We start from the raw sequence: 72,089 nt of genomic DNA on the forward strand, positions 1-72,089 counted from the left end.
ATGAACACAACTCTGGTGACTTTTTTAATGATTTTTGACGACGGTAACAACTTCGGCGAGTATTTTCATTCTATTTTCTTCTTTTTTTGTGGCTAATATTTTATTTTAGTAGATAATGACTATTTTTGGTAGTGTAGTAGGTTGATGGTTAAGTCATTGAGCTTTTGAGAAGTTTGTAATTATTTTAATTTTCGTATAATATTTGATTTATTCAATATTCCATACAGTGTTTAAAATACAAGTATGTAAAGTTTATTTATAATTTTTGGTATCGGTAAGCATTTTTTTTTATTAAAATAACAACTCTAGCAAATCAGTGGCGGACCCAGAATTTAAAGTGAGGGGGGCGTAAATAAATTTAAAAAGAAAATATAAAGTGTAGTTAGTGGGGTTTGAACCTTTACCCTCTAACCTATTTACCAATAACCTTAACCATTACACCAAGGTTACTATTATGTCTATAAATATCATCTTTTAATACAAATATATGTTGTAACTAATTAAAATACATATACATTTTTTTCTCGATTTTTTTTTTCAGGGGGGGCGATTGCCCCCCCTCGCTACAATGTGGGTCCGCCTATGTAGCAAATATACTATCATTCTATTTTTTATTTCTTTTGAGGCTAATATCATGCTTTAGTGGATAGTGAATGTTTTGGTAGTGGGTTGATGGCCTAGTAGTGTTGGAATTTCTGAGAAGTTTGTAACTAGTTTTAATATTAGTATTATTTTGGTATTAGTTTTGGTAATGGGTTGATGATCAAGTATTTGAGCTTATAAGAAACATGTAAAATTTATATGAGTTTGCATATTTGTGTAGCTCGATTTTTAATGAAAGAAATTATTTTCTTAATTTATTGCCTTAACAAAATTATATTACTATTATTTTAGTTTCTGTAGATTTTTTTTTTAAATTAACTTTTATAGTTACAATGTTTGTGTAAAACACTGGTTATTTTATATGATAAAAAAAAGGAATCAAAATTTTAAAGTTTTTTATGGCATCCCTTCTAATCTATGATGATCTTCCCATATTTTAAGTTCTTTTTTTTTAAAAAAAAAAAAAAAACTGCTATATTTTAATTAAATTTGTATCTCATATATATCAAAACTTTAATTTTTTAAGGAAATTTTATTGTATATTTACTTTAGTTTACATGTTTTAATTTCTAGCTTTATTTCCATATTCTTTAAGATATACACACTTTTATAGATGATGTTCCTATTATACCCCTTAGGTTAATGTAATTTTTTTTTTTTTTATTGACAAGAGAATTGTATTGCTCAAAAACTGATTCTTACATCAAATAGCATCCTCAATTTTAGGACATAAAACAATTTAAGTTGTACATATATGGTTACAAAGAATAAAACTAATTAGCATCCTCTAAACTAACTTTCTTCGGCCATACTAATGCAATTCGATTTCTAACTTCCTCTTTGACTTTCTGTGTTATATTCCTTGTGTTTTCCTTCTGTGCATTCCAATATTTGTCATTTCTAGCATACTAAGTATGATACACCAAGTTTGCCACTGTTGCAGAAACTACATATTTCCTAAATTTTGATAGCTTTGCGCTTTCAATTCACCTTACAATTTGTTGCAAGGAAACTATTTGAGCTCTCTAATTTCACTACAAGAAAAGCCACTTTTGCCAGCGCATTGTTGCACCGGCAAAAGTACCCTAACTGCGCCGGCAAAGCTTATCTGGGAAGCTTGGTCGGTAAAGGAGTTTTTATCGGCGCGTAGAGTAACTGCGCCGGTAAAACTTACTTTTACTGGCGAGAAATCACGCCGGTGAAAAGTAAGCGCCGGTGTTAAAAAATGCCCTTAAAAAGCGCCGGTGCTAAATTTAGCCAGCTTTTTACTGCCTGTAAACACACTAGTGCGATGTTGCATTCGAAAAAAGAGATGACCACTGGTTTCCAGGTGCTGATTACAGAGAATACAAACATCCTCGCTCACCATGTTGTATTTCTTCATCCTGTCCTTTTTTCACAATCTGTTCTAAATATCCAACCAAAATACAAAACTGTGTTTTGGTGTATTTAGCCTTCCCCAAACCTCTTGATTCCATCTGACTGTGGTTTGATTAGGACGTAAGAGTTTATAACCATTTGATGTCTGGTACTTTGTTTGAGTGAATACTTGTGTATCAGTCAGATTTTTGAGTTGTTCTTCAGCAGCAACAACTTGTTTCCAGTATAAACTTCCATTAGGAGGGAGTTTGTAATCCCATTTACTTGTGTTCTTGATATACACATTGTGTACCCACTTGACCCACAAGTTGTCCTCTTTATTTGCAATTGCCCAAACACATTTGAATATTGCAGCCTGGTTCCATTCCTACACTTTCCTGAAGCCAATTCCTCCTGCATTTTTTCCTAGACAAACCAGATCCCATGCTATTAGACCAGAACCCTGCATCTGATTCTGTCCTTTTCACAGAAATGTCCTACATATTGCTTCAATCTCTCCTATTACCTTTCTAGGTAACTTCATTATTTGGATCCAATATGTATGTATGGACATAAGAACTGCATTGATGAGCACTGTTTTTCCTGCAAAAGAGATATTTCTTGTGCTCTAAGCCTTCATTCTTATAGCCATTTTCTCATCTAGAAGTGCACAATCTTTACCTGAGATCCTCTTGGCACATATTGGGATTCCCAAGTATGTGAAAGGGACCTACTGCTTGCTGTATCCTGTTGCATCAATGATTCATTGCACCTCTGAATTATGCATACGACTGAGGAATACACTTTTAAAGTCTCCCTTGTAGAATAACAAAACATCATCAGCAAAGCTGAGATGATTGAGATTCAAGGCTCCATCTATCATGCAATTGGAAATCTAGTTTCTTGCTTATCCTTGCCATAATTCTTGATAGCTAGGTATTCCATTCTAAGGACAAAATGTATTGGGAATAAATGATCCCCTTGCTGTAATCCTCTCTTGGAATCAAAATACCGTTGCAATGTTCCATTGAGCAGTAAGGAGTATTTCAGAGTTCTAACACACTTCATAACCAACTTAATGAGTTGTCCAAGAAAATTAAAGGAAGTGAGCAATTCTTCCAAGAAATCCCAATCAATAGTATCATAAGTCTTTTGCAAATCCAACTTGATCATACAATTGGCTTTTGATGCATTCCTCCCATAATGACAAATTAAGTCTTGGCATATCATTATATTGTGTGCTATGTACCTTCCTTTGATGACACCACCTTGGTTTTGAGCCACCAAATCAAGTAATACATGCTTCAATCTCGAACAAATCAACTTAGTTGCTATCTTGTATTAGAACATTACAACAAGCAATAGGTCTGAATTAACTTACTTTGTTTGGGCATTTCACCTTTAAGATGCGTGCTAAGACAGTGGCATTGATCTCCTTTAAGAGCTTTCTTGTATGCATAAATGATTTGATGGCTTCATAGATTTCATCTCCTATCAATTTCCAGTTATCTTAATAAAAATAACTACAAAAAGCATCAGCTCAGAGAGCCTTGATTCCTGGAATTGCAAACACAGTTTCTCTAATTTCTTCCTTAGTTTGTATATTCCTGAGTGAGCAACCTTGCATGTTGTTATGTGATCACTGCTCCCTCCTGTACTAATTTGGTCAGTACTGGCCTCCTTTTTTCCATTATTTGTTGTGGATCTTCTATCCTGATGTTATCTTGATTAAGGATGGAAAGTATTTTGTTTTGCCTTCTTTGAGCTTTGATACTTAAATGAAATAAGGCTGAATTTTCATCTCCATTCTTAATCCATGTTACGTTGGCTTTTTGATGTAAAAATGAACTGTAGTTCTTGAGCTGTTCAACATATCTGATTCTAGCTTCCAATTCAGCAGCTTGCAGCATCTGGTTTAAGGGCTCTTCTTGCAACTTTCTTTTAAATTCATCAAGCTTCTCCGTCGCAGGGTTAGTAGAGACTTGAATATCTGAAAAACTTTGATTGTTTAACTCCTTTAGGACTCCTTTAATCTTCTTAAATTTGGCCACCGCTTGAAACATTCTGGTGCAAGTTATTGGGCCTGCCATGCTTCCTTAATTCGTGTATGATACTCAAGATGTGTGGACCACATCCTGAAGTACCTGAATGGTTTTCTCCCATTAGGTGTTTCTAGATAAATAGTAAGTAGAGCTGAAGTATGATCAAATAACCCTTCATTTAGAAAATTTTCTTCAGTGTTTATATATTTGTCAAGCCATTGTACATTTGCTAACACCCTGTCAATTTTTAAGAAAATTCTCTCTTCACCTTGTTCCTTGATGCTCCAAGTGATAAAACTTCCACATGACTTAACATCCTCCAAGAGACAATTAGCAATACAGTTAATAAAATCATCAAAAGGATGATAGCTAACTTTATTACCAATCCTCTCTTCCTTATTAAGGATGTCATTAAAAGCTCCCATGATTAGCCAAGCTTCCTGTTCTACAATTTCTTGTAGATGCTTCCCTAACTCTTTCCTACCATGTCTATCATTAAAAGCATAGACAATGGTAAGAAAAAAGTTAACAGGTCGACAAAGGCCAATATGAGGAAATCCTCGAACCAGCTTCTTATTGATGCTGATAAATCTCCTAAGGCAGAGAATGAGGTATCTACTGCGGGGATTGATGTCTCTACTGCGGGGATTGTCGAGAAGCAACCTACCGGGTTAACACACCAAGTCAAGTTCTTTGGTTCTCGTTCGGAGATGGTTTTCCTCGAGCCCTCCTGTACCTTACCCCTTGAAGTTGGGACTGAGGGGTCATAAGTGAGCTCGCAACACGCGACAAACAGTTGGTGCAACCTCTTGACACTTGGGTCTCGCGATTGGGATCTCGCTATTCATAGCAATACTGAGGACCTGACCAAAAGAAGTCATTAGCTTCAGCATCAGGTTACTCTTCCCTACTCTGCCTTTCTTACTAACTTCAGTTTGTCCTTTCTCCTCAGGCTTTTTTTCTTGTTCACGCTACACATCACCGGGCGTCTCAATGGGTCGAGATGCTAGAGATTGAGCTTCGCCAAATTAAGAAACATAGGAACTTCGTAGCTAAGAAGTGGAGCGATTCTGAAGCTGAAGTTTCTCGCACTAAGGATGAAGTAGAAAAGCAACACCAAGCCGACCAACAAACAATTAAAGAACTTCAGAATTCTTTTAAATTCCTTCAAGCTAATCTTGTTAAAAAACAAGTTGACCATGATCAAAAGCTCAAAGAGTTGGAGGGTGGAACCAAAGAGTGCGTCAACAATATCGGTAGGAGGACCATCTATCAGATTTGGTCAGCCAACCCCGAGTTGGACTTTAGTTTTTTGGGTGATAAGGCCGAAACCATGCTTGCCTATTGCCAAAAGACTCAGAAGGAAGAATATTGCAAGGAAGAAGAGGTTGACGCAGAACAAGAAAATCTCGCCAAGTCCCTTATAATAATGTAGACTTAGTCTTGTACATTTATTTATTTTTCTTTTCTGTTTAGGAAAATCGCCCAATCGTGTGCCCCTTGTGGAATTTTTGTAAAGACAAGTTTGGGAAGCTAGTTGGCCAACTTAGCTTTTATTTGTCTTAAATGCCTCGTAGCTTTACATTCAAGCTTAATATATTTATGTTTGCTTGCGTTTTCATTCACAATGCAAACAATTATATTTTGATCAAATGCGGAGTACTCTCCGTCTTTCCATTCCTCGTATTTTTCCTATTTAAGTAGTTAGTAATCTACTATGTGCGTGAGCAGTTTATTATCTGCCATACTTTTGATTTGCAAGCAGTTATTGATTCTGCCTCGCAATAACAGTTATAATATGTCTTAAGCAAACTTGAATATATTATATATGATTTATCACCTTGAATGATTTGTCACTTTGTATATTCTTGATTGCTTATATGAATAGTTAGATCGTCTATTCATATACTAGGTTTAAGTACATTTATCAAGACACATTGATGTCTCATTTAATACTTTCCTTCACTGTGGAAGCCGTTAATATTCAGCTTCACACGCGAGTTATGAGTTATATCTCATTTATAACTTTGGATTTTTCTTTCTCGTCAAACAGGTTTTCAATCAAAAAGTTGTGATGGTTTGATCCCTTTCTCGTCTGAAAGGTTTGATCAAAAACTTTTAAAAAAATATTGAAGAAATGAATGCACTTGTTAGTCGATCGGGAGATGAATCGACTTAGGGCGGTAACTTTCCCAGTCAAGCTCTGTACATGCTTGTTTTTTTAGGGAAGGCATGTTCAACAAGACCTGTATTCTTTCAGTGTTTGCCTCTATTACGTGTTGACTCACGATAAATCCAAGAAATTTCCCCGATTTGACGCCGAAGGTCAATTTTTTGGGATTAAGCTTCATCCCATATCTCTGGACTACTTCAAAGCACTCCGTGAGATCGTCTGCATGGCCCATTCATGTTTTGGACTTAACTAGCATGCATGTTGTCTACTTATACCTCGATGTTTCTTCCTAGGAGGCCTTTAAACATCCGGTTAACCATGCATTGATAGGTTGCTCCGATGTTTTTTAATCTGAAAGGCATGACCAGGTAGCAATATACCCCCTTGTCGGTCCTGAAGCTAGTACATTCCTAATCTGTGACATGCATTTTAATTTCGTTGTACCCGGAGTAGGAATCCATGAAAGACAACAACTTAAAACCTGCGGTGGCGTCCACCATTTGATCAATTCGTGGCAAATGGAAGCAATCCTTTAAGCAGGCCTTATTAAGGTCAGCAAAGTCTACGTAGACTTGCCATGTTCTGTTGGGTTTGGGTACCAACATCGGATTGGCTAGCCACTCCGGGTAATATACGTCCCACATGAGGCCATTGGTTAGCAACTTATCCACCTCTTATTCTAAGTCGTCAACCTTCACTAGGTCAAGCGAACGTCTTTTTTGCTGTACCCGGGGCATATCTGGGTTGACATTCAGGACATGGGTGATCACGTGGGGGCTTATTCCAGTCATATCCCCTTGGCACCACGCAAAGACATTCGTGGCTGCCTTTAACGTATCTATGATCTTGCTTCTTTCATCTGGTTCTAGGTTTCTTCCTAAGCAGATAATTTTAGTGGAGTCGAGGTCGCACATGCTTACTTCCTCGATGTCCTCCATAGGTTCTATAGCTGTTTCAAATCCCACACGAAGATCCAACTCCTCCTTTTTTGTTAAAATGGGCTCTTTGTGTCCCTTTGTACCATCAAAACTGATAGATGTACTTCAACATTGTAACATTGTCTCGCCTCTCGTTGGTTTCCCCTCACGGTTCCTACTTCAGCCTCCCAAGTAGGGAACTTAAGGCATAAGTATATCGAATGGAGGTCATTTCTCCAAAATTGACCAAGGCCAGTCGGCCAAGGAAGGCATTGTAGGCGGTGGGACAGTTTACCACAACAAAGGTGCAGTACTTGAAAGTGCTTTGTGGGGTATCAGGACACAAGGTGACGGGAAGCCTTACTTTTCCTATCGGGATGAGTGTTGTCCCGTTGAATCCTGTGAGCTGAGAGCTGCTAGGCGATAGGTCCCTATCCGTGAGCCTTATGGCTGTGAATGCTTCTTTGAATAATAAATTTTTAGAGCTTCCGTTATTCACCAATATTCTAGCCACTACCTTATTGGCGAAAGGAGTTTCTATGACTACGGGGTCATGATGGGGGAACACACTGGTTTCGCGTCTTCTTCTATAAAACCAATAGGTTAATCCATGAGTCTGGGCCTTTCTGGTGGGAGTTGAGCAAATTCCCACACTTCATCGTGTTTTAGGGCCCCAACGTAACGCTTCAACTCGTTCCTGGTGGTTCCCCCAATATGAGGCCCACCACAGATCATGGCCACTCTCCCATTCGGCCGGGGTGGTAATTCAGGCGCCTGTTGAGGAAGTACCCCTCCGGGAGTTACTTGTCTCTTGGGCATACCCCCCGCTTCTCCCTGAGGTAATGGGCCTCCTGCTGGAGCTGGGTTTAAGTGGGGTAACCTGCTTTTGATCCATTCATACAAGTAACCTAATCGGATTAGGTTCTTAATTTGGTCTTTCAAGTTTTTGCACTCGTTTGTGGTGTGGCAATTATTGTTGTGGTATTCGCATCTTTTATTGGGATCTCTCCGGGAGCTATCTCTGTACAAGAGTGGAGGCTTCCAGTAGTGTGTATTTTGTCGGGTGGCGAAATATACACGCTCCTAAATATCTGTAAGCTCTGTGTATTGTGTGTACTGGGGGGTATACCGCCTTCGCTGTCACTTGTCTTAGTCTGGGTACTACTCTTTGAGGATCTCTTACTCTGGGAGCTTTGCGAAGCTCCTGCCATACTGATGGCTAGTGCGGATTGCGACAGAGTTTGGATACTCAACCCAGAGGGATTGTTCATGGGCGCTCCAAAATGTGATGATGCAGGAGCTAAAGTAAGACTTTGATTGTATCCTGGGGTAGCGAATAATTATATCCTGCTTGCTTGGGGAGTGGCAGGAGATGGAGCTCCTGGAAGTTGAGCTCCGGTCGGGTAATACCCTCCGTAAGCCACTATTTGGGCTTCTTCCAAATTAATGTATTTCTGGACTCTCTTTTGAATATCCTGGAGCTAGCTGCTCCGTCTTGCTGCAACTCATTCCAAAAAGGGGTTCTCGTACGGATTCCAACCTGAAGAAGGGACAACTGTTGTCTATCGTCCACTATCTTGGTCTTCGAGGCCTCCTCTTTGAATCTCTTTATGAAGTTCTTTAGGGTTTTTGCTGGCAGTTGTTTTATGTGGGTCAGGACGCTGAACTCGAGGTTGATCTTTCTTACCGCGACAAACTGCTGCCGCAAACTGACTTGGAATCCAGTCAGGAACCGGAATTCTGGTTGGTCCCGAGGAAACCCCGCAGAACAGGAATTCTGGTTGGAATCCGGTCTACCGGTTGGGGAAATTTTAGGAACCCTAGTTTTTCCTATTTTTGTGATGTTTAGGGTATGGTCATGTTATTCATCGATAGGGAAACTTTTAGTTTCGAGTTTAAGTCCCCGGAAAGTAATTTAGCATGTCACTTACCTTTATTATGATTGATGTGATTTAGGAGCTTGTAATTCGCCGAGTAGTTGTTCCACTCAGGTTGGCCGGCACACCTGAATTCGGAATCAAGGTAAGATTAGTATAATGTTATGCATATATTTATACATGTTTAGCGTACATGTTAGTTGCCGTCAGTATAGGCAAATCTATAGCCCTCAGATTAGCATATCAGGGCATCGGTGAGGTGTACATAGAGATGCACCGAGATGCCAACAGATATATGCTAGGCTATCAGATAGTATGAGTTAACTGCTACCACATCAGTACAATTAGAGTACTGAGTATAGGCTGGATTCGCGGTTAGTCATACTTTGTCAAGAATGTTCCTGACTCAGTTAGGGTTATGGTTAGGTGTTTGGGCGCCTGATTATTACCCGGGATATTAGTATGTTTTTATGTTATACTTTTCTTACTGAGTCTCTCGACTCACAATGCTATTGCTATGTGTAGGTAAGGGCAAAGCTAAAGTTGAGGAGCCGTGAGAGCGAGCAGGTGAAGATTGTACATGTCGGGGTGGTTAGGCCTGGAGCGTACGATCCTCGAGACATCAGGGCTTTTGCTGTTTAGTCGCTAGGCAACAAATATTTTGTATATGAATAGTAAACTTTTGTAACTGTATTTTGCAAATGGCATCCTGGAATTTTAATTAAATAAGCAAAATTTTAATTATTCACGATTTCTAATAATCTCGTTGATTAGCAACGAGCTGCACAATACGTTAAAAATAACGCTAACACGTCTACAATAGTTAGGGTGTTACAATAACATTGAGATTGAGATTTTTTTTTCTAATATTTGAATCACTAATGTGTATTTTTTGATGAGTGTGATTCAGTTAAAAAAAGTTTATAGTTTATTTTATTGATTAAATTATTTATATATATTTATATTACTTAAATAAAATCTGAATGTGTTTATATAATTTGTAATTTAAATTGATAATTATACCCATTTAAATTCTTAATACAGAGCTGTATTAAATTAAATTAAATATTATTTTTTTTAGAAAAATATTTAATTTAGTGGCACTTTTTGTGTGTCACTATATCTCCAAAAATATTAATAAAATAGAAAAAAAAATGATATAGTGACACTTCATGTATGTGGCTGTTAACTTTTTAGTCTGACAAAATCTGACTCTATATACCTATAGTGACACGCAGAAAATGAATGCAAAAGGTTTCAGTGACACGTGTGAAGTGTCACTGAAAATTATCTTTCTAGTCACCCTCATTAGTGACGCGCGTTGAAGTGTCACTATACACTTTTAGAGTTACTCAATGTATTTCACTAAAACCCAAATTTCTAGTAGAGATGTATTCCAGCCGTTTCCATAGCCTTTTACATGGCGAACATTAACTCATGCATCCTCTTATTCTGTTCTTTTTAAGTGGCCAGTTCGGCCTCGTACGTGATCAGCTGCTTTTTGCCTTAGGAAGAGCAACTCAGTGTAGCTACCTTTGTCGTAAGCATCATACCCATCGAAATTTTCTTTATATTCCTCGTCGTTCGTCTCATCTCATTCCTCAGAAACCACGTTTACCCCTGAAGCAGCCCCTTCACCTTCTAGGTTCTGAGGATCCTGGGGGGGCAAGGTTGGCGTGTGTTGTTTCGAGTTTCTACCATTGCAGCTCTGATTCTTTGATTCTTGTTCTCCCAACAATGCTTCCCACAGCTCTCAATGAAAACACTAAAATGTTGACCGAGGTTTTTGACAACCAATTAAATGAGATAATTATGCGAGCTTTGGGATAATTAATGCATGTGACTTTTACGTGGTTCAGGCATTAATGAGCCGTAGTCCACGAGTCTTTGTTATTAATGAGAGTTCATATACAGAGAATGTTCTTGGTGAGTTTTTCTATCTCTTCGATTAATTTAAAATTTAATTTTAAACATATAAATTTTACATCAATACATAATAATTTTACATCAATACATAATAGTTTCAAAATACTAAGTGGCAGGTTCCTCAATTTCAAACTGAGGGACTACATAATGACCCTATTTTACACTATATTTTTGAAGCCAACTACCGATAGTAATCAAAGTAAATAATGGTGTGACTTGCTTCATAGTTCAAAGGCAATGAATTCATAAAAAACCCCATTAACTAACGCATGCAAATTGGGACTAGGACAGCTTTATCAAAGAACTACAATTGACATAAAAGAATAAATAAATGGACTTTAAATGTAATTTTCTTTGGTGCATTAAAGTAATGACCTTAAATTATTAATGAATATATAATAAACGTTTTGTATAAGATTGGTAATGTCGTAGTGGGAAGTGTATGATTGTAGCATGACTTTTTTGTAATGATATATAATAATTTGGGTATCTTTATCTTTTTTGTTTTTTTTCTTTTGGTTGGAAATCTTTAGCTTTTTGAGAGTATGCGACTTTGCTTTTTCCATCATTCCAAAACATAAGGACAGTCGTACTATTCTTATCTTTCACTTTTGCTTTTGTTGCGATTGACTCGATTAGATTATATATAATGCTAGCTTATGGGCACCCAAAATTTGTGGACATGCCTATTAGAGTTGGCCTCAAACACTACTACAAATATTCGTTTTCGCGACGGTTTTAAAAACGATTTTTTTTTGGGACCGTCGCTAAAAAAATTAAGTAACTGTTCAAAACCGTCGGGAAAAATAAGCATTCCCGACGGTTTTGAACAGTAGCAACAATAATAGGCGACGGTTATTATTAAAATAATAAATATACGAAAAAAAAATAATGGGGTATACCCGACGGTTTAAAACCGTCGGGTATAGTATAGCAATCCTGGTTAGAAAAATTAATAATAAATTCAAGATCAATTTGTATATAACATACAACACAATAATAATATATAATAATTAAGTATGTGTATCTGATTTAGACATAGCAATTACCTCAATTCGATCCATAATAATTACTTCAATTCGATAGTCAATACTATCAACTAAGTATTCCTCCCTAAATCTCTAAATCAGAAGCAGTTTATTTATCTAATTATCAAAAGTATACAATTGTGATGAGACAATATGTATTTATAGAGTTAGGGAGGGGACTTAGCTACATAACGCTAGTTGGACTGGGCCTGCTCATCAAAAGCTTCAGTTAACTAGAAAAGCCCACACTTCTGCTTCACCTAGACTTTACACACAGATGCTAAGCCCACTAACAATTGATCACCAACAATATGGGCTAACACAGTAAAGAACTATCCAATCAACCTAAGTTTTAATAAAACCAATAAAAGTTAATGTAAGCCCAAATAAAAAGTCTAGCATTCTCCCACTTGGGTTACATTAATTTTAATACATATATATTATATATCAAAATAATTTTGTTTGAGAACGACTCATGGGTTAAACAACAGGAAAACATTTCTAGCCACTTTAAAAATGATAGTTCTCTGATAGCATCTCAAGTTCTGCCCCAGGTGCAAAATCAATTATAAAATCTATCTCTCGTCGTGGCGGTAATCCCGGTAACTCCTTGGGAAATACATCAAGAAATTCTTTTACAACTCTGTTAGGCCCAATATTTTAGGTCTGCTGGAGTCAATCACAATCTCTAAAAATCCTACACATCAACTGTGTAGTAAATCTTTAGCCCTTAAAATTGAAGTAACTGTGATTCGAGACTCCTGAAAAGATCCAACATAAACAAATAGATTTTTGCCCTCTGGTTGGAAAGTTACTATTTTTCGCTTGCAATCAATGCTGGCTGAATTTTGGGCAGAATACCATTCCCAAGTATGATATCGAACTCTGCTAATTCCAGCTCTACTAAGTCAGCGCTCAACTCCCTATCTTCCACTCTAATTGGCATAGACCTAATTTGCCTTTTGGAGATAACCAGTTCCCCACTAGGTAGTAGGGTTCCAAACCATCTTTCAATAAAATCACAAGGCCTACACAATTCATTGATTACTCTTGATGCCACATATGAGTGTATAGCCCCAAAGTCAAATAGTATAGTAAAATAGGAGTTGTTGACAAGAAGTTGACCTGTCACCACGGAAGGACTGGCTGCAGCATCAGCTTGAGTGATAGCAAACACCCAAGCAGCTACTGGCTTTGCTTCCTACTTCTGCTCTTCTTTCTTCACCTGAGGGCAATCTTCTTAAAACTCCCAACCATTTCACACTAGAAGCATGTTTTCCGGTTGCACTCTCCGAGATGATGTTTCTTACAACCTGGGCACTCAAAGTAAGAATAATGCTGGCGTCCACCTCTCCCTTGGTTCCCTTAGAACTGCTTACTCTATCCCGAACAACCAGATCTGGGGTAGCCTTTCTTTTCTGATCGACAGTGGAATAACCACTATCTCTTCTAAATGCAGGAGTAGGAAGAGCGGGGGTTGCACCACCACTTGGAGTCACTCGGGGCTCCTGAAGAAACTTTACTATGTTGGGTTTTATGCCCTAAATAAAACTCATTTCAATATAATCAAATTTACTTATTAATATAGATCAGAAATAACATTTAATGTTGCATGGTTCACATGATTTATTTCATGATTATATGTACATAATGTATAAATTCATCTGAAACCCTTTTCACATACTTGATCCTGTTTATTGTGCCGTCAACACATTGGAAAGTAAACATGACTATGTGAATAAAGTTTCCTAGATTTATCAGACACAGGGTTTTACTGATATGATAATCTACAACAAGAGTTTACTTGTATTTGGAGAAATACTATGTTCTTTCCAGAACATTGGTTAAAGTAAAGCTCAGGTTGGATGCATGGAGTATGCATCGGAAGGGACCGATATTGAACTTTGACTTAGATTTAATTAAACTTACCGTAAAATCTATTCAAGTCAATATCGCCTAGTTGATCCTAGATCAAATGATCTTAATCCTGTTATGATTAGGCTCAATCTTGAAAGGCTATTCGTGTTCTTTGATTTGTTAGTTAAGCCTACTTTTAGGTCAGGGTGATACGTACATTTTGGGAACACGGTAGTGCAATTGAGTGGGAGCGCTAGCATAAACATGGAATCTGTACCTTCTATCTGGCGAATAGTAAGCAAAGGATGATCTCCTTCGAGCTTGACCAAACGAACATAAATGCTGGAGTACTCATTTCACATAAGCTGAAATATCATTTATACGGGGTCAAGTGTTTTAAGGATAAAATACATTGTAGGGTGTAACGGTAATTTAATCCCTTTACAGTGTAGATCATTCATATAGAGGATCAGTGATCACATTAGGATTATAACAATGGATAACTAATGATGTGTCTATATGGTGGAACATATAGAGCATTCTATATACTGAGAGTGCAATTCTAAGTTCTATGCGTGGATTCAACGAAGAATTAATAAGTTAGTGAATTTTAGTGCTAAATTCTTGATCTACTTATTGGAAGCTCGGTTATATAGACCCATGGTCCCCCCACTAGTTGAGATAATATTGCTTGTAAGACTCATGTAATTGATTTTGATTAATCAATTATAATTCTCAAATTGGACTATGTCTATTTGTGAATTTTTCACTAAGTAAGGGCGAAATTGTAAAGAAAGAGTTTTAGGGGCATATTTGTTAATTATGATACTTTGTATGGTTCAATTAATAAATATGATAAATGACAATATTATTTAATAATTATTTATAGTTATTAAATAGTTAGAATTGGCATTTAAATGGTTGAATTAGAAAATTGGCGTTTTTGAGAAAATCAGATGCAGAAAAGGTAAAACTGCAAAATTACAAAAAGTGAGGCCCAAATCCACTAGTATAGGGCCAGCCACTTTTGTAGGCAATTTAAACTGATATTTTCATTATTTTAATGCCAAATAATTCAAACCTAACCCTAGTGGAATGCTATAAATAGATAGTGAAGGCTTCAGGAAAATTACACTTAAATTTTCTATTTTTCCTTCAGAGAAAAACCTGAGCCTTCTCTCTCCCTATCTGGCTGACCACTCCCTCTCTCTTTCTTCCCTCTCAAATTTCGAAATTCTTAGTGTATGAGTAGTGCCCACACACAGCAAGTGATACCTCAATCATAGTGAGGAAGATCGTGAAGAAAGACATTCAGCAAAAGGAGTTTCAGCATCAAAGATTCAGAGAAAGAGATCAAGGTTCAGATATTGATAATGCTCTGCTACAGAAAGGAATCAAGGGCTAGATATCTAAACGGAAGGAGTCATTTAATTCCGCTGCACCCAATGTAAAGTTTCCTAAACTTTATATGTGTTTATTTCATCGTTTTAGAAAGTTCATATTTAGGGTGTTAATAAACATACTTGTGAGTAGATCTAAGATCCTGGTAAAATAATTTCCAACATACTACACCTTCAGCTCGTAGAGCCTTGTCAACCATTTCAGCATAAGTTATTGCTTCACTAGTGGTGATTCCCAGATCGTGTCTAATGTTTGCATTTAGATCCACCAAATACTTTTTCTTCTTACTGAAGTCCGTGGGCACTATACCCGAAGCCACCTTGGTAAGACGATCGAACTTCGTTTTATACTCCGTTACTGACATACCATCACTCTGAACCAGTTAAATGAATTTTTTCCACTTAACACTGCAGACAACCTCATTGTAATATGTGGCATTAAACAAATCTCAAAACTCTTCCCAGGTGATAACAGTGACATCTCGGGTGAGGGACACTAACTCCCACCACATGAGTGTGTCTTCCTGGAAATAAAATGTAGTGCTGGTTACTCGGCCTTCATAACATCTTGGCCTCCCACAAAAACTGGAGGTGCCTGCTTGCAAAACCTCTCGTACAGTGACTCCATACAATTGCCAGTAACAAGTAGTTCTGCTGGCACCGCAGGGACCAAAGTAGCCTGAATTTGTGGTGGAGGCACTGCAGGAAGACCCTGATGTCTCAACCTTAGAATCGTTTCGTCTTGCTGGCAGATCTGAGCTTGCATTTCCGCAAATCTTTGATCCCATTTTGAAGGAGCTTGAGGTGGGTTTTCATGTCTACCACCCTAAAACCTTCCACTACCTCTATCGCGTCCATGGAGATTCTGGGGAATTTGATTTCCCTAATCGCCTCTGGTCTCAAACCTGTTACCCCGACTCCTTGTATTTCGCTTGGCGTCCATCTAATAGGACTATGCCTGTGAACTCATACGTCAGGTGGGTCAGACAGTGATCACATAAACTCTATATACCACACTTATAGATTTTAAGGCAATGCATTCAAATAAATAATTATAAACTATTATGCTTCTTAACATGCTTTTCTAATCACATAAATTACTAAACAAGTAAAGGCTTACTGAACCGTGAGTCGAGCTTTTCTCTGACAATGATTGTACATATCCTGACGATCTTTGGTAGACAAACCTGGCGGCTCTAATACCAAAATTGTAACGCCGTGATACTTAGGCGCTGTAACACCCTAACTATCTTAGGCGTATTACGTGATTTTTAAACGTACTGTGCAGCTCGTTGCTAGTCAACGAGGTTTATGGAAAAACGTGATTAATTAAAATTTTGCTTTCTAATTAAACTTATAAACCATATTATAAAAAGTCTCGGGATCCCGATTTATAAAAATATTTACAAACGTTTTTACTGTTTAACTTTTACATCAAAATAAAGTCGTCTAACGACATTTACAAAATCTTAGCCGTGCTGTCCCGAGGATCGTACGCTCCAGGCCTAACCGCCCCGACATGTACAATCTCATAAGCTCGCTCACGGTCCATCAGCAACTGCCTTGCCTTTACCTACACATGCAAATAAACTGTGAGTCGACAGACTCAGTAAGAAAAGCATAATAATATCATACATAAAACTGACTGCCGTGTCCAACACGATACTGAGTCCCGCTACTGCCATGTCCAACATGGTGCGAGCACTACTGCCATGTCCAACATGGTACTGAGTTTTGAACGTTCAGGGGACGGTACTATTGACACGTAACAACCTGATCGGTCGAACCGGTCATACTCCGGCTGCTGGTCATACTCCAGCCTGTACCGACGTGTTACTATACCCTCCTGATCGGTCGAACCGGTCCTACTCCGGCTGCTGGTCATACTCCAGCCTGTACCGACGGGATACGTCAATAGCACGGAACCACCAACCAAGTGTCAGCCTGATCGGTCAAACCGGTCATACTCCGGCTGCTGGTCATACTCCAGCCTGTACCGACGTGACAGGGTTGGATGGTTCGAAGCCTAATACATATCTAATGTAATCTAACAGGCTTCCTACATGCACGCTAAACATGTAATCTACATATGCATACCGTTATACTAATCTTACCTGGATTCCGATTTCAGGTGTGCCGGTCAACCTGACTGGAACTGAAGCTGAACGGCGGATTACTGGCTCCTAAACCATAAAAATCACAACGCTATAAGTGACACGCTAAATCACTTCCCGGGGACTAAAACTCGAAACTAAAAGTTTCCCTATCGATAAAAAGCATGGCAATACCCCTAAAAACCCAAAAACGAGGAAAACTAGGGTTCTGAAAAATCCCCCATCCGGAAGTCCGGTTGCCCAACCGGAATTCCGGTTCGAAAATACGAACCCCCATCCGAATTCCGGATGCTCAACCGAATTCCGGTTCCTCGCAAAGAACCAAAAATTCCCATATCTTGACCAATTCGAACACAAATGATCCCAAACTTTCCAGACCTCCTCGATAGGTCCCAAATAACCATTCTAGAGCATCAAACCTACCCAGAAATCCCACATGCAAAATTCACCATTGAAGACCAAGCTTTGAGTTCAAGAACTCAAACTTGGTTAAACCCACTAGCATGCACCCTAGCCTAGTTAATTCTACTTAACTAAGCATTAAAACACCTCTGCAAACTAACAATAACATCCAGCAAATATACAGAAACAAAACATGGCATTTTCTCACAAAAATCATCAATTTTCACATATAATTTAAAAGCTTGAACAACCTAGCTACTCATGCTTCACACAACTCATTTAACATCAAAAATCATGCTTTAAACAACTTAAATCAACAACAAAACACAGCAGAAACATCTCTCAAAAATCACATGCATTATCATCCAATTTCATCATTTTTCTTCAAGAATTTAAGGAGAAAGGGACTAGGAAACACATACCACACAAGAGATCAATAAAGTTTGCAAACCCAAGCTTTGAATCACCACAAAATCCAGCTCTAGAACCCCAAAGTTCTCAGCCGAAAAAGAGAGAGAGAAAAGAGAGTTTCTTTTTGAAAATATTCTATTTTTTTCTAAGTTAAATGAAAATGAATAAAAAGGAGTCTTTACACACTAATTCTTTCAGCCAAATAACATGCATAAATTAAACATTTAATTCCAATTAAAAGTCACATAAGACAAAATATCATTGGGGCAAAAAGACCATTTTGCCCCTCCATACAAAAACCACATAAATCATACTTAAGGGGTATTTTTGGGACATTCTAAATTCCCGGCCATTCCCGACATTCCCAATGTCTAAAACCCGTCCCCAAAATACTAACATACTAAGTTGTGATCTCTACTGAGCCAAACGCCGCGTTCCAAAATACCGGACACCGGAAATGCGAAATATAAAAACTGCTGATAACATAATTATGCATATCTGAATTCCATAATAAATTATTTAAATGGCTATAAATAATTTCCTGATTAACATAAATAACTGCTAATTTCCAAATTAACTAAGCGGGCTTTACAACTATCCCCCCCTTAAAAGGATTTCGTCCCCGAAATCTAACCTGAATAACTCTGGATATTGAGCTCGCATATCTGACTCAAGCTCCCAGGTGGCTTCTTCCACCTTACTGTTTCTCCAGAGAACCTTGACCAACGCTATGGTCTTATTCCGAAGGACTTTATCCTTTCTATCCAGGATCTGCACTGGCTGTTCCTCATAGGACATATCTGACTGAAGCTGAAGGCTCTCATAACTGATTATATGAGAGGGGTCTGAAACGTATTTTCTCAACATTGAGACATGAAATACGTTGTGCACTGCCGAAACGTTTAATCCCCTTCATCGGAGATACTCGCAAAAACACATGGTCCCCTACTCGGAACTCAACATCTCGACGTTTCGGATCTGCGTAACTCTTCTGTCTGCTCTGGGAGGCAAGCATTCTAGCTTTAATCTTCTCTATTGCCTCATTGGTCCGCTGAACTGATTCTGGACCTAGGTATTTCCTCTCCCCTGTCTCATCCCAGTGGATAGGGGATCTACATTTCCTACCGTACAACAGTTCGTAGGGTGCCATCCCTATCGTACTCTGGTAACTGTTGTTGTACGAGAACTCCACTAACGGTAGGTATTTACTCCATGAACCCTCAAAGTCCATAACACAGGCTCTCAGCATATCCTCCAATATCTGAATTGTCCTTTCGGACTGACCATCTGTCTGAGGATGAAATGCTGTACTGAATTTTAGCTTCGTACCCATTGCCCGTTGCAAGCTTTGCCAAAATTTGGAGGTGAATTTCGGATCCCTGTCCGAAACTATAGACTTTGTTACCCCGTGAAGTCTCACTATCTCCCTGACGTATAATTCTGCCAACTGATCCACTGTAAACGTTGTTCTAACCGGCAGAAAATGAGCAGATTTCGTAAATCGGTCCACCACTACCCAGATGGAATCATACATACCCGTGGTCCTAGGTAACCCGACCACAAAATCCATAGTAATATCCTCCCATTTCCACTCTGGTAGGGTTAAAGGCTGCAACAACCCTGCTGGTCTCTGATGTTCAGCCTTGATCTGCTGACACGTGAGGCATCTCGATACGAATTCTACCAAATTCTTCTTCATACCGTTCCACCAGAAGTACGGTTTCAAGTCTTGGTACATCTTGGTGGTGCCGGGATGCAGAGAATACGGGGTAGAATGAGCCTCCTCAAAGATCTCGTTTCTCAAGTCCACACTGTTCGGGACACAAACCCTGGCTTTATACAAAAGCATCCCGTTATCTGACACTGAAAAGTCTTTGGCTTGACCAGTCAATACCTCATCTCGGATCTTCACTAACTCCGGATCTGTCGTCTGAGCAACCTTTATTCTTTCCAATAGATCAGACTGCAGCGTTAAGTTGTGAAGCTGACCTACCACAAACTCAATGCTGGATCTAACCATATCCCCTGCTAGCTGAGGTGAGATCTGAACCATGCTAGCTACTTGCCCGGGACCCTTTCTGCTCAGGGCATCAGCCACTACATTGGCTTTCCCGGGATGGTAAAGGATCTCGCAATCATAATCCTTCACTAACTCCAACCAACGCCTCTGTCTCATGTTCAAATCTCTCTGAGTAAAGAAATACTTGAGACTTTTATGGTCGGTATAGATCTCGCACTTCTCACCATACAAGTAATGCCGCCAAATCTTCAGTGCAAAAACCACTGCGGCCAATTCTAAATCATGAGTCGGGTATCGCTGTTCATAATCCTTTAACTGACGGGAGGCGTAAGCGATAACCCGATCGGCTTGCATCAATACGCACCCCAAACCCTGTTTGGATGCGTCACAATAGACCACGAACTTCTCCTTGTCCGAAGGCAAAGCTAGCACCGGAGCAGTAATCAATCTCTGTTTCAGCTCCTGAAAACTAGCTTCGCATTTATCTGTCCAGATAAATCGCTGATTCTTCTTTGTAAGCTCGGTTAGGGGCATTGAAATTTTGGAGAACCCCTCCACCAACCTACGATAGTACCCAGCTAATCCCAAGAAGCTTCTGATTTCTGTCACTGTCTTCGGTCTCGGCCAATCCCTGACGGATTCAATCTTCCCGGGATCCACCTTGATCCCATCTTTACTCACAATGTGCCCTAGGAAGGACACCTGAGACAACCAGAACTCACATTTCTTGAACTTGGCGTAGAGTCTATGTTCTCGAAGTCGTTGCAGTACCATCTGGAGGTGTAACTCATGCTCCTCTTCTGACTGAGAGTACACGAGGATGTCGTCGATAAACACAATCACACAGATATCGAGGAAATCCTTGAATACCCTGTTCATCAGGTCCATGAATGCTGCAGGAGCGTTGGTTAGTCCGAATGACATAACCAGGAACTCGTAGTGTCCATACCTAGTGCGGAAAGCCGTCTTTGGAATGTCCTCCTCTCGGATTCTCAACTGATGATAACCCGAACGGAGATCAATCTTAGAAAAGACCGTCTTCCCCTGAAGCTGATCGAACAAGTCATCGATCCTAGGTAATGGATATTTATTCTTCACCGTCAGCTTGTTCAACTCTCTGTAGTCGATGCACATCCTCATAGAGCCATCCTTCTTCTTCACGAACAAAACCGGGGCTCCCCAAGGTGACACACTGGGCCGAATGAACCCTATGTCAAGCAACCCCTGGAGCTGAATCTTTAACTCCTTAAGTTCAGCTGGAGCCATCCTATACGGGGCTTTAGAAACCGGATCCACCCCTGGTGCCAAGTCAATCACAAAGTCAATCTCCCGATGAGGTGGTAACCCTGGAAGTTCTTCGGGAAAAACGTCCAGAAATTCCCGAACCACACTGATGTCCTCTGGCCGAATGGTGTCTGGCCGAGTGGTGTCCACCACCACGGCCAGAAACCCTAAGCACCCACCGTGCAATAATTCTCTCGCTGACATAGCCGAGATCACCGGGATCCGAGATCCCTGAACCGAACCCACAAATACGAACGGTTCTTCACTTTCTGGTTGGAAGACCACCATCTTCCTCTTGCAATCAATGCTCGCCGAATATTTAGATAGGAAATCCATTCCTAAAATAATATCAAATTCGACTAAGCTCATCTCTATCAGATCAGCGCTCAACTCTCTACCATCTATCCTGATCGGCATAGACCTAATCCACCTATTGGAGATAACCAATTCTCCGCTGTGTAACGGGGTTCCAAACCACGACTCATATCTATCAAAGTGGTCTACCCAACTTACTAAAGACTCTGGCCGCCACATAAGAACGTGTAGCCCCAGAATCAAACAGCACTGAATAAAACGAGTCGTTAATAAGAATCTGACCTGTAACAACTGATGGGCTGGCATCTGCATCAGCCTGCGTGATCGCGAATACCCTGGCTGGAGTGGGTATCGCTGGAGCTCTCGGTGCCTCTGGCCGGAGCTGGGGACATTCCCTCTTGAAGTGCCCGGGCATGCCACAATGAAAGCATCCCTGCCCCTTGCACTCTCCCCGATGGTGCCTCTTGCAGATAGGGCACTCGGGATAGGAGAAGCGAGTCTCATTACCACCAGGACGACTCCCTCTGTTCTGGTTCCCCCGGAACCTCTTGTTTTGGCTCGAGCCGCCGGAAGCAGTGGGTGCCCTCTTCCTCTGATCAATGGCCGAACCACTACTCCCCCTGCTGAAGCCTGATGCAGGAGGGGTAGGAGCTCCGCCACCAACCGGAGTACTGGCTGAATCTGACATACACCCCACTGCGCCCTCAGCTCGCAGTGCCTTCTCCACCATCTGAGCATAGGTGGTGCTGTCGTCAGTGGTAATCATCAGGTCATGCCTGATCTTGGGATTCAACCCGTCCAGATACTTCTCCTTCCTACTGAAGTCGGTCGGCACAATACCCGAGGCTAACCTCGCCAACCGGTCAAACTGAGTAGTATACTCAGTGACACTCATGTTCTCCCGCTGGGTCAGGTGAACGAATTCCTTTCTCTTGGCGCTTCTAACCGCCTCATTGTAGTACTTCGCGTTGAAAAGTTCTTGGAATCTTTCCCAGGTCATGGTGGTGACATCGTGAATCTGAGACACCATGTCCCACCATACCAGGGCATCCTCCTGGAACTGAAATGTGGCGCACACCACTCTGTCGTTGCCGGTGACACCCATAAAGTTCAGAATCCTGGTGATCACCGTAAGCCACTGCTCGGCTTTCGACACATCTGGACCTCCCAGGAATACCGGAGGTGCTTGCTTCCGGAACCTCTCATACAACGGTTCCAATCTATGGGCCGCCACCACTATCTCGGCACAGGCGGCGAGGGCGGTGCCTCTGGAATTACTGGCACTGGAACTGCAGGAGCACCCTGCTGTCTCAACCTCTGAATCTCGAGGTCTTGCTCTTCGATCCTGGCTTGCATCTCCGCAAACCGCAACTCCCAGTTCGGGGCTCCACGATCGGGCAGGGGAGCACAGGCAGCCTGTGGCGGGTTCTCATCACCCCGACCACGAGCCCTGCCTCGGGGACCTCTACCTCGGCCCCTAGCAGGTGGGGGAAACTGAGCTCCCTGTCCCTGATTCGACCCTACGGAGTTGCCCTGACTCCTCGTGGTCCGCCTGGCGTCCATCTAGTTAGAACCGCCTGCGAAACCAAGAGTTGGCATATCAGGTCGTATTCAGGGCGAGCTTACTAATGCCGCTTAATTTGGAAATTAGAAATGAAACATGCGCCTATTCTACTATCAGGCTACTAACATGCTTCCTAACAGGCTTTTCTTTTTCATAACTGAATAAAACAAACTACTAAAGCAATAAAGGCTTACTGAACCGTGAACCGAGCTAACTGCTGATGATGATTGTACATGTCGTGACGATCTTCGGAAGACAACCTGGTGGCTCTGATACCAAATTGTAACACCCTAACTATCTTAGGCGTATTACGTGACTTTAAACGTACTGTGCAGCTCGTTGCTAGTCAACGAGGTTTATGGAAAAACGTGATTAATTAAAATTTTGCTTTCTAATTAAACTTATAAACCATATTATAAAAAGTCTCGGGATCCCGATTTATAAAAATATTTACAAACGTTTTTACTGTTTAACTTTTACATCAAAATAAAGTCGTCTAACGACATTTACAAAATCTTAGCCGTGCTGTCCCGAGGATCGTACGCTCCAGGCCTAACCGCCCCGACATGTACAATCTCATAAGCTCGCTCACGGTCCATCGGCAAGAATCGCCTTGCCTTTACCTACACATGCAAATAAGCGTGAGTCGACGTACTCGGTAAGAAAAGCATAATAATATCATACATAAAACTGACTGCCGTGTCCAACACGATACTGAGTCCCGCTACTGCCATGTCCAACATGGTACTGAGCACTACTGCCATGTCCAACATGGTACTGAGTTTTGAACGTTCAGGGGACGGTACTATTGACACGTAACAACCTGATCGGTCGAACCGGTCATACTCCGGCTGCTGGTCATACTCCAGCCTGTACCGACGTGTTACTATACCCTCCTGATCGGTCGAACCGGTCCTACTCCGGCTGCTGGTCATACTCCACCGTACCGACGGATACGTCAATAGCACGGAACCACCAACCAAGTGTCGACTGATCGGTCAAACCGGTCATACTCCGGCCGTCGGTCATACTCCACTGTACCGACGTGACGGGGTTGGATGGTTCGAAGCCTAATACATATCTAATGTAATCTAACAGGCTTCCTACATGCACGCTAAACATGTAATCTACATATGCATACTGTTATACTAATCTTACTCGGATTCCGATTTCGGTGTGCGGTCAACCCGACGGAACCGAAGCCGAACGGCGGATTACGGCTCCTAAACCATAAAAATCACAACGCTATAAGTGACACGCTAAATCACTTCCGGGGACTAAAACTCGAAACTAAAAGTTTCCCTATCGATAAAAAGCATGGCAATACCCCTAAAAACCCAAAAACGAGGAAAAACTAGGGTTCTGAAAAATCCCCCATCCGAAGTCCGGTTGCCCAACCGAATTCCGGTTCTGAAAATTGCGAACCCCCATCCGATTCCGGATGCTCAACCGACCGGTTCCTCGCAGGCAGCAACCAAAAATTCCCATATCTTGACCAATTCGAACCCAAATGATCCCAAACTTTCCAGACCTCCTCTATAGGTCCCAAATAACCATTCTAGAGCATCAAACCTACCCAGAAATCCCACATGCAAAATTCACCATTGAAGACCAAGCTTTGAGTTCAAGAACTCAAACTTGGTTAAACCCACTAGCATGCACCCTAGCCTAGTTAATTCTACTTAACTAAGCATTAAAACACCTCTGCAAACTAACAATAACATCCAGCAAATATACAGAAACAAAACATGGCATTTTCTCACAAAAATCATCAATTTTCACATATAATTTAAAAGCTTGAACAACCTAGCTACTCATGCTTCACACAACTCATTTAACATCAAAAATCATGCTTTAAACAACTTAAATCAACAACAAAACACAGCAGAAACATCTCTCAAAAATCACATGCATTATCATCCAATTTCATCATTTTTCTTCAAGAATTTAAGGAGAAAGGGACTAGGAAACACATACCACACAAGAGATCAATAAAGTTTGCAAACCCAAGCTTTGAATCACCACAAAATCCAGCTCTAGAACCCCAAAGTTCTCAGCCGAAAAAGAGAGAGAGAAAAGAGAGTTTCTTTTTGAAAATATTCTATTTTTTTCTAAGTTAAATGAAAATGAATAAAAAGGAGTCTTTACACACTAATTCTTTCAGCCAAATAACATGCATAAATTAAACATTTAATTCCAATTAAAAGTCACATAAGACAAAATATCATTGGGGCAAAAAGACCATTTTGCCCCTCCATACAAAAACCACATAAATCATACTTAAGGGGTATTTTTGGGACATTCTAAATTCCCGGCCATTCCCGACATTCCCAATGTCTAAAACCCGTCCCCAAAATACTAACATACTAAGTTGTGATCTCTACTGAGCCAAACGCCGCGTTCCAAAATACCGGACACCGGAAATGCGAAATATAAAAACTGCTGATAACATAATTATGCATATCTGAATTCCATAATAAATTATTTAAATGGCTATAAATAATTTCCTGATTAACATAAATAACTGCTAATTTCCAAATTAACTAAGCGGGCTTTACAGGCGCGCTATAGTGATTTTCTCATTGACTTGCAACCTTTGCTAGTCAAAGGGTTTTCCTCAAAAATTGTGCCAAATTAAAACTTTTATTAACATTATTAAACTTTTTAAAAATAAATATATTTTACATAAGCCAGGATCTCCTGTTTAAACTTTTATAAATAGAACCAAAATATTTTTGTATACATGTCTCACCGCTACAACAAAATACTGCCCAAGATGTCTCGAGCCCGAACACTCCAGATCGCGCAATCCCGACATGTACAATCACCATCCAAGCTCAGAGCTCACTCTTGTACAACCATTGCCTTTCCTTTACAGACACATGAAAGTGGCAACTGTGAGTCAACAGACTCCGTAAGAAAAGCATATAACAAATAATACATTACCAACATGCATTTAAGCGCCCATACACCTATCCACAAGACTTATAAGGTAAGTAAGAACGTTCTTTACTAGGGTACGACCACTATACCATATGCACTACGTACTGCTACCGTACAAGTGTTGGTAGGGTTTTTCCCGTACCTCGAGTACCACTAAGTGTTATACCCTATACACTCCATACCTACCGGTACTAGTATTGGCAACACCGTACTTTTCTCTTCAAATATCATACACTATACCAATGCACTCAGTACCGCCGCCGTACTAGTGCTGGTAGTGTACAAATCACAATAAGCATGCATATATATCACACATACACATAATCACATATATAACATGTTCTATGCTTGTCTTATCTTATTTTCGATTTTAAGCGAGTTGGCCAACCTGAACGGAAAACCTCGTGTTGGATGGATGCCCTAGTCACATTTATGTAAACGGGTAAATAACATGCCAAAACCTTAATCGGGGAAACCTAAACCCCCAACTAAGGGTTCTTCTATTGGTAACTATTATAACAATATCCTAAGTATCAAGGAATTAACCAACTAAGGCATCAAAAATAACACGGATCGACAAATCAAACTTTTCAGGAAACTTGCCCCTGATCTGGTTAACCTGTTTTATAGGTCCTGTAAAACCGGTTAACTGGTTTGCACCAGGTAACCCAAAAAAGTTAGAAACTTGTCCAATTCGTGTCCAAATCTCACCAAACCTTCCAGATCACCTATAACAACATCAAAGAGTAATTTCCAACAAAAAACAGTAATAACTATTCTTAGAATCCAAACATGCCATTAATGACCCAAGTTTGAGTTTTCAAACTCAAACTTGTTCATTCACCACACCAAACATCAAAACTAGCATCAAGAACACAATTTCAACTCAAAATCAACTTAGGAATTGATCCAAAAGGAATTCTAACCCCAACAACCCTTAATTCATAAAATTGCAAGATAGAGCTAAACTTAAACCTTAAGTAACTAAAAGATTAAGGTGCTAGGGCTTACCTCCCCATGATGACACCTTAGTTTCTTGTCCAATTCTAGAAAAATGATAGAGATTAGGGTTGGCTCTGCTGGTTTGAGGGGTCGAGCGAAGAGAGAGAGAAATGGGGAAAGAATTCTAGCTTTTTTTTGCTTTTTCCTTAATTCCTTTCAAAATAATTTATCCATTAACTTAGCAATTTGGCTGAGTAAAAAAAAGTGACCAGCTGCCAATAATAAGGAATGCCACCTAATCCCCTTAGTAAAATTACCAAAATAACCTTCTCACTTGAAACTTAAGAAATATTAAGCCTAGGGGTAAAATGGTCCAAAACAATAACCTCACTTAAACTCGGTATTCTATTTATCTCAAATATTTATCCCACCAACAACAAGATTCTAGACTTACCCATGTGACTCAAACGGCCATCCGTCGCATTTTCTATCGTCACCAAGCAAAAATCATAAAAATTGCATAATTCATATTTAACATAAATAATACTCCTAGAGTTTAATAAAATTTCTGAAATTGAAAAACTTGTGCATCCAATAAGGCCCTCCTACCAAATTAAGAAAACTCTCCTTTAATGTTGGCAATGTTGAAGCTGTCCATGAAACTAAATTCAACTTCACAATTCCCACAGATCAATCTTTTCATACGATGTCGAACAGTTCAAAATATTTCTTTGCGCTTCCCTTTCTTCTTCTTGACAATCCTTCACAAATTCAAATTTACGATAGGTAGCAATGTCAGTTGGAGCAAATACATTGAAAATCATCTCTTCACCATGAACTCGCAACATTAATTCCCCCTTTTGTATATCTATTAACGCTCTCCCCGTGGCGAAGAACGGTCTTCCCAAAATGATAAGAATGTTTTCATCTTCCTCCATGTCAAGAATTAATAAATCAACAGGAAAAATGAATTTACCAATCTTCACCAAAACATCTTCAATTATATCTCGAGGGTGAGCAACTGTTGTAGGATGAGCTTCTCCCAGTTTTAGCCTTCGAAAAATTAATAGAGACATTAGATTGATACTCGCTCCCAAGTCACGTAGGGCTTTTGTTTCAACCGAACGACCTATTGAACATGAAATATTAAAACTACCTGGATCTTTAAGCTTAAGCAGTAGTTTCTTTTACAAGATTGCACTACACTCCTTAGTAAGTGCCACTATATCATATACCTCCAACTTCCTCATCTTTGCTAAATTTCCTTCATAAATTTAAAGTATGTTGAAATATGCTCAAGAGCCTTTGCAAAGGGAATGTTAATGTGTAGTTTCTTGAATATTTCAAGAAATTTTGAAAACAACTTATCCAACTTGTTCTTGCGGAGGCTTTATGGATAAGGAATTTTTATGTTGTGGTCTATGCTCACAAGTAGTGCCTTGTATTCCTTTGGCAGATCTTTAGTAACTTTCTCACCTCTAGCCTTCTTCTCCACTTGTGCCTTTGCCTGTACTTGTTGATCCTGACCCTCTTTAAGCACTTAACTGATCTACTCTTAGCCCCTCATATTTCTTCCCACACCTCAACGCTATTGTCTTACAAGTCTCTTTTTGGTTTACCTCCATAGTGCTAGACAAATTATCTTGCGTGCGGTTGGCCATTTGAGCAGCCAACTATCCCATTTAAGTCTCTAGAGTTCTAATGAAAGCCCTTATTTTAGCCATAAATTGTATTAGAAAGTCAAACTGAACACTGGAATTTCCACAAAAATTTGGTTGTTGAGTTTGTTGGGGTTGTTGTGATTGTTGTTGCATTTATCCTTGTTGATAAAACACTTGTTGTTGACAATTCCCTTGAGGAAAATTTTAATTGAGGGGGTAGTTCCAAATAGCTCTAGCTTGCTTCATGGGCAGGTCATCAACATTAACAATTTGGCATTGCTCATAACTATGGGGACCTCCACACAACTCACATTTAACATGTTGAGCTTTTTTTACTTGGGCTATCATTAGTTTAGTTAGGGCTTCAACTTGAGCAGTTAGTTTTGTGATTGCATCAACTTTATGCAACCCCACCACTTTCTTTAAATTTCTCCTTTCACTAGGCCATTGCTGATTATTCATGGTCATCTCTTCTAAGAGCTCATAGGCTTCATTGGCACTCCTTCTCATGAATGCCCCACAAGCTACAATGTCAATGAGAGTGCGGGTAGTAGCGCTCAACCCATTGTAAAAATTATGAACTAGCATGCACTTTTCTATTCCGTGGTGAGAACACTTTCTGATCAGGTCTTTAAATCTCTCTCAAATATCATAAAGAGATTCATTGTCAAGCTGGTAGAAGTTGTTGATTTCCCTTCTCAGTTTGGCAGCTTTGGTTGGAGGAAAAAGTTTGAAAGGAACATCAGAGCCAGTTCATCCCAAGTGTTGATTGAGTTAGGTGGCAGAGACACCAACCAACTCTTAGCTCGTTCCTATAGTGAGAATGGGAACTAACTCCATTCATCTTGAATGTTTGACAAAGCTCCACGAAGTTAGCGAAATGCATGTTATGGTCTTCTGGCAATAGTCCCCAAAACTAGACTATGGATTGAACCATCTCAAGAATGCTTGGCTTGATCTCAAAATTATTTTCTTCAATGTCATGGTGGGTACCACATAATCCCTCAAGCTTCTATCAACTGCATTGTAACCATTAACCTAGTCTTATACGACACCCCATTATTTAGCCATGGTTTCTTCTAACTCAACCCTTGTAGAAGATCTTTCAAACCTCTTGTTTCTTCTGTTTTCCTACATGTCCTCTCAATTTTAAGATAAACAAGTACTCTTGTAGTTGGTCCTGGACGGCGCATAAACTACATGCTTCTGAGTAAAGATAAAAATTGATACAAACAAATTAGCAAAAAGCAGAAAGAGAAAACAAAATTAGAATAAAATTCAATTGTTTTAATATTAACTAAAAACAATCTCTGATAACGGTGCCAAAAACATGTTATGATAAATCCAACATGCAAGTATACGTATCCTTCATAGGTAATAGACTCACAAGAGTGAGGTCGATGTCATAAGCACTATATTAATTACCAAACAATAAAATCCTAATTCTATTTGGTGACAATAATAATTGAGAAAAGGAGTTTAAAATCTATTGAAAAAGAAAACAAAATGAAATTAAAGTGCAATTTTGTTAGGTTGTTATTAGTACTATTTTAAGGTTAATTTTAATATGTTTTTAAATAGTTTTACTCTTGTTTGGAGCAATTTCACGCTTTTTATCTTTTATTTTTGCAGATTTAAAATATAGGAAGAATAGAAAATATCAAAAGAATAAGATGAAAAAAAAAAAAGATAAAAAGATCACATAAAAGATAACTGTGCTCAAAGTGGGGGTCATGCCTAGGCATGGAAATAGCAGGATGCGACACGTGTCAATGAAAGCCTTGAAGATGTGAGGAATTGCAACACGGGCCGCGACATAGGAAGTGCATGCTGCGGCCTGCCCATATAATTCAAGGAAGAATATGATTTTTAGCGTGGGTTATCATTTTCTATCTTTTTTATCCCTTTATTATTGGCTATAAAGAAGTGGACTTCAATGGTTTTCAACAAGCAATTCCGAAGGAAATCAGAAGCACTCAAAGGAGTACGAATTTTGGAGATCGAATTCAATACTGGAGGCGTTTTCAAGAGGGTTTTCAACATTCTTTTCTTCCCTATTTTCTTCTCTATTCTGAAATTAATGTGTGAAATTACTACGATGAACATAAGTAGCTAAATAGTTCATTAGGGTCTAGATGGAGATTGTCTTACATTGATTCATGGTTTTAATATGATTTAATTTCCTCTCAATTTCTATGTATTCTATTTCATTCGTACTTATTTTCTCTTAATTACCTGATCACCAATTAAATATTTATGATTTTGATGCGAAATTTGAGAAGTGAGTGTCAATTATGCTATAGTGAAATAGGAACAAATTTCGATATAAGATGAGAGTACCTATATTGTTTAGATAGATTATAAGGCTTTTGTGTTGAAATACCTATTACATGTTTAATTTATTACGAGAGTAAAAAATTACATGTAATTGAGGTTTATATATTTAAGAAGACTATAAATTACCTTAGTAAACCTACTATTGCGTAGAATTTTGTAATAGGAATATAATCATGTTAAACCATAATCAATATATGCAATTGAAATCGAAAGCCCTAACTTTTATTCATCGTTAATTTCCTTCTTAATTTACCTGCTTTTTATTTTCACTATTTTTATTGTTTTCTAGTTTAATTTTTTCTTAAATTTTATATAATTAAATAGAAGTAAAGATTTAATTTTAAAGTATTTAACTACAATCCTTGTGGGATCGACCTCACTCTTTGTGAGTCTATAACTTGTTAACGATACGTATACTTGCGTGTTGAAAATACCACAACAAATTTAACAATTATTAAAGCTTTTCGTGATTAATTTCAATTGAATCTACTTTATATGGTTTAACATAATTTAATTCCCAAATTCAAATTTTCATGTGATAACGAATTCAGTAAAAAACTTATAATCGGGCTAGGACATATAAATCTCAATTTATATGAAATTTTTTTACTCTCGTGATAAATTTAAACATATACGAGGTATTAAGCATAAAAATCATAAATGCTACACAAACCATATAGGTACTCTCATCGTATATCAAAATCGATGTATATTTTACTATAATATAATCAACACTCAATTCTCAGAATTTGCATTGAAATCATAAATAATTAATTGGTGATCAAACAATTAAAAGTAATTAAGTACGAATGAAATAGATGCACATAAAAAAATTAAGGATGAACTAAATTACATTAAAACCAAAATAAAGTGTCAAACACTCTCCATTAACACCCTAATAAAAAGTCTAGTTACTCATAATCATTGAAAACAACTGACAACAACTAATTAAGAACATAAGATAAGAGTAGAAAAAAAGAACTCGTTGAAAAATATTGATAAAAGTCTCCAGAGCCGCTTTCTGCTTCAATTTATATCCCTAATGATTGTTGCTTTGAAAAAGTGTCAGAAGGGTCCATTATATAGCCTTCCAGCAGGGTTAAAACCCTAATTTTCGTCCTTTAAAACATGTGGACCGTGACACAACCTTGTAGTGGGATTTTTGGTAGCGAGTTTCCTAGTGTGATGACTGATAATTTTTTGACCATAACTCTTTCATTACTGCTCCAAATTGGATGATTTAAGATTTTTGGAAAGCTAAAAGAGAGATCTAGAGCTTTTATTCACAACATTTTTCCTCAAAGTGAATACATCACAATTTAAAGTTAGCTTGAAGCTTCAAACTTTATTTTCAATCACAAATGGAGCGTGTTGAGCATCCAAAACTTAGAATTTTTACCACTTATATCCTAGAACTCTAAATTCCATGATAATTCATCATATTCATCTCATTTAACAAGTTTAACACGTTTCTTCTCATTTTTAATTTATATTATGAATTTTACCATTAAAACGTGAAACAAATAGAAAACAAGCTTTATTCTGCACAAAATGAATATAATAATTTGAAATAAACCTCTAAAATACTTTGTAAAATGCACCTAAAACTAGCCTATCAATGACACACTGAGGCTCAAGTTGAACGTCAACCTGAGCACTCAGTATGATGTCTGGTGATGCCTAGGGGCTTAACCACCACTTGGATGATAGGTTCTTCTGATTCCCAGTCTCATATGTTATTTTGGGAGCAAAACAATAATAATGTTGAAGGTACGTAGAATTGCATTTTCTGAGTGACAAAACCACAACACGTGTGGAATACGTTAACTTGGGCAATAAGTGCCAGGCGAACTGCCACTCTGGGTGCCCACCTTTTCATTTGGGCATTAGATGAATGTATTTGCTTCCTAAAAGCACTACTATCTTCATTGTTTATGAATATAAAGAAAATACCCAAGAGACGTTTTTTGAACTCTCGAGGGTTACATGTGTTAACCTGGGAAACTATAGATAGTCTGCGAGCCTGCATTAGTCGCCCAGGTCTTTGGCAATGTTCCCGAAATATGTTTTGTTGATGTCTAATAACCTGACTTCAGTTTTGTCTAATTTGCACAGGCATTACTCGGTGGAGCTAAATTGTTGCCCGAATCACATTGTCAACCTACATATATGTGCGCCTTCATGATGTCATTGATAAAAACTCATGTCCTGTCATTGTTCCTTTTTGAATTTGAGGAATCAGGGTCCAAAGAAGTTTCAAAAAAACCTTAACCCTCGCCTTCTTGCCGCCCAGGCTGATTGAATGTCAACTTGGGGTGCCTAGTGTGCACCTTGTATCTCCATGTTCGATCTCCAAGGTCTAAAATTAGGCTAGGGCATGTCTCTCATGTATTCTAGTGTAATGGCTAAGCATAACTCACATAGGAAGTTATTGGCAACCAAAATTGATGGGAGCTAGGACACAAGTTGTCAGCCTGGGCACCCAGTACCTGTGTTGGGCCTAGGTTGAGCACCGGGATGTCCATGTGACATCCTCAGTTTCATTATTCATTTTAAGGTCATTTTGACCTACTTGTTGAAGGATAACTCTCAAAAACGACATTGTTGGATCTTGGTGCTGACCTGGGTTCTCCTTGTGTGCATGTAATATTGCCCAATTCTGAGATGCATGGCTCAAGGGTTGTTTGCTTCGTGCTACGTGCTAAAAATAGTATCTATGTCATCAAGCCAATATTTTGGGTAAACAGAATTTATGATAAAGTTAGTACAATTTTATACAACCTATTAATAAAAATCAATATCAAATATAATACTATATTAAATAATACCTATACAATGCTATGTAATACAAATAACACAGTCTTAATAGGTATACTATAAACTTACCATACGTTATTCAGACGGTAGGGAGACTTTGTTAATTTGTGAAAAATCGTGTTTTTGCAAATGTCAATTATATATAAGAAAATATAAAACAGTATGCGTCTGCAGAAGCAGAAAGTACTACAGCAAAACAGAACTGGCAGAATATAAAATATTTGCATAAAAATAAATAACTTGACACAAGAGATTTATACGTGGTATTAGTGTTCTCACGAACACTCCTAGTCCACGGGGCCACGCCCAGAGAATGAAATCAATTAATAAAGTATCAAAATTACAAAGAAAATTGACTTAAACAAGTTTAGACTCCCTCTAAAGTATTGCCGCAATCCTTTGTAATCCACTTTATGAATCTGACTTCTTGAAACACCTTCAAGCCCGAACTCCCTTCGTCTTTGAAGTGTGAGTGCTTACTTCCTCCCGAAGTAAGGCTTCAACAAGTCTTCTCCCGAAGACCAAGTGCTTACTTCCTCCCAAAGTAAGGCTTTATCAAGTCTTCTCCCGAAGACAAATCTCTTGTTCAATCAAGTAGTTCTTCACAACCTCTAGGACAGAGTAAGAACAGAAATAAACTACTAGAACCTAGATGAACAACTAGGCTCTCACAAAACAAAGATAACTCTCTTCTCTCAAAAGATAAATGCAAAAAATGAATAATGGAAGAGCTGATTCGAATGGTTGCTCTCTAGGCTCTATTTATAGAACATAGAAACCAAAGAGGCAACCACAAGTTCGAATCTACAGCTGTACAAAAACTTTCCAAAGAAAACATGATCTGCAACAGCAGATTCGGATGCTGACGCAGCAGATCAAACCAGAAACTGGAAACTTGCTATAATCGGGTCCGATCCTCTATTAATGCTTGATTCCTGCCAAAAACAGATTAGATATTCTGATTGTATCAAGATACAATCGAAATCAATAAGAAAAAGGCAATAATTAAAGTTTCCCTAAAAAAAGATAACTTTCCAAAAGAGAATTGCTTCTCTTTTAAGAAGTTTCCAAATAAAAGAAAGTCCAGCTGAAAAGTGCAACTTTCCTAACAAGGAAAAGAGCAACTACAATCCGAATAAATAAGGTAAGAAATCGGTTTTGAATGCACAAGAATCTTACCATAAAAGAAAAAATATTTTGTCAACTAGCTTGCCAAAAAAAAGACTTTACAATCTCCCCCTCTAGCACTTTAGATGAACAAAATATTTTTTAACACAAAGTACCTGCAAATTAAAGTTAGCAAGAACAAATAACAACTCCCCCTGAGTAACACACTCGAAATTGTAAAACAACAAAACAACATGCTAACTTTTGATCTAAATAAGTTCACAAGTACCAAACACAACTCCCCCTGGAAAAAGGGTCCAGAGTTGATAAAAACAAATTGAATGCTCAATAAAATGCACATTAATTAAATTATATTTTGACAACTAAATTGCCAAAAAAGGACCTAACAATCTCCCCCTTTGGCACTTTAGATAATCAAAATATTATTAATTAACAAACACCTATAAAACAAAGTTAGCGAAACAAACATAAAAAACTCCCCCTAAGAAGCACAACATTAAACCAAAAAAAAAATAAAAAGCTAACTTTGACCAAAGACGAACACAAACACAAACACAAACCTCAACTCCCCCTAGACAGTTGAGTATACAATTGAAAACCCAATTACTCCCCCTTTTTGTTTATCTATAAGGGCCAAAGACAAAAAGAAATGAAAATATAGAAATATGTCCAACAAAAACAAAAAGAAAGAAAACTTATGCCCCACAAAGCTTGATTAATGAGGACAGCTGCTTGGACATCTCTTGCTGAACCTCCTCCATGGCAGCAAGACGATTGGAGCAGCAAGAGGAGCATTTGAGGGGGCTTGTTCGGATTCCACCATTTTCCTTGGATGCCCTAGGTTCTTAGTTTTAGCCATGAATTTCTGAAAGTAAGAATGAGAAACAAAGAAGCTAGAACACAAAGAAATAGGGATTGGGTAGCTAGGTTATGAAAATAAAAGACAAAGGAAGTTGGTTTATATAATCATGTGAGAGAGGATCAAAAGAGGAAACCAACTTAAAAAGAGAAACTACCAGCCCAAGAACACAAAAGGAAACCACCCCACTATCTTGCAAATTTTTTTTTTTTTTCTCCTTTCCTTTTTCTTAAAAAAAAAACAGTAAAAGGAAACTAGAATTACCAACCATATTTCCAAAAAAAAAAGTCAATCTTTCAAGATTAAAGACACATTACCATATAAAAGATTAATCTTTAAATGGAAACATATCAAAATAAATCAAAGAAGAATAAATGTTGATACTTACCATTTAAGCACAAAATTTCCTTAGCCCATGAATCAAGTCACACGCCTCCCTCTCCTTTTTTTTTTTAATTTTTTTTTTATTTTTAAGAAACTGAAAAAATAAAATAAAATGTGTACAATAAATATATGAGATTCTACACAAGCAATGGAATCAAAAATCCTTGAAAATTGACAAAATAAAATCCATGTTATGCTTTTTAAAGAAAATAACTAATTAGTATCTCAGGAACAAATCATACTTAATTGATGTTAAGGAAAAAGATATGCATGTTACTAAAAATTGTGAATCAGGATTATCAATTTGATTCAGTAGAGGAGACTTACAAATTTGAACACACTTGTCAGACATAAGTGTGTGCAGTGAAAATAGGATCATTGTCCTTGGCAAGATTTTTCATTTTCGCCTTTTTCAAATTGATCCCGCAACTGGATGCTATCACACCATACTGAAGGTAGCCCTTTTCTATGGTAGTGCATCCTCATCATAGTTGCTAATTACAATGTTCCAGCTTACTCAACAGATGGCTTTCACACCTCAGTATGGGTAGCTCTATTCCAGCAAGGGGCCTGACAAGTCTGAAACAAAAATTGCTCAACTCTGTATAAGGACATTATTTAATCCTAGACACAAATAAAGAGTAACATGAACCTTTTAACACAACATCACAAAGTATGATAAGAATGAGATCCTAACTAATTATAATCCAAAAGCATAAACATGATTTGTGAAATTACAAAGAAAGAAGATTAAATGCTAAAGAAGAATCACATAACAATATTGTACAAAAATATGAACAAGAGAGATTTAAACAATACAAACTCCCAAAGACTTTCTGAGGGAGTCAAAGAGACTTGAATCTAGGGCCTTTGTGAAAATATCAGCTAATTGTTTTTCAGTATCAACATATTCTAATTGCAAAGATTTATTTTCAACAAGTTCCCTGATAAAGTGATGCCTTATATCAATGTGCTTTGTTCTAGAATGTTGAACAGGATTTTTGGAAATATTTATGGCACTAGTGTTATGACAAAAGATAGTCAAAACACCCAATTCAAATCCATAATCAATCAACATTTGTTTCAACCATAACAGTTGAGTACAACAACTGCCAGCAGCTATGTACTCAGCTTCGCAGTGGTCAAAGAAATGGAATTTTGTTTCCTGCTATGCCAAGATACTAGATTATTCCCAAGAAAGAAACACCCTCCACTTGTGCTCTTTCGATCATCAGCATTGCCTGCCCAATCTGCATCACTAAAACAAGCAAGATTAGAATTAGTATCTTTCGAGTACCAAATTCCATAATCAAGAGTGCTATTAACATATCGAATAATCCTTTTTACAGCTGATACATGAGATTCCATAGGATTACTTTGATATCTAGCACAAACTCCCACACTGTAGCAAATATCAGGACGACTAGCAGTTAAATACAAGAGACTTCCAATCATGCTACGATAAAGTGTAGTGTCTACCTTTACTCCATTCTCATCTTTTGTCAATTTCAATGTGGTGCTCATTGGAGTACTTACCTGCTTAGCCGATTCAAGACCAAATTTCTTGACAAGGTTCTTAGCATACTTACTTTGAGATACAAATGTACCTCCTTCCATTTGTCTCACTTGAAGACCCAAAAAGAAAGTAAGCTCACCAACCATGCTCATTTCAAATTCATTCTTCATTTGATCAACAAAAACCTGCACTTCATGGTTAGATGTAGAACCAAAAACTATATTATCAACATAAATTTGAGCAGTGATAAAATCAGATTTTATATGCTTGATGAAAAGAGTTTTATCAACACTAACAAATATATATCGTTTACCATTCAAACTTTCAACTTGGATTGGACCCATAAGATCCATGTGAAGCAATTCCAATACTTTTGAGGTATTGATATCAGACACAAGCTTGTGAGTGATTTTTAATTGCTTCTCAAGTTGACACGGTTCACACTTACCAACACTTTCTTTACCAAGCTTGGGAAGTCCTCGAACAATACCTGCATTTGACAATTTTTTCAGGTTTTTATAATTAATATGCACAAGCTTGGCATGCCACAAATCTGTGGTGTTGTTGATAGCTGAATGACAAGTAAACACAGGGGTTAGAGTATAACAGTTATCATTGGATCGAAATCCTTGCAAGATACATTCATTATCATCATTAAGAACATAACAATGATCACTATCAAATGAAACAGTATACCCTTGGTCACAAATTTGACTAATGCTAAGTAAATTAGCCCTTAGTCCTTCAACTAACATCACATTTTTCAGTCTAGGTAACCCTTCAAAATTTAGAGTTCCCATACGAACAACTTTTCCAGATAAGCCATTACCAAAAATGACTTCTCCACATTGCATAGGCCAAATGTTAGTCAAAAAGTCCTTGTCACCTGTCATATGTCTAGAACAACCACTGTCAAAATACCACATTTGAGATGCAGCAGTTTTATCAGAAAAACCAGCTAGACAATTTTTTTTCACCCATATTTGTTTCAAACCTTTATGCTTCTTTTGAGATTTTTCCAAATTACCAAAATGATTTGTTTTAAACAGATTTTTCAACGTGAAACATTTAGGTCTGATATGTCCTTTTCTACCACAAAAATGACAAGTGGGAACAAAACTTTTTATGTAAAGCCCGCTTAGTTAATTTGGAAATTAGCAGTTGTTTATGTTTAATTATGAAATTATTTATAGCTATTTAAATAATTTATTATACTGTTATTTATGGAATTCAGAAATGCATGGTTATGTTATTCAGTAGTTTTCATATTTTGCATTTCCGGTGCCCGGTAATTTGGAACTCCTCAAGGCTTGGCTCGCGGTAGAAATCACAACTTAGTATGTTAGTAGTTTGGGGACGGGTTTTAGACATTGGGAATGTCGGGAATGGCCGGGAATTTAGAATTTCCCAAAATACCCCTTTAGTGTGTTTTATGTGATTTTAGTGTGGAGGGGCAAAATGGTCTTTTTGCCCCAATGATATTTTTGTCTTTTGGTGATTTTATTTAATTGAAAAAGACTTTTTAAATGCTTATTACTTTGCTGAAATAGGGTTAATATATGTTAAGTGATTTATTAGTTTATTTTTCAAAATTTCAAAGTTTAGAAAAAATAGAAAATTGGAAGCTTTTTCTCTCTTTTCTCTCTCTCTTTTTCGGCTGAAAACTTGGGGTTCAAGAGCTAGATTTTTGTGGTGATTCAAGCATTTGTTTGCAAACTCTAGTGATCTCTTGATTGTGGTATGTATTTCTTATTTGTCTTTCTTTGTTTTCTTGAAAAAAATGATGAATTATGGAGTGAAATGCATGCTTTTTGATGTTGTTGCTGCTGCTTGTGTTTGTTGCTGTTTTTATGTTTAAAATGTTGAATTAATTATGTTTAGTTAGGTTGAAATGCATGCTAGTTGTTCTTGCTTGAGTTGGTTAATTTTCTTGTTAAGAAACTAAGGTTTTCAAGTAAAAAATTGAGAAATTGGTGGTTGTAGTTATTGCATGAATTAGGTTTTGTTTTCTGCAGTGTTTCTATGCTTGATTATGTGATTCTAAGCTAGCTTTGAGGCTTGTGAGTGAGCTTTAGCCAAGTTTGAGTTTTAACTCAAAGCTTGGAGCTCACATGGTGATTTTTGTTTCTGAGTATTCTGGGTTATTTTGAGGCCTTAGAAATGTTCTAGGGAAGGTTTAGAACAGGTCTGGAAAGTTTGAATCAATTTGGGGTTGAATTGGTCGAGTTATGAAAATTTGATGTTGCTGCCTGCGAGGAACCGGAATTCCGGTTGTGCATCCGACTCGGATGAGGGTCCCGACTTCGAACCGGAATTCCGGTTGGGCAACCGGTCTACCAGTTGGGGAATTTTCAGAAACCCTAGTTTTCCTCGTTTTTATGTTTTAGGGGGTATTGCCATGCTTTTTATCGATAGGGAAACTTTTAGTTCCTAGTTTAAGTCCCCGGGAAGTGATTTAGCGTGTCACTTATAGTGTTGTGATTTTTATGGTTTAGGAGCCAGTAATCCGCCGCTCAGCTAAAGTTCCAGTCAGGTTGACCGGCACACCTGCATTCGGAATCCAGGTAAGATTAGTATAACAGTATGCATATGTAGATTACATGTTTAGCGTGCATGTAGGAAGCCTATTAGATTACATTAGTTATGTATTTTGGCTTCGAACCATCCAACCCTGTCACGTCGGTACAGGCTGGAGTATGACCAGCAGCCGGAGTATGACCGGTTCGACCGATCAGGCTGACATATGGTTGGTGGTTCCGTGCTATTGACCTATCCCGTCGGTACAGGCTGGAGTATGACCAGCAGCCGGAGTATGACCGGTTCGACCGATCAGGAGGATACTTGTCAATAGTACCGTCCCTGTGAACGTTCAAAACTCAGTACCATGTTGGACATGGCAAGATAGTGGCTCAGTACCATGTTGGACATGGCAGTAGCGGGACTCAGTATCGTGTTGGACACGGCAGTTAGAATTATGTATGAGTATTATTATGCTTTTCTTACTGAGTCTGTCGACTCACAGTTTACGTTTATGTGTAGGTAAAGGCAAGGCTATAACTGATGGACCGTGAGCGAGCTTATGAGATTGTACATGTCGGGGCAATTAGGCCTGGAGCGTACGATCCTCGGGACAGCAAGGCTGATTTTTGTAACTGGTCGTTAGACGACCTTTAATTTATGTAACAGTTAAACAGTTAAATCTTTTTGTAAATGATTTTATAATCGGGATCCCGAGTCTTTTGTAATATTGTTTTATAAGTTTAATTAAAAAGCAAAATTTTAATTAATCACGTTTTCCCATAAACCTCGTTGATTAGCAACGAGCTGCACAGTACATTTAAAAATCACCTAATACGCCTAAGGTAGTTAGGGTGTTACATTTTACCTGAGATCTTACTCTTTTCAAAAATCCTGGAGATTTTGCGACATCAGAAACTGCTCCTGCTACAACAGGCTGTGAAACTGTTGCAGCAGACTTTGTAGCCTCAGAATGGTTCGTTGGAACACTAGATTTTACAAACTTTGTGACTCCAGAACTTTCCATCCCATTTGATCCAATGCCTGCGAAACCTCTTTGACCTGCATTCTGAGCTTTTTCAAAAATAGAAGATCTAGGGATAAGCATTTGAACATTTTTCTTAAAATTTTCAAGTTCCTTTTTTAAGAGAGTGATTTTTTCATCTTTATCACAAACACTTGTCTCATACTCTTTTATTTTCAATTGACACATTTCAATTTGATGAGACAATTTTTTATTCAATTTATTCAACTCTCTATTTTCAAAAGCAACCTGAATCCATTTTTCATACATGACTTTGTATGATTCAGCAAGAGACTCTTCACAGATTTCAGACTCATCTGAATCTGATTCCTCTTGTTCGGTGGTATTATTTAAACATACCAATCTAGCTTTCACCTGTGAATCACACAACACATTAGTCATAATAGAAGTTAGGGCAACATTTTAAGAATTATCTTCATCACTTTCGGTTTCATCATCACTCCAAGTGACATTGAAACTTTTCTTATTCTTTTTCAAAGTGTTTGCACACTCAGCTTGAATATGCCCAAAACCTTCACATTCCCTGCACTGAATTCCCTTTTTGTTAGAGACAGATGGTTTAATAAAAGTATTACCTTTTGAACCTTTCGAAATATTCTTTTTATTTCCCATCTTTTTCATATATTTTTGAAAATTCTTTGTTAATACAGCAATCTCATCATCACATTCACTATCAGAATTTTCATTATCAGCAACTTTCAAAGCAATACTTTTACCTTTATCAACAATGGATTTGGGTTTGTCCTTTTGTTTAATCTGTTGATTTAATTCAAAAGTACGTAAAGAACCCATCAATTCTTCCACCTTCATTGTGCTAAAATCTTTAGCTTCCTCCATTGCCAAAAGTTTAGTATCGAACCTCTCTGGAAGAACTCTAACAATTTTTCTCACAAGAACAGAATCATCAAGCTTTTCACCAAGAGCAAAATATTCATTAGCAATATCAGATAATTTTTCATAGAATTCAGTTGGGGTTTCATTATCTGACATCATAAGATCATCAAATTTGGTCTGAAGCATAATATATCTAGAACGTTTAACATCAGATGTTCCTTCAAACTGAGTTTGAAGGATCTGCCAAGCATCCTTAGCAGATTCACAAGAAGATATAAGCTTAATATAACCTTCACCTACTCCATTAAATATGGCATGTAAAGCTTTGCTATTATAAGCAGACAAATTATCATCTTCAGTAGACCATTCAAGTTCAGATTTTAATTTAGAATTACCTTCAGAATCTACCACAACATGAGGAGACCATCCTGAAAGAACCATCCTCCATGCTTTCTCATTTTGAGACTTGATAAAGGCTCTCATTCTAACCTTCCAATAAGGATAGTTGGAATCATTGAGGAGTGGTGGGCGAACAATAGAAGTTCCTTCTGCAAAGGGAAACATATTGCAAAAACACAAGAAAACGTTAAAAGGACCACACTTAGAGTTTAGTGTCCCGCTCTGTTACCAATTGAAAAACCGTGTTTTTGCAAATGTCAATTATATATAAGAAAATATAAAATAGTATGCGTCTGCAAAAGCAGAAAGTAATTCTGCTACAACAAAACAGAACTGGCAGAATATCAAATATTTGCAGAAAAATAAATAACTTGACACAAGAGATTTATACGTGGTATCAGTGTTCTGACGAACACTCCTAGTCCACGGGGCCACACCCAGAGAATGAAATCAATTAATAAAGTATCAAAATTACAAAGACAATTGACTTAAACAAGTTTAGACTCCCTCTAAAGTATTGTCGCAATCCTTTGTAATCCACTTTATGAATCTGACTTCTTGAAACACCTTCAAGCCCGAACTCCCTTCGTCTTTGAAGTGTGAGTGCTTACTTCCTCCTGAAGTAAGGCTTCAACAAGTCTTCTCCCGAAGACAAACTGCTTACTTCCTCCCGAAGTAAGGCTTTATCAAGTCTTCTCCCGAAGACCAATCTCTTGTTCAATCAAGTAGTTCTTCACAACCTCTAGGACAGATTAAGAACAGAAATAAACTACTAGAACCTAGATGAACAACTAGGCTCTCACAAAACAAAGATAACTCTCTCCTCTCAAAAGATAAATGCAAAAATGAATAATGGAAGAGCTGATTCGAATGGTTGCTCTCTAGGCTCTATTTATAGAACATAGAAACCAAAGAGGCAACCACAAGTTCGAATCTACAGCTGTACAAAAACTTTCCAAAGAAAACACGATCTTCAGCAACAGATTCGGATGCTGACGCAGCAGATCAGACCAGAAACTGGAAACTTGCTATAATCGGGTCTGATCCTCTATTAATGCTTGATTCCTGCCAAAAACAGATTGGATATTCTGATTGTATATCGAAATCAATAAGGAAAAGGCAATAATTAAAGTTTCCCTAAAAAAAGACAACTTTTCAAAAGAGAATTGCTTCTCTTTTAAGAAGTTTCCAAATAAAAGAAAGTCCAGCTGAAAAGTGCAACTTTCCTAACAAGGAAAAGAGCAACTACAATCCGAATAAACAAGGTAAGAAATCGGTTTTGAATGCACAAGAATCTTACCATAAAAGAAAAAATATTTTGTCAATGAACTTGCCAAAAAAAGACTTTACAATTTATTTTTCTGGACTTTGGAATAATATTAGTGATATTATGTAAAAAGAATTATGAAATGATAGCCGAAACAGATGGCAGAGAAGTTGGTCCTCTTACAACCACTCAATAATTGGATAAAGCAAAGGAAATGAATTAAGGGTCCCATGAATTGAATATTTCGGAAAAAGGGCTTTCTCAAACTTAGGCCTTAAGCAAACCCACTCTGAGGAGCCTTTCACGCTCAAAAGCAAATTCGGCCACCATCGATAATGCCGGCCTCTTTTTGTTCTTCATTTTGCTTCAAACTTGGTCAATATATAAAAGTTTATACCAATTTATTTATTTAAAAATATAGAATTCGATAACATTAATAATAGTATTACAACTCGTAATAATGTTAGAGACTAATAATATTTCTTAGGATATTGATGAGCTCACACATATGAATGTAAAGCATGGTAAACTTGGTCATTCAGTACAAAAAATTCAATGGATGTCAGGCCAACTAGGCAGACGGAGATTGATTGATGAAATATGGTCCATTGCATTAATTGATAGAGTTACACATTTTTTCTTTCAAACTTCATTGAGAACCCAAAAGTGAGAAAATGAAATTCACATGAGTCTCTGAGATCCAAGTTGTGAATTGCAATACTATGATATCCTAGTTGTCAACATTAGAAAACTAGATTAATTAATTTCACATCTCAACAAAAACTATATTCTAATTGTATCATATATCAATTTGTTATTTAATTTATTCCTTGCAATGGGAATGACGCATCCTGTACTTACAAAGTTTAAAGTTCTTGATTCAATATTGTATTGTATTGCTAATGAAATAGGAAAATATGAGACTTGAGACAATTATACAGTCTTTACTCAAACATGAGACTAGACATCCTTCGAATCAAAAATTGTCTTTCTAGTCAGAAATTATAGTCCTGACGATTTTATTTTACTCTGTTTTTTTTTTAATTTAGATATACGTATTCATTAAATATATATATATAGTAAAAAAGAATATTGGTGATTAAATCACTTACCGTTCGGTTAAATTTCTAAAGTTAAGTGTATTATTTTACTAATTTAATTTTTTATTTTTTTAATCATTTTATTTATAAATTTAGTATTACCTGCACCAACTCCAAGAATAATACAGTTCAAAAACAGTAAAATAATCTTATCTAATATTTTAGCACAGTCCAAAAGAGTGTTGCAAGACAAACGAGCCTTCTAATGTCACACTTGGCATTGGATTATCAGTAGTGGATCAAGGACCGTTGTTGATTGAAAACAATTCCAAACCGGCTAAATCCAAAGAGCCATTCGAAGTGGGTAGAGTCAACCAAGTGAAATGAAAGACAAAGTCAACTTTATATGAAGGGAAATTCACATTGCCCAATCCACCTTCCACACACATCTAAAGTATAGTAAGAATTCTACAAATATACATACTTTTATGTTCTAAAACCCAATTAAACAACAACAAAAGAAAAAGAGAAGAGAAGAAAAGGGAGCCTCTTCAATCCTGTAAAGCACAGTGGCCGACGAAATGATTGACTACAAAGCTGATTGGTCGAGAAACTATATAGTGAATACATAACAAAGATAATAAAACATTTGTTTTTTTGAGGTAAAGGGTGAAAAAAAAGAAGAAGAAAAAATGCCCTCTCCAAGGCTGAAAGAGGCCTCACAAGTATTCCTCTACAGCTGCTGCCCAACACCCTTGTTCAACGTGACAGAGTCACAAAAGACAGTCTCCAAGTCCGGCAGCACTTCCTCCGATTGGCGCCGAGATTTTGTGCAAACCACAGCAGCTTCCATCTTCCCAAATACCCGCTTCACCAACCATGAGACTCTTCCTTCTTTAGAAGAGTCATTCCTTGAGTTCATTAAAGCCTACCCTCAATACTATGAAACTCATCAAGTTGATGATATAAGAGATCAAGAATACTACCACCTTTCATTGTCCAACCATGCCTGCCTTGATTACATCGGTATTGGTTTGTTCTCTTTTGACCAATTACAAAAGCAGAAAGACCCACAATTTCCATCTTCGTCTTGTTCCTCTCCTTCTCTCTTTTCATCTCCTTCCCAGAGTTTGAGTTTTCCTTTCTTTAGCATATCGTATAAGACAGGTAATTTAAAGGTGCAATTACTTCATGGTGGACAGGAATCAGAGCTCGAATCTTCCATGAAAAGAAGGATAATGGAATTTCTTAATATTTCAGAAAGTGATTACAGCATGGTTTTCACAGCCAACAGAACATCAGCTTTCAAACTTGTTGCTGATTCTTACCCCTTCAAAACTAGTAGTAAGCTTTTGACAGTTTATGATTATGAGAGTGAAGCAGTGGAGTCAATGATTAATAGCTCAGAGAAACGAGGAGCTCATGCCATGTCAGCAGAATTTTCATGGCCAAGGTTGAGGATCCACTCATCGAAATTGAGGAACATGTTGGTCAGCAAGAAGAAACAAAAGAAGAAGAGGGGGCTTTTTGTGTTCCCACTACACTCAAGAGTCACAGGAGCAAGATACCCTTATTTGTGGATGAACGTTGCACAGGAGAACGGTTGGGATGTATTGATAGATGCTTGTGCACTAGGACCAAAGGACATGGATTGCTTTGGCCTCTCTCTCTTAAGACCTGATTTCCTTATCTGTTCTTTCTACAAGGTTTTTGGAGAAAACCCATCTGGGTTTGGATGCCTCTTTGTCAAGAAGTCTGCCATTTCAAACCTGGAGGATTCTACAAGTACAGGGATTGTTAATATTGTTCCAGCAAAAGAGTTACTTCACTTAGCAGATGAGTCATCTGTTACTGATTTAGAACTTGAGCAGACAACACAAATTGGCTTGGAAGAAGCAGGTTTATCTTCCTCAAGCTCCTTCTCTGGTCCTTTATCGAACCAAACACCGCGGTCACCAAAATTGGAGCACGGAGAGTCCTCCAACATCCAAAATATAGAAATAACTGCAAGATTGGAAGAACCACAAAATCTGGAAATGGGGAAATCAGAGATACCAGTTGAGCATGACAAAAGAACCAGAGCTGGGGCATTAGACTTTGAATGCAGGAGTTTGGATCAAGTGGATTCACTTGGATTGATAATGATTACGAACCGAGCAAGATACTTAATAAACTGGCTGGTCAGCTCTTTGTTGAAGCTTGAACATCCAAATGCAGAGGGATTTCGATTGGTAAAAATATATGGACCAAAGGTAAAATTTGATAGGGGGCCAGCATTGGCATTCAATATATTTGATTGGAAAAGAGAACCGGTTGAACCTGTTCTTGTACAGAAACTTGCAGATAGAAGCAACATATCTCTCAGCTATGGATTCTTACACCACATTCACTTCCCGGATAAGTATGCAGAAGAGAAGAACAGTGTCCTAAAGACAAGAGGAGGAGGATCAAATCAAATAGCTCCCAACAACTTGAAGGGAAAATATGATCAAGGAATAAGTGTGGTTACAGCTGCACTTGGTTTCCTGGCCAATTTCGAAGACACATACAGGCTTTGGGCTTTTGTAGCACAATTCCTAGATGCAGATTTTGTGGAAAAGGAAAGGTGGAGGTATACAGCTCTTAATCAGAATACAATTGAAGTTTAATTTTATTTTTCTTTTCAAGGTTGAAATTTGTTAATTCTTTCATCCAAAGTTTAGAAAACTTGAACTATTTGTGTCAACACAAAATTTTATACATAATACATGTATATTGAAGTATTAATTCTTTCAAGAGAATGGATTCCAACATCTTTCAGAACATCATCACTATGCCGTTATGTTATTATTCACTTCGTCCACCTTCTTTAGTATATTCTATTCATGCACTTGCAAATGAGTAGCACAAATCTACAAGAGAAAACAAACAGAAGACAGCAAAGCTCAATTAATTATCAGAAAAGATTGGTCTTCCAAATTGCAAATATTGTCTGTATCAGTGTGGCAAAAACCTTTAAGAAGTCTCCATCAGCTATGGTCAGGTTTGGTAAGAAGAAAGGTTATATGGCACCTACCACCACTACAGTGCATATTCAAAAGACTTTCCCATGTACAAGTTTTTATTAAGAAATATATTTATATCTATAATATATATACACTGATTTGCTACATGAGCGCAATCATATATTTATTACACTAGCCAATCATCTCAAGACTTATTCTTCCACAGAGCCTAAACACGAACTTTTCTCTTTTAGTTTATGAATGTTTAGATTATATCTTGTCCCCATCTACATATTTTATTCAATGTCATTTTCTTTAGAGAGGGAAAAACAAATACAATCATCTTCCACAAAGAGCAAACTATTAAAAAGCAATGGTTCGTTGTCTGGAAAAAAGAAATGTATAGATTCTTGACCAAAAATTAATTCCTTCAAGTTGTGGCGTGAAGATTCTGCGAAAAACAAATCTAATTAGTTTATTAAATCAGTTTCCCTTTTCTGATTTTATTATTATACAAATAGTATGCATCATAATAAATAAATAAAATAAGCCTCCGAAAACAGAAAATTAAGAAAACAAAGTTTACCATTCCCCTCTATTAACACTGGACCCTGGTGCCTTTCTTATGCCTTTCTCTTTCATTAGCCTCCTCAGCTTTGTTACATCACTCCATTTTTTATTAGTAGCATATATATTTGATAGGAGCACATACACCCCACGATCTTTAGACTCGAACTCTAGGAGGCCATCTAATATTTCACGAGAAAGTTCAAAATTTCCAATGGTCTTGCAGGCACTAAGAAGAGCTCCCCATATTCATATATCAGGCTCAATTGGCATAGACTTTATCAATCGTTGAGCCTCATTCAAGACTCCAGCCCTACACAGAAATTCAACCATGCAAACATTATAGGGTTCTCTCATCATCTGATGAAAGTACGTACGTCCTTCATCAACCAAGACAGAATGAGCGGAAGCTGTTAGAATTGCTAGAAAGGTCACCTCACTCGGTCTGATGTTCAACCTTGTCATCTGTTTGAACTGTCCTATTGCCTCCTGTCCCTGCCCATTCATTGCCAAACCAATCAACAAGGCATTAATTCCATGTAACGATATTCCTACTAGGCATTTCATTGAAAGTCTGCAATGCCATCTTTATACAGCCACATTTTGCATACATATCAATCATAGCAGTCCCTATTTGAATATCCCGTTTTATGCCACTACGATCAATCTACTCGTGGACCCATGTAACACCCTAACTATGTTAGGCGTATTACGTGATTTTTAAACGTACTGTGCAGCTCGTTGCTAATCAACGAGGTTTATGGAAAAACGTGATTAATTAAAATTTTGCTTTTTCATTAAACTTATAAACCATTTTATAAAAGTCTCGGGATCCCGATTTATAAAAATGTTTACAAAAGTTTCACTGTTGAACTATTACATCAAAATAAAAGTCGTCTAACGACAGTTACAAAAATCCCAGCCTTGCTGTCCCGAGGATCGTACGCTCCAGGCCTAACCGCCCCGACATGTACAATCTCATAAGCTCGCTCACGGTCCATCAGCAACTGCCTTGCCTTTACCTACACATGAACATAAACTGTGAGTCGACAGACTCAGTAAGAAAAGCATAATAATACTCATACATGATACTAACTGCCGTGTCCAACACGATACTGAGTCCCGCTACTGCCATGTCCAACATGGTACTGAGCCACTACTGCCATGTCCAACATGGTACTGAGTTCTGAACGTTCATAGGGACGGTACTATTGACACGTAACAACCTGATCGGTCGAACCGGTCATACTCCGGCTGCTGGTCATACTCCACTGTACCGACGTGTTACTATATCCTCCCGATCGGTCGAACCGGTCATACTCCATTCTTGGTCATACTCCGGCTGTACCGACGGGATACGTCAATAGCACGGAACCACCAACCGTTGTCGGCTGATCGGTCAAACCGGTCATACTCCGATTCTTGGTTATACTCCAAACTCGTACCGACGTGACGGGGTTGGATGGTTCGAAGCCAACATACAACTAATGTAATCTAACGAGGCTTCCTACATGCTCGCTAAACATGTAATCTACATATGCATACCGTTATACTAATCTTACACGGATTCCGATTTCAGGTGTGCCGTCAACCCGACCGGAACCGAAGCGAGCGGATTACATCGGCTCCTAAACCATAAAAATCACAACGCTATAAGTGACACGCTAAATCACTTCCCGGGGACTAAAACTCGAAACTAAAAGTTTCCCTATCGATAAAAAGCATGGCAATACCCCTAAAAACCCAAAAACGAGGAAAACTAGGGTTCGAAAAATCCCCATCCGAAGACCGTTGCCCAACCGAATTCCGGTTCGAAATTCGGGACCCCCATCCGAATTCCGGATGCTCAACCGAATCGGTTCCTCGCAAAGAACTTCAAAAATTCATAACTCGACCAATTCAACCCCAATTGATCCCAAACTTTCCAGACCTGTTCTAAATACCCTAAAGAACAAATCCAAGGCATCAAACCTACCCAGAAACCACAAATACAAAATTTGCCATTGGAGCTCAAGCTTTGAGTTCCAAACTCAAGCTTGAGCAAAACCACCTAAACATGCATTCCACTAGCTTAATTCTACTTAAACTAGCATAATATCACCTCTGCAAACTCATAGAAACAACAGCAACATCACAGAACATAATCACAACATTTTCCTTCCAAAATTCATACTTTTTCACATAAAAACTAAAAGCTTGAACAACCTAACTAACATGCATTCAAACAACTCAATCATCATCAAATAATCATGCTTTGAACCTCAGAAAATAACAACTAAACACAGCCATAAAAACAGCCACAAAAACATGCATGCATCATCATTTTTCACATAATTTTTCAAGAAATTAAAGAAGGAGAGACATGAACCAACCTAGCTTGCAATGGACCTTAAAAGATGATGAAAAACCAGCCAAAATCACAGGAGAAAAATCCCCTCCTTGCTGCTCAAAGCTTGGCCGAAAGAGAGAGAGAGTTGTGTGTGTGAGTTTTTTGAAATTTTCCTTTCTAATTTGACTAAGTGTGAAATGAGAGAAAAGTGAAAGAATAGCCACTTAAACCATTTTATTTCAGCCATTAAAATAAACAATTATCATTTATTTTCCATTTAATAAAACACATAAGACAAAACACTAATGGGGCAAAAAGACCATTTTGCCCCTCCACCATAAAATCACATAAATCATACTAAAGGGGTATTTTTGGGACATTCTAAATTCCCGGCCATTCCCGACATTCCCAATGTCTAAAACCCGTCCCCAAATACTAACATACTAAGTTGTGATTTCTACTGAGCCAAACGCCGAGTTCCAAAATACCGGACACCGGAAATGCGAAATATAAAGACTACTGATGACATAATCATGCATATCTGAATTCCATAAATAACAGTAATAAATTATTTAAATAGCTATAAATAATTCCATGATTAAACATAAACAACTGCTAATTTCCAAATTAACTAAGCGGGCTTTACAACTATCCCCCCCTTAAAAGGATTTCGTCCCCGAAATCTAACCTGAATAACTCTGGATATTGAGCTCGCATATCTGACTCAAGCTCCTGTGTGGCTTCTTCCACCTTACCGTTTCTCCAGAGAACCTTGACCAACGCTATGGTCTTATTCCGAAGGACTTTATCCTTTCTATCCGGGATCCGCACCGGGCCGTTCCTCATAAGACATATCCGACCGAAGTCCGAAGGCTCTCATAACTGAGTATATGAGAGGGGTCTGAAACGTATTTTCTCAACATTGAGACATGAAATACGTTGTGCCTTCTTGATAAAGCTGGAGGCAATGCTAACCGATATGCCACTTGACCTATCTTCTCGAGAATCTCAAAAGGTCCTGTAAACCTAGGGCATAATTTGCCTCTTTTCCCGAAACGTTTAATCCCCTTCATCGGAGATACTCGCAAAAACACATGGTCCCCTACTCGGAACTCAACATCCCTACGTTTCGGATCTGCGTAACTCTTCTGTCTGCTCTGTGAGGCAAGCATTCTAGCTTTTATTTTCTCTATTGCCTCATTGGTCCGCTGAACTGACTCTGGACCTAGGTATTTCCTCTCCCCTGTCTCATCCCAGTGGATAGGGGATCTACACTTTCTACCGTACAACAGTTCATAGGGTGCCATCCCTATCGTACTCTGATAACTGTTGTTGTACGAAAACTCTATTAACGGTAGATATTTGCTCCATGAACCCTCAAAGTCCATAACACAGGCTCTCAACATATCCTCCAATATCTGAATTGTCCTTTCGGACTGACCATCTGTCTGAGGATGAAATGCTGTACTGAATTTCAGCTTCGTACCCATTGCCCGTTGCAAACTTTGCCAAAATTTGGAGGTGAATTTCGGATCCCTGTCCGAAACTATAGACTTCGGTACCCCGTGAAGTCTCACTATTTCCCTGACGTACAGTTCTGCCAACTGATCCACTGAAAATGTTGTTCTGACCGGCAGAAAATGAGCAGATTTCGTAAATCGGTCCACCACTACCCAGATGGAATCATGCAAACCCGTGGTCCTAGGTAACCCGACCACAAAATCCATCGCAATATCCTCCCATTTCCATTCTGGTAGGGTTAGAGGCTGCAACAACCCTGCTGGTCTCTGATGTTCAGCCTTGATCTGCTGACAAGTGAGGCATCTCGATACGAATTCTACCAAATTCTTCTTCATACCGCTCCACCAGAAGTACGGTTTCAAATCTTGGTACATCTTGGTGGTGCCGGGATGCAGAGAATATGGAGTAGAATGAGCCTCCTCAAAGATCTTGTTTCTCAAGTCTACACTGTTCGGGACACAAACCCTGGATTTATACAAAAGCATCCCACTATCAGACACTGAAAAGTCTTTGGCTTGACCAGCCAATACCTCATCTCGGATCTTCACTAACTCCGGATCTGTCGTCTGAGCAACCTTTATTCTTTCTAACAGGTCAGATTGCAGCGTTAAGTTGTGAAGCTGACCTACCACAAACTCAATGCTGGATCTAACCATATCCTCTGCTAGCTGGGGTGAGATCTGAACCATGCTAGCAACTTGCCCGGGACCCTTTCTACTCAGGGCATCAGCCACTACATTGGCTTTTCCGGGATGATAGAGGATCTCGCAATCGTAGTCCTTCACTAATTCTAACCAACGCCTTTGTCTCATGTTCAAATCTTTCTGAGTAAAGAAATACTTGAGACTCTTATGGTCGGTATAGATCTCACACTTCTCCCCATACAGGTAATGCCGCCAAATCTTCAGTGCAAAAACCACTGCAGCTAATTCTAAATCATGAGTCGGGTATCGCTGTTCATAATCCTTTAACTGACGGGAGGCATAAGCGATAACCCGATCGGCTTGCATCAATACGCACCCTAAACCCTGTTTGGATGCGTCACAGTAGACTACGAACTTCTCCTTGTCCGAAGGCAAAGCTAGTACCGGAGCAGTAATCAACCTCTGTTTCAGCTCCTGAAAGCTAGCTTCGCACTTATCTGACCAGATAAATCGCTGATTCTTCTTTGTGAGCTCGGTTAAGGGCATTGAAATTTTGGAGAACCCCTCCACGAACCTACGGTAGTACCCAGCTAATCCCAAGAAGCTTCTGATCTCTGTCACTGTCTTCGGTCTCGGCCAATCCCTGACGGATTCAATCTTCCCGGGATCCACCTTGATCCCGTCTTTACTCACAATGTGCCCTAGGAAGGACACCTGAGACAACCAGAACTCACATTTCTTGAACTTGGCGTAGAGCTTATGTTCTCGAAGTCGTTGCGCACCATCCGAAGATGTAACTCATGCTCCTCTTCGGATTGAGAGTACACGAGGATGTCGTCGATAAACACAATCACACAGATATCGAGGAAATCCTTGAATACTCTATTCATCAGGTCCATGAATGCTGCAGGAGCATTGGTTAGTCCGAATGACATAACCAGAAACTCGTAGTGTCCATACCTAGTGCGGAAAGCCGTCTTTGGAATGTCCTCCTCTCGGATCCTCAACTGATGATAACCCGAACGGAGATCAATCTTAGAAAAGACCGTCTTCCCCTGAAGCTGATCGAACAAGTCATCGATCCTAGGTAATGGATATTTATTCTTCACCGTCAGCTTGTTCAACTCTCTGTAGTCGATGCACATCCTCATAGATCCATCCTTCTTCTTCACGAACAAAACCGGGGCTCCCCAAGGTGACACACTGGGCCGAATGAACCCTATGTCAAGCAACCCTTGGAGCTGAATCTTTAATTCCTTAAGTTCAGCTGGAGCCATCCTATACGGGGCTTTGGAAACCGGATCCACCCCTGGTGCCAAGTCAATCACGAAGTCAATCTCCCGCTGAGGTGGTAACCCTGGAAGTTCTTCGGGAAAAACGTCCAAAAATTCCCGAACCACTCTGATGTCCTCTGGCCGAATGGTGTCTGGCCGAGTGGTATCCACCACTACGGCCAGAAACCCTAAGCACCCACCGTGCAATAATTCTCTCGCTGACATAGCCGAGATCACCGGGATCCGAGATCCCTGAACCGAACCCACAAACACGAACGGTTCTTCACTTTCCGGTTGGAAGACCACCATCTTCCTCTTACAGTCAATGCTCGCCGAATATTTAGATAGGAAATCCATTCCTAAAATAATATCGAATTCGACTAAGCTCATCTCTATCAGATCAGCGCTTAACTCTCTACCATCTATCCTGATCGGCATAGACCTAATCCACCTATTGGAGATAACCAATTCTCCGCCAGGTAACAGGGTTCCAAACCCTGATTCATATCTATCATAGGGTCTACCCAACTTACTAAAGACTCTGGCCGCCACATAAGAGCGTGTAGCCCTAGAATCAAACAGCACTGAATAAAGCGAGTTGTTAATAAAAAGCTGACCTGTAACAACTGATGGGCCGGCATCTGCATCAGCCTGCGTGATAGCGAACACCCTGGCTGGAGTGGGTATCGCTGGAGCTCTCGGTGCCTCTGGCCGGAGCTGGGGACATTCCCTCTTGAAGTGTCCGGGCATGCCACAATGAAAGCATCCCTGACCTTTGCACTCACCCCGATGGTGCCTCTTGCAGCTAGGGCACTCGGGATAGGAGAATCGGGTCTCATTACCACCCGGGACGACTCCTCCGTTCTGGTTCCCCCGGAACCTCTTGTTCTGACTCGAGCCGCCGGAAGCAGTGGGTGCCCTCTTCCTCTGATCAATGGCCGAACCACTACTCCCCCTGCTAAAGCCTGATGCAGGAGGGGTAGGAGCTCCGCCACTAATCGGAGTACTAGCTGACTCTGACATGCACCCCACTGCGCCCTCAGCTCGCAGTGCCTTCTCCACCATCTGAGCATAGGTGGTGCTGTCGTCCGTGGTAATCATCAGGTCATGCCTGATCTTGTGATTCAACCCGTCCAGATACTTCTCCTTCCTGCTGAAGTCGGTCGGCACAATTCCCGAGGCTAACCTCGCCAACCGGTCAAACTGAGTGGTATACTCAGTGACACTCATGTTCTCCCGCTGGGTCAGGTGAACGAACTCTTTCCTCTTGGCGCTTCTGACCGCCTCATTATAGTATTTCGCGTTGAAGAGTTCCTGAAACCTTTCCCAGGTCATGGTGGTGACGTCATGGATCTGAGACACCATGTCCCACCATACCAGGGCGTCCTCCTGGAACTGAAACGTGGCGCACACCACTCTGTCGTTACCGGTGACACCCATGAAATTCAGGATTCGGGTAATCACCGTCAGCCACTGCTCGGCTTTCGATACATCCGGACCTCCCAGAATACCGGAGGTGCTTGTTTCCGAACCGCTCATATAAAGGTTCCAATCGTGGGCCGCCACCACTATCTCGGCTCGGCGGCGGGCGAGGTGCCACCGGTACAACAGCACCGGAACCTGCAGGAGCACCCCTGCGTCTCAACCTCCGAATCTCGAGGTCTTGTTCTTCGATCCCTGGCTTGCATCTCCGCAAACCGTAACTCCCGATTCGGGGCTCCCCGATCGAGGGGGAGCTCGCGCAGCCTGTGGCGGGTTCTCATCACCCCGACCACGAGCCCTGCCTCGGGGACCTCTGCCTCGGCCCCGAGCAGGTGGGGGAAACTGAGCTCCCTGACCTTGATTCGACCCCACTGAGTTGCCCTGACTCCTGGTGGTCCGCCTGGCGTCCATCTGATTAGAACCGCCTGCGAAACCACGAGTTGGCATATCAGGTCGAATTCAAGGAGAGCTTACTAATGCCGCTTAATTTGGAAATTAGAAATGAAACATGCGCCTATTCTACTATCAGGCTACTAACATGCTTCCTAACAGGCTTTTCTTTTTTCATAACTGAATAAAATAAACTACTAAAGCAATAAAGGCTTACTGAACCGTGAACCGAGCTAACTGCTGATGATGATTGTACATGTCGTGACGATCTTCTAAGACAACACAGCGGCTACGATACCAAATTGTAACACCCTAACTATCTTAGGCGTATTACGTGATTTTTAAACGTACTGTGCAGCTCGTTGCTAATCAACGAGGTTTATGGAAAAACGTGATTAATTAAAATTTTGCTTTTTCATTAAACTTATAAACCATTTTATAAAAGTCTCGGGATCCCGATTTATAAAAATGTTTACAAAAGTTTCACTGTTTAACTATTACATCAAAATAAAAGTCGTCTAACGACAGTTACAAAAATCCCAGCCTTGCTGTCCCGAGGATCGTACGCTCCAGGCCTAACCGCCCCGACATGTACAATCTCATAAGCTCGCTTACGGTCCATCAGCAACTGCCTTGCCTTTACCTACACATGAACATAAACTGTGAGTCGACAGACTCAGTAAGAAAAGCATAATAATACTCATACATGATACTAACTGCCGTGTCCAACACGATACTGAGTCCCGCTACTGCCATGTCCAACATGGTACTGAGCCACTACTGCCATGTCCAACATGGTACTGAGTTCTGAACGTTCATAGGGACGGTACTATTGACACGTAACAACCTGATCGGTCGAACCGGTCATAATCCGGCTGCTGGTCATACTCCGGCTGTTGGTCATACTCCAGCCTGTACCGACGTGTTACTATATCCTCCGGACCCCCATCCGGAATTCCGGATGCTCAACCGGAATTCCGGTTCCTCGCAGGCAGCAACTTCAAAAATTCATAACTCGACCAATTCAACCCCAATTGATCCCAAACTTTCCAGACCTGTTCTAAATACCCTAAAGAACAAATCCAAGGCATCAAACCTACCCAGAAACCACAAATACAAAATTTGCCATTGGAGCTCAAGCTTTGAGTTCCAAACTCAAGCTTGAGCAAAACCACCTAAACATGCATTCCACTAGCTTAATTCTACTTAAACTAGCATAATATCACCTCTGCAAACTCATAGAAACAACAGCAACATCACAGAACATAATCACAACATTTTCCTTCCAAAATTCATACTTTTTCACATAAAAACTAAAAGCTTGAACAACCTAACTAACATGCATTCAAACAACTCAATCATCATCAAATAATCATGCTTTGAACCTCAGAAAATAACAACTAAACACAGCCATAAAAACAGCCACAAAAACATGCATGCATCATCATTTTTCACATAATTTTTCAAGAAATTAAAGAAGGAGAGACATGAACCAACCTAGCTTGCAATGGACCTTAAAAGATGATGAAAAACCAGCCAAAATCACAGGAGAAAAATCCCCTCCTTGCTGCTCAAAGCTTGGCCGAAAGAGAGAGAGAGTTGTGTGTGTGAGTTTTTTGAAATTTTCCTTTCTAATTTGACTAAGTGTGAAATGAGAGAAAAGTGAAAGAATAGCCACTTAAACCATTTTATTTCAGCCATTAAAATAAACAATTATCATTTATTTTCCATTTAATAAAACACATAAGACAAAACACTAATGGGGCAAAAAGACCATTTTGCCCCTCCACCATAAAATCACATAAATCATACTAAAGGGGTATTTTTGGGACATTCTAAATTCCCGGCCATTCCCGACATTCCCAATGTCTAAAACCCGTCCCCAAATACTAACATACTAAGTTGTGATTTCTACTGAGCCAAACGCCGAGTTCCAAAATACCGGACACCGGAAATGCGAAATATAAAGACTACTGATGACATAATCATGCATATCTGAATTCCATAAATAACAGTAATAAATTATTTAAATAGCTATAAATAATTCCATGATTAAACATAAACAACTGCTAATTTCCAAATTAACTAAGCGGGCTTTACAACCCATCTCCCATAATCAAGGGCCCCAAGACTGACGCAAGCAGAGAGCACACTCGTAAGTAAAATGTTATCAGGTTCTTTTCCTGATTGCCGCATCTCGCAGAACAATTCTAGTGACCCCTTAGGACGTTCACATTGTACTAATCCACTTATGATGCGTGTCCAGGAAACGACATCCCTTTCTGAAAGCTCATCAAAGGTTTGCTTTCGCTACACATAAAAGCTCACACTTGACATACATATCCATCAAAGCATTGCCTAAAAGCAAAGGAGTGTCTATGGGACGTGTTAGTTCTTTTTTATAAGAATATTTTTATTTTAAGAAAGAAATTTCTATTTAAAGAAATAAAATAAATAATTAATTTTCCGATTAATAAATATTTTATATTCATTGAGTCTAGACAAAATTAATTATATAATATTCTATATCTGGTCAGATTTCTATATTCATTACTCGATTTGATTTCCTGAATTAATTCTCAAAATATTCTAACAATTAATGTGGCGTAGATACTGATGGAGTATCTCACCTATAAATACAGGATCTCGGTCCTCGAGCTTCTCACTTATTCTGATTATTAAGCAAATTCCATCTAAAGAGAGGTTAGAGAGCGAGGAAGCCCGAAGTCCAATATCGAAGCTATCGCAGGGATTGAAGCTCAAAGATCAATGGCTAGAGGTATTTTAATCCTTAATTGTATATATATTATCGATATGGTTATAGTTATTTTCTGCATTTCATATCGTATATATATGTTATATTTCATATACTATATTATAGTCTAACAATTGATATCAGAGCGGTTTAATCTCTGTCTTGATTATATTTGAATTTCATTCATATATATATATACACGTATACGATTGGTTTTCGTTCATATATATTTTTATATATATCGTTCATATATATATATATATGCGTATTCATACATTTGTTTATATTCATATATATTCATTATTTTATATTATTTGTTTACATATATAAATGCTAAATACATACATATACATATATACATTTCATTTATATATATTATATACGGTATACTATATATATTTTTCAGTATGTATATATGTTTATATATGCATTGTATATGTATCAATACATTCATATATTGATATAGATTGTTCTAAGCATGAAAATCCACTTTGAAAAACAAAGACATCTCAAAATTTTCTGGAATATATTTTTCGGACCCGGAAATTTTGGTGATTTTAAAGTCTTTATTTTATGTATTTTCGATGCATGAAATCTATATGAATGTCTTAATTTTTTTCATTTAGATTCATTTGGAATTGATTTGGGCCTTTTTGGTCGTCGAAATTGTCTTTTCCGATCGAGTTTGGGTCGGGTCTGTCGGACCCGTGCTAGAAAAACGGGTAACAATCGACCCAGTTTAGCTGAAGAAGACGACGCAAACGACATGTCGTTTGTGGAAAACAACGTGTCGTTTGTAAGGTTTTTTGTCGTAGTCATTTGTTGCAAACGACATGTCATTTTTCGTCTTCTGAGGTAGCCCTTCAAGAAAGTAAATGACGTGTCGTTTTACCCCTTATGGAAAAACGACGTGTCATTTTTGCATACATATTTAGCCCCTTCGGAATTGATAAAACGACGTGTCGTTTTGCGTTTTGCAAAAAACGACATGTCGTTTACGCAGTGCATTTTTCAAAAAAAAAAAAAGGAAAAAATTCCAAATTTTTTATAAATTTTTATTTATTTAGAATATTAATTATTTTCCTATTTTATGTTAATTTAGTCAATTTTTCATTTTTGTTTAATACATATATTTAGGATAAATTGAAAGTGGAAATTTGTTTAATTTGGTAATTTATTACATGATTTATTTAGGCATGTAATAATTATGCTAATTTGTATAATTGTGCATTTAATTATATATTACCAAATTTATGCAATTTATTGTCTTAATTAATTTTGAAAAATCTGTCATTAATTACATATTAAGGAACTTGCATTTAATTAATTATCATACATTAATTGTATTAATTTGTCTTTATTTGACAAATTTGTGTTTAATGCAATTAATTTAGATTTGTATAATTTAAATGCTATACATAAATTCCTTTTATAGTGCTAGATATATTTAGAAATATTCAAACATTACGATAAGTTGAATATTTTATTTAGCACATTAAGTTTTATAAAACTTCATAAAATTATTTATAAAATATTCATAAAATTTTATAAAATGAATAAAATATGAATAAAACGTAAGCAATTTTGTGGTTTGACATAAGAAAACATGAACCTGGGACAAATGCTCATATCTAGAACGGTTTTTAATGATCTTCGGACGACCGCACTAGGAGCACTAATCTCAGTGATTGTCTATTATGTTAATAACAAAATTACTTTTAGGTAAAGCCAAATACCTAATGTCTAAGTGAAAATATATAATTTTAAATAATTAGGGAGTAGTCACAGCATCTTTAATTATATAAAATTATATATCAATTGAAATTCACCTTAATGGACAAAACTTGTAATTAATTATTTAGATATAATAATTTTATCCCACAGGGATTTTATTATATTTTTATAATTAATTAGGATAATATATTAAGTTAAATTCTCTTAATTTACCCCACAGGGAGTTATGAGGATTTGATTAATAGTGTTATCACAAATTTTAATTAAGATAGATTTCATTCCTCCATTTTTCTAAATTAAATATTTCATTAAATTTATCATAAAGTTCATGTAATTTTATTAGATTTAAAATTTAGCCCACACGAAATTTTAGATTTAATAAAATTTTCATCTTCATCATGTTTCTACATTGGTAAAACATGAATTCATTAAAGCCTCAATTTCTTTTAACATCTAAATTTGTAATCCTTTTCTTGCAGCTATTTCATCCACCTCTAAATATGCTGAAATCACTAGTGAAATCCTTGAGCTTCGGAGTGACAACTTCAAAATCTGGAAGGAATGAGTTCTTCTCCACCTAGCTTGCACTGACATGGACTATGCATTAAGGAAAGACGAACCAGCTGCTATCACTGATACTAGCACTGCTGCTGAGATTGCACTGCGTGAAAAGTGGGAGCAATCCAATCGTCTTTGCATCATGTTCATTATGTCTAGAATTCCTATGGGAATGCGTGGATCGGTGGAGCCACCTGAGAAGGTGAAATTTTTTCTCAAAGTGATGGATGAGCAATTTGACACTTCAGATAAATATTTGTTCATCAACCTCATCCAAGAGTTCTTGTCTACAAAACTCACCGGTGTTAAAGGAGTTCGAGAACACATTTCTAAAATGAGCGACATCACTGCTCATTTGAAGAAACTCGACGTTATCATTCCTGATACCAACCTGGTTCATTACATCCTTCACAATCTTCCTCCACAGTATGGGCCTTTCAAATTTTCCTACAACACACATAAGAAAAAATGGAGCATCAATGAATTGATGACCATGTGTGCTCAAGAGGAAGCCAGGCTCCTACAGGAGCAAGGAGAAAGTGTTCACCTGACCACTCAACCTAAGAAACGCAAACCATTCAAGAAGAACAAAGGGAAAAAGCCCATGGCTCCCAAGGCTGCCATAAAGAAATATTTCATAAAATTTTTCTTTTGTAAACAAAAGGGACATGCGAAAAAGGAGTGCAACCAGTTCCAGAAATGGATGGATAACAAAGGTAATCCAATTGCCTTAGTATGTTATGAATGTAATATGGCTAATGTTAATCTAAGGAAGCCAATGGCAAGTGAGCAAAGCATCCTATTTGGAAACAAGATGGGCTCACAAGTGGAAGCTATTGGAACATGCAATTTAGTTTTAAGCAGTGGTTTTATGTTAAAGTTGGAAAAGACTTTTTGTGTACCAAGTTTCTCTAGAAACTTGATTTCAGTTTCAAGACTTATACCCTTTGGTTTTTCCTTTACATTTTCAGACAAATATTTCAATTTATATTATAAATCTGAATGTGTTAGAAATGGTATTTTGTCTGATGGTCTTTACTGCCTTAATTTACAAAAAAATACCACTAATAATGTTATGCATGTTTACGCTGGCACTAAAAGATGTGTTATGAAAGAGGATTCCTGTACATTGTGGCAGCAGAGATTGGAACATATCTCCATTGATAGAATTAAAAGGTTGGTAAAAGATGGGGTACTCAATACCTTAGATTTTACTGACTTTGATACTTATGTGGATTGCATTAAGGGAAAGCAAACCTCCAAGTCTATCAAAACTGGTGTCCATAGGAGTTCTGAATTATTAGAAATCATACATACTGATATATGTAGTCCAGACATGGACTCACATGGTCAGAAATACTTCATCTCATTCATAGATGATTACTCACGCTACATGTATATCTACTTACTTCATAATAAAAGTTAAGTATTAGATGTCTTTAAGATATTTAAAGCTGAAGTAGAGAAACAATGCAGCAAGCAAATTAAGATAGTGAGATCAGATAGAGGAGGTGAGTATTATGGTAGATACACAGAAGATGGACAAGCACCTGGTCCATTTGTGAAGTTTCTTGAAGAAAATGGGATTGTTGCCCATTACACCTTGCCCAGTACACCCTAGCAAAATGGTTTTGTAGAAAGAAGAAACCGAACATTAATTTGTAGAGAAAATTCAAGGATCATGTAGAGAACATGGGACTTCGTTCCCTTATGTAATTTGTACAAATAAAGTTATTATTAATGAAACTCTTATTTTGATTTTTCTCATATTTATACGCATCTTAATTTTACATTTGAGAAAATTTCAGAGGACCTGAATAAATATAAGGTTTAGGGTTTATTCACTTAAGTACAATGCCACATAAAGTACATTGTTATATAGTAAATGTATTGTAATACATGGAAGATAATACTCGACTCATAATGAGGACATGTCACTATGATTCGTATGTTTATTATATAATGAGGAACGTTGGGTTTAAATATTTTAGTTTAAATGCTGACCAAGTGGGAGAATATAAGAATATTTTTATTTTAGGAAATCAATTTCTATTTAAGGAAATAAAATAAATAATTGATTTTCTGATTAATGAATATTTTATATTCATTGAATCTGGACAAAATGAATTATGTAATATTCTATATATGGTCAGAATTCTATATTCATTACCCGATTTGATTTCCTGAATTAATTGCCAAAATATTATGACAATTAATGTGGCATAGAAACTGATGGTGTAACACCCTAACTAGCATAGGCGTATTACGTGATTTTTAAACGTACTGTGCAGCTCGTTGCTAATCAACGAGGTTTATGGAAATCGTGATTAATTAAAAAAAATTTCTTTTTAATTAAACTTATAAAATATTTATACAAAAATACTGTGGGATCCCAATTACAAAACATTTTAGAAAAGTTCACTGACTATACAAAATACTTGTCGCCTAGCGACTAATTACAAGAAAGCCTTGCTGTCCCGAGGATCGTACGCTCCAGGCCTAACCGCCTCGACATGTACAATCTTCACCGGCTCGCTATCACGGTTCCTCAGCCTTGGCCTTGCCCTTACCTACACATAAACATAGCACTGTGAGTCGATAGACTCAATAAGAAAAGCATAAATCATAAACATACATAAATCCCGGGCTATGATCAGACGCCCATACCCTTGACCATAACCCTAACTGCCGTGTCCCACATGATACTGAGTCCCGAACGTTCATAAGACGGTACTATTGACAAGTAACAGCCTATACTCGGTACACTGGTCATACTCCAGCTGCTAGTCATACTCTAGCCTGTACCGATGTGTTACAGTATCAGCCTATACTCGGTTCACTGGTCATACTCCAGCTGCTAGTCATACTCTAGCCTAACCGATCTGATACGGTCACATAGTACTGTACCACCAACCCTAGTATCAGCCTATACTCGGTATACTGGTCATACTCCAGTGGCTAGTCATACTCTAGCCTACCCGATGTGATATGGTCGGATGGTACCAAGCCAACATACATATCTAATGTAATCTAACAGGCTTCCTAACATGCACGCTAAAAATGTAATATATATGCATACTGTTATACTAATCTTACCTCAATTTCGAATTCAGGTGTGTCGGTCAACCTGAGTGGAACGAACTGCACAGCGGTTTACAGGCTCCTAAACCATAACAATCACAACACTATTAAGTGATACGCTAAATCACTTCCCGGGGACTTAAACTAGAAACTAAAAGTTTCCCTATCGATAAAAAGCATGGCAATACCCCAAATAACATAAAAACGAGGAAATCTAGGGTTTCTAAAAATCACCCAACGGCAGACCGGTTGCCCAACTGGAATTCCGATTCTTGGAATTTCAGAACCCCATCCGGAATTCCGGATGCACAACTGGAATTTGGTTCCTCGCAGGAAACATTCAAAAATTCATACTTTGCTCAAATCAAATCCTATTCACCCACAAAAATGTACACGATCTACCTAATATTAATAACTTAAATATTAAAAAAGTCTTGTCTTTTGACATGGTGAGAATGTCTTCTTAGAATTTATGTCTTTTATTAGAATTTCTACCTTTGATTGTCTATTTCGATTATGGCGTCTAGTAGTTATTCAGTGAATGAGTTGGAAGATCTCTATGCTAATATTGAGATTGAAGGGGAAGATGACGTTGCCAATACATTTGAGTTTGAGGAATCCGAAGTCGAAATCACTAATGCAGAGCTATGTATCGTTGGAAGGTTTCTTACAGCCAGGGCGATTGATTATGATGTTATGCGCCATATAATGGCCTCTCTTTGGCAACCGAGAAAGGGTATGTACGTGAAGCAACTGGAATCAAACCGATTCTTATTTCAATTTTACCATGAGATTAATTTGAATCGTGCTATCGAAGGAAGTCCGTGGACTTTCAATCGCATACAGTTTGTTTTTACAAAACTGAAGCCAACAGATGATCCTCGATTGGTACCTCTCAATTCTCTTGATATATGGGTACAAGTTCATGGCCTTCAATATGGATTTAAGTCTGAAAATGTTCTTAAAAGAGCGGGCAACTATATATGAACATTTGTTGAATCTGATCCTAAGAATTTCAGAGGCATTTGGAGAGACTATATGCGGGTTCGGGTCACTTTGAATGTTACTGTTCCATTGAAAAGGAGGACGAAACTGAGACGCACAGCTGGAGATGAAGGTTTCTGGGCTAATTTTAAGTATGAGTTTCTCCCCACATTCTGTTTTATATGTGGAATTCTCGGGCACTCGCTCAACCTTACGGAATATGGATGAAAGCCTAGCCACGTCGACGACACCACTTAATCGGCAGCCAATGGTTACGCAACGTAGACGGCGACGATGTGGAGAGTACTGACGGATCTCCCTTGGGTGAGAACAGACAGCAAAGCACCATCAAAGCTCCACTAATCAAGGAACCAATTGCTCCAGATCAGGGTGCATTAAACAATCATCGTATCAATCTTGGCAAGTCTAAAGGAGTGATTGTACCTGAAATTATGCAACCTTTATATGGAAATATGTCCACTAGTCCACGTGAATCACCATTAGATACTCTAGAGGAGGAGTTGGAAGATAATGTGATTGTTGATTCTAAGAGGAGGCGCACAAGATTGGAGAGAGAGTCTACAGTAATTGATTTGGTCCAAGATGAGCCAACTGGAGGGAATAATGATGGAATCTCTAATGAAGTTATGGAAGAAGATACTGCTACAGGTGTTGTTCAGAGGGCCGATCATCAATTGGGCTCAAAAAACGAATTATTGGTGGGCTCTGGTTCTCAGGCCCACCGATCACCATGAGTGTTTTAAGCTGGAATTGCCGTGGGCTTGGGAACCCATGGACCTTCCAATTCCTTGTGGACCTTGTGATCCAAAAGAAACCAAAGTTTCTTTTTCTTTGTGAAACATTAAGTAATAATATTGTTCTTGAAAGGCTGAGAGTAAAATTGGGCTTTGAGGGCTTATATTCAGTTGATTCAAGAGGCCATAGTGGAGGAGTAGCAATGCTTTGGAGAAATAACATTGAAGCCCAACTTCTACGTTATTCTACTAATTTCATTGATATCCAAATTGAGTCACCTAATTCAACACCTTGGAGACTCACTGGTCTTTATGGCGAACCTAACAGAGAGCAAAGGCACCATACGTGGAATCTCATTCGCAACCTACAGCAATTATCAACTCTTCCCTGGTGCATCATCGGAAACTTGAACAACGTCACGAGCCACAATGATAAAAGAGGAGGTAACAACTACCCGCAGAGATTAATCGATGGTTTTAATCAAACTTTATCTGATTGTAGATTAATTGATCTTGATATTGTTGGCTATCCATTCACTTGGGAGCGTGGAAGAGGAACTCCTAATTTGATAGAAGTTCGACTTGACCGTGCCTTGGTAAGTCATAGTTGGACTAATTTTTTCACTACTGCTCAGCTTTTTAATCTCGAATTAACCGCATCAGACCACTGCCTGATCCTGCTTCAGCCCACGGTCCAACATGTCTTTGTCTCTGCCCACCAATTTCGTTTCGAAAATGCATGGTTGCATGAACCTTTATGCTTTCAAGTGGTTAAGAAAGTATGGGAAGCACATAATGATTGTAATATCCTGGAAAGATTGAGAATTTGTGGGGAAAATCTGGCGGTTTGGGGTCGTGACTATACTGGAAATTTCAAACAAAGAATTTCCAAGTGCAAAGCAGAAATAAAAAGATGGAAGAGAGGGCGTGATACTGAGTCTATTAAGAAGTATGATGATGCTCAGAAACTTCTAAGCGAAATCATGAATCAGAGGGAAGTTTTTTGGCGCCAACGGTCTAAACAGCTCTGGCTCCATGAAGGTGATCAAAACAGTAAGTTCTTCCATGCCAAGGCTACATCTTGAAAAAAAGAACAATGCCATTCATAGTCTTCAAAATGATTCAGGAGCTTGGGTCAATTGGGAAACTGGTTTGGACTCTCTTATTGTTGACTATTTTCAGAATCTCTTTGTTTCAACTAATTCTGATTTTAATGATGTTGTTTTGAGTATTGTCCCTTCCATTACCACTGTTGAAAATGAGTCTCTACTTGCTCCTATTACTGACGAAGAAGTTAAGAAATCTTTGTTCCAAATGCATCCCGACAAGTCTCCTGGCCCATATGGTATGACCCCGGGGTTTTATCAGAAATATTGGTCAATTGTGGGTCGTGATGTCATTAATCAAGTGAAGGAATTCTTTACAACTTGCTCTTTACCTGATGGGATAAACCGCACCAATATAGTTCTCATCCCCAAGAAGAAACAACCTTGTACGATGAGCGACTTACGTCCCATCTCTCTTTGCAATGTCCTTTACAAAGTCATCTCTAAGGTACTTGCTAATCGCTTAAAGATTGTGTTGCATACAATTATCTCCGAACAACAATCGGCTTTTATACCAGGCCGCCTTATCTCTGATAATATCATGATAGCATTTGAAGTTATGCATTACTTGAAGCGTAAGCGCAAAGGCAAAGAGGGTTGTATGGCTTTGAAACTTGATCTTAGCAAGGCGTACGATCGTGTTGAGTGGGATTTTATCCGTGCTATGATGATTCGTATGGGGTTTGCTAGCTACTTCGTCGATTTGATTTTGCAGACTCTCACCTCAGTTGAATACAATGTGGTTCACAGGGGAAAGAGTCTTGGCCCTATTATCCCTCACAGAGGAATTCGTCAAGGAGACCCTTTGTCATCCTATTTGTTCTTGATTTTTGCTGAAGGTTTGTCGTCTTTGATTCAGAGGTTTGAGGGGCTTGGTCATATTAAAGGTTGTAAAGTTGCGAATGGAGCCCCAATCATATCTTACATGTTGTTCGCCGACGATAGCTACATTTATTGTAGAGCAACTGAAAGAGAAGCTTCCAATGTACTTCAACTGCTTCAATTGTTTGAGCTGGCTTCGGGACAATAGGTAAATTTTGGCAAAAGCTCTATCTTTTTTAGCTCTAACACTACTGATGGGATTAAACAGCTGATTTGTTCTTTGCTTCGTATGGAGATTGCCCTTGAAAATTTAACCTACCTTGGTCTTCCTTGCACAATGGGACGGAATAAAAATGCTATTCTGGGGTTTCCCAGAGAAAAAATGCAGAAAAGAATACAGAGTTGGGAGGGACGATTTCTTTCCAAAGCTGGTCGTGAGATTCTATTGAAAACTGTTGCTCAAGCTCTACCTAGTTATGCAATGTCAGTGTTTCTTCTACCTGTAGATACTTGTTCTTCTTTGGAGAGCATGATGTCTAAGTATTGGTGGAATACTTCAAACCAAAATAGTCGAGGTATTAGCTGGATGAGTTGGAAGCGATTAACGAAGCAAAAAGATGATGGAGGCATGGGCTTTCGTAGCCTTCGTGATTACAATTTTTCTTTACTTGGAAAACAAGGCTGGCGCCTTCTCACTCATGAACAATTCCTTGTGAGTCGTGTTTACAAAGCACGGTATTACCCCCATGGAAGTTTCCTCACGGCTACACTCGGAAGCAACCCAAGCTTCATTTGGAAGAGCATTTTTAGTCACAAGATCTCGTGAAAGCAGGTGCAAGAATCCGAATTGGTTCTGGTACTTCAATGGCTGTTCTGCACACTCCTTGGCTTCCATATGACCCCCCAACCATGTATTACTTCTTCACACCCGAGCCTTGAAACATGCACAGTTAACCAACTCATGAAGATTAATCAAAGGGAGAGGGATGTTGAAGAAATTTCTGACATCTTTAACTCAAGAGATGCTCAAATCATTCTTCAAATCCCACTTAGCGCTCAAGTTCATGAAGATGCTTGGTATTGGAGTAAGGAAGCAACTGGATTTTACTCAGTTAAGAGCGCCTATAAGCACATTCAAGATTCAAAAGGAAATTGGGCCAATGATGAGGGTACTAACTTCTGGAAAAAGTATTGGAAAATTAAAGTCCCACTAAAGGTCCTTCATTTTGCTTGGCGTGTTTTAACCGACTGCTTAGCAACCCGAGTTCAACTACAGATTAAACATGTCCCTGTAGCAACTACCTGTGTGTTTTGTAATGATGCTGCTGAAACAACTCTCCACTTGTTTGTCGAATGTCCTTTCTCGAAATCCTGCTGGAACAGATCAGCTATCTCTCTTCCCACTTCGAATTGCACCAGTTTTTTCGACTGGTTTTCTGCAATTCGGTCTCGGCATGGTGGAGGTTTCATTGAAGAAATTCTGATGGTAAGTTGGTCCATTTGGAAAGCAAGAAATGACATTATTTGGAACAATCGTACAAGCTCCGCTGCTGCCATTGTTACTACAACGCACCAAACCTTAAACCAGTGGAAGTTTGCTTAGAGTTGCCGATTTGAACCTTTGCATTTGAACTCCAACTGTTATGACAGCAACGAGTCTTGGACAAAACCAGATGATGGCATGATCAAAGTCAATGTCGATGGAGCCACGTTCGAAACCAGCAACTCTTTTGGGACAGGCCTCATTGCTCGGGACTCCAAAGGGGCTGTCATTTTGGCCTCATCCACTTTCTCTAATGGCTTCTCTAATGCTCCTTTTGCTGAAATAATTAGCATTAAAGAAGCCTTAAGTTGGATAAAAGACTCTAATTTGTCTAACGTTGTGATAGAGACAGATTGCCTTACTGTTGTCCAAGCTTTGCAAAGTCAAGTCGATATGCCTTCAATGTTTGGAATTGTTGTGAAAGACTGCAAAGTTTTACTGTCTTCTTTATTTAATGTCATTGTTTCTCATGTTAAGCGATCTGGTAACAAGGCTGCCCATTGTTTGGCTCGTGGTTCTTGTTTTTGGTCTGATCGTAAATTCTCAGAGAGTACTCTTCCTAGTACTCTCAAATCTATTGTGATTGCGGATTTGATTTAATAAAATTATCCAACCACATTCAAAAAAAAAAAATCCAATTCACCCCAAACCTTCCAGACCTGTTCTAAATACCCCAAAGAACAAATCCAAAGCACTAAAACAGCTCAGAACACACAGATAATAAGAATGCCAAGTGAGCTCCAAGCTTTGAGTTTCAAACTCAAAATTGGCTAAAGCTCACTTACAAGCATCAAAACTAGAATCAAACTACATATTCATGCATTTAGAAACTGCAGAAAACATACACAAACTCATGCAACAATCACAGCAACTATTTTCACCTTTTCTCTTTGAAAAACCAAAGCTTTTGAACCAAAAACTCTCAAACTAGAACAAGGATAACTAGCATGCATTTCAACCTATCTAATCACATTTAATTCAACATTTTCTACACAAAAACAACAACAACAACTAACAGCAACAACAACATCAAAAACTAGCATGCAACCTATCCACTTTTCTTCAAAAACTTCAAGAACAAAAGCAAGAGACTTACCAAGAGTTGAGACCACAAGAACTTGATAATTCCAGCAAGAAAACACACAAAGAAATCCCCCAATTCCAGCTGCTCAAAACCGAAAAGAGAAGAAGGAGAGAAAAAGAGATTTTTCTGCTTTTCTTTTCTAATTTTTCCAACTTTTGAAATAAGAGACAAAATGAAAATTAAACTCTTTTATTCAGCCAACACTTATCATTTTAAACCATATAATTGACCATTAAAAGTCCACTAAACGACAAACTAACATTGGGGCAAAATCATTTTGCCCCCTTCACACTAAAATAACATAAAGGGCACTAAAGGGTATTTTGGAAAATTTTAAATTCCCGGCCAATCCCGACATTCCCAATGTCTAATAAACCGTCCCACAATACTAACATACTAAGTTGTGATTTTACTGAGCCAAACAGCGAGTTCCATGTTACCGGGCACCGGAAATGCAAAATTATAAAAATCACTAAATGACATAAAATGCATTTCAGAAATTCAACAATAACAGTATAAATATTTATTTAAATATCTATAAATAATTTTCCATAATTAAACATGATTAACTGCTAATTTCCAAATTAAACTAAGCGGTCTTTACAACTATTCCCCCCTTAAAAGGATTTCGTCCCCGAAATCAAACTTGAATAACTCTGGATATTGAGCTCTCATATCTGACTCTAGTTCCCAGGTGGCTTCCTCCACCTTGCTGTTTCTCCAGAGTACCTTGACCAAAGCTATGATATTATTCCGAAGGACTTTATCCTTTCTATCCAGGATCTGCACTGGCTGTTCTTCATAAGTCATATCTGGCTACAGTTCAAGGTTCTCATAGTTGAGTATATGAGAAGGATCTGAAACGTATTTTCTCAACCTAGAGACATGGAATATGTTGTGAACTGCTGATAAAGCTGGAGGCAACGCTAACCGGTATGCCACTTGACCTATCTTCTCGAGAATCTCAAAAGGTCCTGTAAATCTAGGGCACAACTAGCCTCTTTTCCCGAAACGTTTGATCCCCTTCATTGGAGATACCCGTAAAAAACACATTGTCCCCTACTCGGAACTCAACATCTCTGCGTTTCGGATCTGCATAACTTTTTTGTCTACTCTGTGAGGCAAACATTCTAGCTTTTATTTTCTCAATTGCCTCATTGGTCCGCTGCACTGACTCCAGACCTAAGTATTTCCTCTCCCCTGTCTCATCCCAGTGGATGGGAGATCTACACTTCCTACCGTATAACAGTTCGTAGGGAGCCATCCCTATCGTACTCTGATAACTATTGTTGTAAGAAAATTCTATCAACGGTAGATATTTATTCCAAGAGCCTTCAAAATCCATAACACAGGCTCGTAACATGTCCTCCAATATCTGAATTGTCCTTTCGCACTGCCCATCTGTCTGTGGATGGAATGCTGTACTAAATTTCAGTTTGGTACCCATTGCTCGTTGCAAACTCTGCCAAAACTTGGAGGTGAACTTCGGATCTCT

At 38.5% G+C, this 72,089-nt stretch overlaps 1 protein-coding gene and 1 pseudogene across 1 annotated transcript; one reads left to right on the forward strand and one right to left on the reverse strand.

Moving 5' to 3' along the window:
- Positions 1-45,167: 45,167 nt before the first annotated feature.
- LOC115716811 (uncharacterized) lies at positions 45,168-47,756 on the forward strand. Its single transcript, XM_030645718.2, has one exon. The coding sequence runs from the start codon at positions 45,674-45,676 to the stop codon at positions 47,627-47,629; it is 1,956 nt and encodes a 651-aa protein (XP_030501578.2). The 5' UTR covers positions 45,168-45,673; the 3' UTR covers positions 47,630-47,756.
- Positions 47,757-48,547: 791 nt separating this feature from the next.
- On the reverse strand, positions 48,548-59,767 carry LOC115717614 (pentatricopeptide repeat-containing protein At4g38010-like; annotated as a pseudogene).
- Between the last annotated feature and the right edge of the window lie 12,322 nt (positions 59,768-72,089).

The sequence above is a fragment of the Cannabis sativa genome, chromosome 5, assembly GCF_029168945.1.
Source record: "Cannabis sativa cultivar Pink pepper isolate KNU-18-1 chromosome 5, ASM2916894v1, whole genome shotgun sequence".
NCBI classification, from domain to species: domain Eukaryota; kingdom Viridiplantae; phylum Streptophyta; class Magnoliopsida; order Rosales; family Cannabaceae; genus Cannabis; species Cannabis sativa.

Bases quoted from the DNA above. Each gene is read 5' to 3' on its own strand.
- LOC115716811 (XM_030645718.2), top strand. From the start codon at position 45,674: ATGCCCTCTCCAAGGCTGAAAGAGGCCTCACAAGTATTCCTCTACAGC.